Source organism: Tachypleus tridentatus, chromosome 4, assembly GCF_004210375.1.
Source record: "Tachypleus tridentatus isolate NWPU-2018 chromosome 4, ASM421037v1, whole genome shotgun sequence".
Taxonomy (NCBI): Eukaryota; Metazoa; Arthropoda; class Merostomata; order Xiphosura; family Limulidae; genus Tachypleus; species Tachypleus tridentatus.
Window position 1 is genome coordinate 93,498,149 of NC_134828.1, and position 72,089 is coordinate 93,570,237.

The 72,089-nt window shown below is 35.1% G+C and overlaps 1 long non-coding RNA gene across 4 annotated transcripts; it reads left to right on the forward strand.

Annotated features, from left to right (window-relative positions):
- The first annotated feature begins 393 nt into the window (after positions 1-393).
- Positions 394-40,977, forward strand: LOC143248383 (uncharacterized). Of its 4 annotated transcripts, none has more exons than XR_013026953.1 (4): positions 394-595; positions 2,336-2,455; positions 11,834-11,890; positions 40,443-40,977. It is a non-coding gene; the product is annotated as an uncharacterized LOC143248383 (long non-coding RNA). The 4 variants fall into 4 exon arrangements; XR_013026956.1 differs by lacking the exon at positions 40,443-40,977 and adding an exon at positions 18,181-18,791; XR_013026954.1 differs by lacking the exons at positions 2,336-2,455; positions 40,443-40,977 and adding an exon at positions 18,181-18,791.
- Positions 40,978-72,089: the final 31,112 nt, after the last annotated feature.

The window sequence follows — 72,089 nt, forward strand, 5'->3', positions numbered from 1 at the left end:
TTATGGACGTGCTTTTGTTAAACATACGACGTCCTATTTTACTGGAATTTTTTATTCTTATGTAATCACTTATATCGTGGAAATTTTTAATAACCAATTGTAGTCTCTTACGTAAGTAATTTAGTTTCAATATTTAAGCGTAATTATTTTCAGTGATGTAACTTACAATACTCTTCCAAAGTAATAAATAACGGAAATTATAAAATATTTGAATGAAGGTGTAAAAATATTATGTTAAAAAAATAAATGAAGTTTATCAGCATATTACACTGCGCCATTTTTATCTGAATACGCGTAATTGTTTGTTTGTTTTTAATTTTGCGCAAAGCTACACGAGGGTTATCTGCCCGAGCCGTCCCTAATTCAGCAGTGTAAGACTAGAAGGGAAGGCAACCAGTCATCACCATCACCGCCAATTCTTGGGCTACTCTTTTACCAACGAATAATGGGATTGACCGTAACATCTTAACGCCCCCGGTGTAACGGTGATTGGAACCTGTGATCCTCGAGTGCCTCAACCATCTGGTCATGCCGGGCTACGTGCAATTGAAGGCGTATTTAAAAATATAATGATCAGTGAATATTTAACGGTTGGGTGAGTTCTTAATACTATTCAGGTGGTTTTGTTTGTTTTAATTATAGTCCTCACAGCTTAGGTTTGGGTATATTGTTCATACGATAATATGACTATTGCTGTATTAACTTCAGGAAACGATTTAAAACATCAGCTAACAATAAATCACAAGTTCAATAAAAGCTGAGAAAAAAGCACTTATAAGTGCATGTCCAGGTTGTTAAAGCGCTCGACTCGTAATCTGAAGTTCGAGGGTTCGAATCCTCCGTCGCACGAAACATAATCGCCCTTTCAGCCGTGAGGACAATATAATGTAATGGTCAATCCCACTATTCGTTGGTAACCCAAGAGTTGGCGGTGGGTGGTGATGACTGGCTGTCTTCCCTCTAGTGTTACTCTTCTAAATTAGGGACGGCTAGCACAGATAGACCTCGTGTAATTCTGTGCGAATTTCAAAAACAAACAAACAAGCTGAGAGCGTTCTAGTTTCATCCGAAAAATATTATTCATTTTTAATATAAAATAAACAGGGCATTTACTTCTGAAATGGAGCACCCCCTGACTTACATCACCCAAAATCTGGTATTAATACTAGTGATAAGCATAGTACAGAGAATTTTTTAGCTTAATATTAATACACACACTACTGGCCAAAACCTTAAGGCCAGGGAACATAAAGAAAAAAATATGCATTTTGCGTTGTTAGACTCAACCACTTGTTTGAGTAGAGTTTATGAAAATAACAAAAGGGAAAATTTAAAAAACCTTTTTAGCATTTAATGGGGAAAATGTGAATACAATTAAATTTTAAAACGATTTACTTTAAGTTAATTAAATAAAATAACAATACAAACAAATTGAGTTGTAAGTTGTAAAGATGATTGTTTTTCTTCTTTTTATTACTTTTATTCCTAAGTATTCTTTAAATTTTGGCTTTATATTAGGTTGAGGAATAATTCGTGAGCGTTTTTAAATAATTTCATTCAAGCATTACATGCAAGACTATACAATACTTCAATGCATGAACACATTACACCGAAAACATTTATTATGATACTTTATTTCATGTAATACCTAGGTATATAGTATGCATTGTTTTAAACGAAATTGCAAAAAATTAAATGCGAAAAGCAGATGGTGTCGAAAATGTTCGATTTTGTCCACTTGACATTCCATTTAATGAGCTGAAAATGAAAGTAAAAATTAAAGACATATGAAAATCAAACACACCATCTATTAGAGCAAAAAATTATCTACCAAATGACATGAAATATTTTGCGAAAGCGTTTCATTTATGAATATATTTTTTAACTTGAAAAAACGCTCACGAATTATTCCTTAACCCAATAGTTATAGATTGAATAGAGTTTTCAATTTTTAAACACTTAGAAGACTATCTGCGGTTACTATGACAAACTATAGTTTTTGCAATATATATATAAATTCTATAAGGCTGACGTTACTGTTATTGTGAGATAAATTTGATAAAATTAAATAAAATTATTTTATTTAAATCATTACTTCCTTCACCCACTTGTAATCATAATACATTTTGATTGTCGTATTGTCAAGACTGCTGGTAAGGGTTTTAAAACTTAAATTATAATAAAGTATATAACGTCTTCTGAGGTCATCTTCAGGTTAACAATAAGGTCGAAGCGTTGTTCTGTACTTTATTTTAATTGAAGTGCTAATATCCATACCAGTCGTGTTGATAATACATTTTTACTTCAAGTGGGTTTCTCGTTATCACGAATTTAGATTGTCGGTTGCTCAAGGAGAACCACAGATAAGAAACGAATTGAAGATTACCTACATTAGACGGTAATAACTGAATACAGAAAACAAACTGGGTTAAACTAGGACTAAGAAATTGACTGGGTAAGCTATTTTTTATAAGTAAGCTTCTGTTACTTTCCTTCTCTGAATTAATTTCACATGAATTTTAAGTTGATAGGATTCATTTTTTATTATACATACATTTGTTCCAATATAGGCCACATTCGTACTATATTAATGGAGAATTTGTAAAATTCAACGTTCAAAAATAGTTCTGACATATGAAACTGTCTTCCGATTTTAGTAAAGTTTAAATTTTATAATTTTTTTTGAAAATCTTAACACAGGTGCTACATGGAGATTTATATACTGGTTTTTGGTTTGGTTTGTTTTGAATTTTTTATCAAAGCTACACGAGGGTTATCTGCGCTAGCCATCCCTAATGTACCAGGGTAAGAGTAGAAGGAAGGCAGCTAGTCATCACCACCCACCGTCAAATCTTGGGCTACTCTGGCATGGCCTGGTGGTTAAGGCGTTCGACTCGTAATCTGAGGGTCGCGGGTTCGAATCCCCGTCACACCAGACATGCTAACCCTTTGAACCTTGCCTTCCCTCTAGTCTCACACTGCTAAATTATAGACGGCTAGCGCAGATAGACCTCATGTAGCTTCGCGCGAAATTCGAAACAAACCATCCAAACCACAGTATAATTTCTTATGAGCATATAAATATTATTGTTTTAAGCAATAAGTTTTCTTTTGTTGTTTTTTTAAGTGCATTGGCAGTATATCATCCCATTGGTTACCCAGCAGAACCTTAAACCTACTTTTTATTATTACTACATCAGTAATTCTGCTTTGGAATTACATCACCATTATTAAACGTCCTGTACATTTACATCATTATCATCAGGTTGTGAGACCTCGACATCAGTTTTCCTTCTTGTAAGTCATAAATAAAGTATTATTACTTCATTATTATACTGCATACTATAAATACTATTGTACTAAGATTTCTGTTTCAGCAACTCATACCTTAGGCCATATTTGTGTTACATTACTTCGCAGAAACTAAATATAAGCTTTATTATTATTTTGTTTAATGTTCGCGTTACTAGTTTCATATGAAAGAAACACATTAAATAAACAGTAGAATAACTTACGTAACTCTATTTAAAACGTTAGATGAAATTGCGAAAATTAATCTAGACTTCATTCTGTGGTCTCTTGTCCCGTTAGAGTTGAAACGACTTTGTTAATGTTATTAGTGACACTTGAATGACAATATTTCTCTGTTGAACATAACTGGTTTCATAAATGGAATGATTTTAGTTTATATGATACATTTATATCACATTCATATAAAGGTATTAAATTATTAATTAGGCATACTTCGCTTTTTGCTCAGCACCATATTTAGTTATTTTATTATTGTTGTTAGTAATGGACAGTATACTTAGCATACAGGTCCCTATGCGAGAGCCTCACGCTATTACAGCAGTATGTCTACGGATTTACAGGGTTCGATTCTCCTTGGTGGGCTCAGCAGCTAGCCCGATGTGTCTTCACAATAACGAGACACACCCAAACACACACACACTCTATTCAAGAGTCAGCGCTTAACGACACAAGGCTTCAAACCTAATATTAAACTCAACTCACCACAATAGTATATTAGTATATTTTTGTAGCTTTTCGTGGGCATCAATCTTTCATTATCTGATGGACGGAGTGAAATATTAGCCGGTAACTGTTTTCTCTACTGCATAAATGACAAAAAAATGTCTTCAGTTATATAGTCACTTAAGAAATGTGTAACTGAAAACCATCCAATCCACAGTCAATGAGTGATTTGAGTCTTAGCAAACAAAAATAGAACGAATGAACTATAATAACAAGAAACAATATTGTGCATATCAAACTAAGTAAAGTCTTGAATAAGTAGTCTGTTAGAAATATAGTTGTCCGGTTCACACCATCAATTTCACGCAGAGTCTGTTTGAGGATAAAGATCCGCAGTAAACACCTAACGTTTTGGTTGACTTAGCGTACGTAGAAGAACTTGATTATACACTGGGCTACAAGAACTTCTATCTCTGTTTTAATAGATTTCAGTATTTGTTCATCTTCACCTTTAACCCTTGTTTGCCACGTGCATGTAATCCTCCCCTTTAAGCCCCATGTTTTGTTATCTTTGTTCTTCACCACAACCACTTTCATGTTTCCACACCCATTTTCATGTTTCAAAACTGTTTCCTCGTAACTCACTTGTCTATAGCGCTAACCCTTACATAAATCCAATTGCTTGAGATTCCCATAAAACATCACCTCACATGTCTAGCCCTAACTTCACATGCAAAAAAAAACCTTGCTTTTAAAACTCTTCTGGGTTTCAGGTTCACGTTTCTTTAACGTTCAATGCTCAGTTAAATTCGAGCATTTCAAAATCGAATTGATGAAGAGACGCCTAGTGTAAAAAATAACAATCTAGAGTTTTGTAAGTAAAAATATTGAGACAGCCACAAATCTCATAAACCTTTTACTTGTTATAATATATTATATTCATTACAAAAACAATAACCATGAATGTCTGATTGTTGTTTTTAATGTGTTTGCAGAAAGTACTTGTAAGTTAAGAAGTAATTAGTTTGGTAGTTGTGATAAACTAAACAAAATAACTAAAATCTTGTCATTTGACATTTTTGGGTTAACTTTTCCTCATACATTTCTAAAGTTTACTGGTTTCACTCATCATTTTTGGGTTAACTTTTCCTCATACATTTCTAAAGTTTACTGGTTTCACTCATCATTTTTGGGTTAACTTTTCCTCATACATTTCTAAAGTTTCCTGGTTTCACTCATGAATTAATTGTTAGAGAAAAACAAATCTTTAAGCTTAGCTGGAGTGTTTCTGTTTTGTTTTTCAAATTTGAAAAAAACAACAAAAAACATTGAATATTAAACATCAAATCTCAAATGAAAGGTAATATGATTTGGGTTGTGGGTTTGGTATGTTGCTATAAATACGTGATTTTTTTCTTTTAACGATTCTTATAAAGGTGCCTGTGCTGGTATCCTATATATAACCACCATTTTATCTGAAAGAAATTACTTAGTGAATCATTCAGAACTGTTTTTCCTGGTACTTTACATATAAGTATGTATATATCAAGATGGAATGTCACCGTTTTATAAAACGTAAGAATTCTGAATATTTTTGGTTACTAAAGGTATCTAAACGAGTTTCAACAAAACTCTTATGTCTACATAATCGACATTTCATCCAATCTTTTTTGACACTTCGTAAAGTCTCTTGCTTCAATAAGTGCTTTATTTCTTTTGCATAACATGGGAACTTAGCTACGGCATACATTAGATTAAACTGAAACTTATTTGGAAACTACGTAAACATTATTTATAGTCGTCTTTGTTGATATATGTGTAACGATCTTTAAAACATGTCACGTGTAGTAATTCCTTTCAAATTTGCCCAGTGTATGAAATATAAGAACAAACATATGTATTTCGACACGTATTTACTGGTTTTCGTATAATGGGTAATTAGTATATTAGCTTTAAAACTGTTTATCTACATATTTTAACAATATGTGATATATATATATATATATTTATGATCATACAGTTCATATTTACGCAAAGACAATATAAACATGACTTTGCTTTAATCACTTAAAGCAATTTTTCTTTTGTTCTTTTCACACGTCCCGATATACAACTATGGATATACAACTGTAAATTCAGGGGTTCGATTCCCCTTGATGGGCTCAGCAGATAGACCGATGTAGCTTTGCTATAATAAAACCCACACATACACACTTTTCACACGTTTATTTATTTCTGAGATATTTATAAACGTTCGTAATGGTCCCGAATTTACTATTACACATCTATTTTAATATTGATGCTTGCTAAGTTAAATTTATATTTAGAAATGTACATAAGTTATACTATTAAATCTATATTGCAAAATTTCTGCCTACTCAGTAAAGTTGTAGCAGATTCTCGAGTGTAAGATTCAACAATATATTTGTGCATGTAAATACTAATGCATCGTCAGTATTGTTGTGTAGGATGAAATTTCGAAAAAGTTTCTTCACGGCTATAAATGTAACCAACGCGATGCACCAAGAAACGGTATATATTATTAGTTTCCTATGTTGGTGTACTATAAACCTCGAAAACTAACTCTGTTTAATATTTATTAATCGGGAACTTCAGATATTTGACGAAAAATCTCTATAAATTTCGAATATCACAAATCATTTTAATTTCATCTGATTCACATCGCACATTCATATGTTTACAAAAACGTTATGTGATTTTAGCGGTGAAAAACTCGAAGTGGGTAGTACAAAGAACTCATATCTAACTGACTCCATGTTAAGTGAATTGTACCTTCATCTACTCAAAAATTAACTCGCACATGGTGAATCCTAGATAACATATCAAATAAGTTCTAGCCCAGAAATGTCTTGATATTGTTTGTAAGTTTGAAAAAATCGTTGTACTTAGATCATTATGTGTAATAATCGTTATTATAAAACGTGTTGTTGTTTATATACTTAAAACTTGTTTGTTAAACTTGATGACACGTATCATAAATTGGATACACATTAACATTTATGTTTTGTTTGTTTGGGAATTTCGCACAAAGCTACTAGAGGGCTGTCTGTGCTAGCCGTCCCTAATTTAGCAGTGTAAGACTAGAGGGAAGGCAGCTAGTCATCACCACCCACCGCCAACTCTTGGACTACTCTTTTACCAACGAATAGTGGGATTGACCGTCACATTATACACCCCCACGGCTGGGAGGGCGAGCATGTTTAGCGCGACGCGGGCGCGAACCCGCGACCCTCGGATTACGAGTCGCACGCCTTACACGCTTGGCCATGCCGGGCCAACATTTATGTAATTTCTAAATTTAAATTATTATATAACTCTGTTTGAGGTTATTTCACTTTGTAATAGATAACATAATGTATTCATTATTTATGATGTTACATTTAACATAGTAAACTTAAAACAGGAATGATTTTCTACCCAGAAAACAGCGTAAACACCAATCAAACTGATACTATTTATTAATGAAAGAATCACATTACTCTAAAAGTAAATATAGGGGGTGTTAGTTCCTATGAAATCAAACATATATTAATAATTAATTTAACAATAAAACATACACACAAAAACACACACACGTATATAAGTGTATGTTTATAGGACTAAAAACATAAACAAGTAGTGACAAATTATATGCAAATGAATTTTATGAGGTTTAATTAATTGTTTGCATTTCTGGAGTCAGAATTTGCATATGTCGCATAATATATTAAAACAAATATCTCTTTTGCTATGTCATAATTTTTCAACGGATCCAGTCGTGACAGCAATATTTCATCACACGTCTTTCAAACATAGGAAAATGACTGGTTACTAGATTAGCATTGAATGTTATTCCTTTTCTCAGAAAAGCATAGCTTTAGTTTTCACTATTTGCTGAATCTAGCTTTCCTACAACAAACATGGAAAAAACTATCCAGCTTTCAGTTCCATAAGACATGTTTACAAGGAAAGCTGACATTATTGAATGAAACTATAACCTCGTTTTCTTAAAGTACATTTCTCCAGGGTATATGGGAAACGTATTGCTTTTTGTTCTCAAAATATCTAAGACACAATAAAAAACGACAAGACTTCTGCTAATGATTTATAGTCTTCACGTAGGGAATTAGGTTACTGATTTATAGCTCTTCGTCTAGATTCAAAACTTATTAGGTTGGGACTCTATCGAGAAAATATTCAACTCTGTTTTTTAAATAGCAATCAGTAGCTCAAGAGGCAAAAGCATTGGAAATTTCAAACCAATTCAACTTTTTATTTTCTTATTACGTAATGAGCAGCTTTGTATCGTTCATAATATATTGAAACTGTCCACAAAAAGATGAAAACATTAGTATATTTTGAAAGTAAACAGCTTTCGCCAACTCAACTTTATACACGTGTAATTTATTCATTCGAATTTTACAAAACGTACGTGAACTAGTTTAAACTTTGAGAACTCGCTCGATGTACGTTTTAAAGTATATTACTTGCTCATTGTCTCCCAGTCTTTGGACTTACAAAACTAGAAACCGGGTTTCAATACCCCTGGTGGGCAGTGCACATTGTTTAACTTTGTGCATAACTTCAAACAAACACTAGCTCATTGTGGCGGAGTTTCTCAAAGAAACTCTCTTTCTCAGAGAACATAAACTTATCTAATTTTATTGGCAAGAAACAATTTAAAACTTACGGTAAGTAAAGGCCTTCCAGTTATATTTTATTTCAGACTATCATATTTAATAATTCATTTTCTAAATTTAAATGTCTGAAACAGAAACACACACATGAAATATTAGATTCTTCTTCAAAGAAAACCACCTTTCTTATAAAAAAATTCCCTGAAATATTTACTTTAATTAAATTATTTTTTTCACTGCGACAAACTCAGTAATACTTGATTTAATAATACGACAAACTTATACAAGCTTCAGATACTTGTTGAAACTTAGGTCTTAATCATGTAGAAATCGTTCATGGTTAGAAACCTATTTCACAAGCCTTACTAAGGAAGCCTAAGGGTAAAGAAACCTTCTCTGTTTGGACCTTTATCACAGTTAACTTGTACGTAAAACGTGTCTTTATCGAGGGATAGGTTTGTACTTTAAACATACGATGACTAACTATATATAGTCGGAATTATACGAATATTAGCCTCCGGCAGAGCAAAAAGATTGAACAAGTTTAAAGTTTCATCATGCATACAAACAAAATAAATTATTGATTACGTTTCACAGAAGTAAACAAGCTTTCCTTTGGTTTAGTAAATATACATGTACTCATATAATAACTGTTTAACAGTTATACATTGTCCAACAGAATAAAAAGTCTTAAGAGTGTAGAAAATCTCTGAAAAAAATTACGTCTGTGAGACGTAACGAAGAATTTCTGATAAAGAGTGTATTAATTTCATTAATTTTTCAACATATTTTCTATTATCTTTATGCAGAAAAGAAATGTGAAGACAAATGCAGCTAGTCAAAGTTATAGTGATGCAACGGATGCAAAAATAAAACTACACCATATGATGCAATATGTTACTGGTAGTGATCAAATATATAAGCTTAGTAATTTTAAATCTGAATCTGTTTGTATTTACTAGTTTGCGTGCTAGACTGGAAAGATTATAACTCGTTATAGGACAGGCGCTATTCTGCTGAAAGTTACGCCAGGTTTTCACTTTCCCTTGAGAAGCCTAAGGATTTATAACACTAAAAATCAGAGAATAATAACCAGCTCTGTATATTTAAGCTTAACAACAAACAAAGATAAGTTTTCTTTATAAACACTAAAACTTCACATGGTAGTTTTAACTAGTTTTGTTTCGGGAGGAAGCGGTAAACAGAAAAGAACGGTTAGTTCTAGACCGGTTATAACACTCCACGTTTGTTTATTTGTTTTTGGAATTTCACGCAAAGCTACACGAGGGCTATCTGCGCTAGTCGTCTCTAATTTAGCAGTGTAAGATTAGAAGGAAGGCAGCTAGTCATTACCACCCACCGCCAAGTCTTGGGCTACTCTTTTATCAACGAATAGTGGGATTGACCGTCGCATTATAACGCCCCCATGGCTTAAAGAACGAGCATGTTTGGTGCGACTGGGATGTGAACTCGCGACCCTCAGATTACAAGTCGAACGCCTTAACCTACCTTGCCATGCCGGGCCACATTCTACGTAATAGAAGCATTAGTAATGTCTTAGATATTCCATCACAGTGAGACGTTTCATAATTTCTATGAGATAATTTTTTTGTTTTCCAATACGGGTTTCAAAGAAAACGTTCGTGCTGTTATTTCATACTTAACCTCTACTGGCTCTGAACTTCTATAATGATCTTACTTCACGTTAGTTAGTCTGTTTGTTTGTTTTTTAATATCGCTCAAAGCTACTGGTGGGCTATCTGCGTTAACCGTCCCTAATTTAGTAGTGTAATAATAGAGGGAAGGCAGCTAGTCATCACCACCCACCACAAAGTCGTGGGCTACTCCTTAACCAATGAATAGTGGGATTGACCGTAACATTATAACGCCCCCACGGCTGAAAGGGCGAACATGTTTGGTGCGACGGGGATTCGAACCCGCGACCCTCAGATTACGAGTCGAACGCCTTATTCCTCCTGGTCATGACGGGTACGGTTATGTCTACTATTGAATAAAGAAAATACAAATGGTATTGTTTTCTATGTCGTGCCTTGGTGTATATTCATGTAAAAAGACTGTCTTATTTTTCTGGTTTTTCTGCTCTTTGAACTTTATGTCGTATTTGGTATTGTTTCAGTTGACGATATGGTCAGTAAGTTAGTTAACTTAAACTAAAGAGGGCTATTTAGAATACAATAGGCTACAGTATTACCGAGTTATTTTTGTCTGTTTTGAAAGGATTTCCAATAAAACATTTATTATATTATTCGAACTTTACCTTGTTTATTGCGCTGCTTTCAACGAGAATGCTCGCTCAATACAGAACACATCATGTTGGCTGGTTACAACATACAAAAAAACTTACTTTAAACGCTATCTATGTCTATTAGTCTTTTATCAAAGAGGTCGTAGAATGATTGCACCTTAACTTTGGTTCCAAGAATAGAGATCAGATTTGTTGTTCATGGTAACGCTTATAGCGGTTATTTGGAGCACAGTCTTTAAACAACAAAGCAGACTGGGTATTGTTACCCTTAATTATTCATTGACGGCCCTCTGTGGTACGCTCGTTAACTAAGTTAGCATCCAGTCTCGTCAATATTTAACTAGGAACAAAAGTTTTAAATCATGCAGTAAATAGCCGGCTATGAATAGCGCCTACGAGACTGCATGATAGTATGTATATATATATATACTTTTTTTTTCTTGGTTCTCACTACAAAGACAATATCCAGGGCTAAAAATGGTAGTGCAAACCTCACAAAGGTAATTCTCGATGGACCACTTCGAAGCAAAGAGTTACGATTAAGGGAAACAACAGAGAAAAGATGTCTGTGGTTTTCTGCACGATAGATTATTTTTTTGTATTGTGTCGTTTAAGTGAGTTAAACATTTCAGATCAGAGAACAAAAGGTGTTTATTAGAGTAAACACGTCGTCGAAGGGGGTGTTTCTGATAAAATAATCATTGTTATCACTAGAAGATCAATGAATCTAAAAACAAACAACTGGAGTACGAACTGAAAAATATTTGTATTTGTGATAGCAATAGTTATATTGTGTGAGGTTGTAGTAAACAGACGTATTTAATTAGATGTATTAGTGATGTCCATACCTAAAATCTGAACAGTTGTTTTTTTAAAAACATACTAGGTAAATTTTATCAATGAATAAAAGTCTAGAAAAAAAAGATAAATTTTTTCAATATCTTTTCTTCGATAGACTCTTCATATCTACCAAAAGTTCCATGAGATAGTTCCTTGAAACTACTTGTCAATCGTATGTATGCTTTATCCAATTCCTAGATTACTCTTGTTACACTATTTACATACATATTATTTTCAAAGGACAGTTCAAGTTCAAAGTAAATTCTATCAGTCAAAAACAATGTTTTTAAATACGTCATAGTTGTTAAGGAAATACTTTAAGTTCTTCATAATGTAGGATAATACTCAGTATACAAACTAATAATATCAACAGTGTTGAATTATGGTTCTTCAAGGAATACTTTAAGTTCTTCATTATCTAACAGGCCTGGCATGGCCAGGTGGTTAAGGCACTCGACTCGTAATTTGAGGGTCGCGAGTTCGAATTCTCGTCGCACCAAACATGCTCGACTTCTCATCCGTGGGAGCGTTATAATGTGACGGCCAATCCCACTATTCGTTGACAAAAAAGAGTAGCCCAAGAGTTGTCTTTGGGTTGTGATGAGTAGCTGCCTTTTCTCTAGTCTTACACTGTTAAATTAGTGACGGCTAGCGCAGATAGTCCTTGTGTAGCTTTGCACGAAATTCAAAACCAAACAAACAACATTATCTTACCTGAATGAAAACCAATTTGTGTCACGTCAAGTTTGATTTATCGAAACATGAGTAATGGTAAAAGCCATGATTCATTTATCAGAATAGAATAGTTCAATTACTATCTGTCTATTACAGTTTTAGTGAGGGGGTCTTAAGGGGGCACCCTGAAACCTTAAAGTAGTGAGTATTTGTATAATAAGTCTAAAGTAAAGACGTAGTGTGGAAATCACCTAATTTAGAACCAAGTGCGTAAAATATATCATGGAAGTAAAAATATAGATTAGATTTTAAATTTAAATAATTTATAAATTATGATCTGGCATATCACCAACGTTCTAAACATAAAAATATACTCTTTAATCAGCCTAAACTAAATTAAGAAATCAACAAATATTTTCTAGTTTTTGGCTATGCATTTTTTATATTTTCAGTATAAAAAATAAGAACAATATTAGGTTATAGTTTTGCTGCTAAGCAACATGACCTAAAGGCATTGTTGTTCGAATGTACTGCTACCAAAACGTACAGTTTTTTTCAATATATTAGAATCTTTTAATCAAACTGATACTTACCAACAATTATTATATGAATATGCCACGAATTCATATCATTAACGATCTTAATTCTGATTGGTTCACGAAGAAATTTACTGACGTGTGACTGCCACGTCTGCATTCTCCTGCCTCTGTATTGGTCAATTTTGATTTCACAAATTTTATTCATTTCACTTAGCTGTGAAATGTAAGGCTAGGGTATACTATGGCAAGGAGTTATAGTACCTGCACCCGCCATTTTTGACGGTATATACACTAGTACGGAATAATACTCAGTATACAAACTAGTATCATCAGCAGTGTTGAATATGCTTTGTCTTTTATAAAAGTAACAGTTATCAAGCTTTAAGAATGGACAGGAAAAGTCTGTTATGGAACATAAAAAGAAACAAACAAACAAAGAGCTGAAACAATTATAAATACTTATAAGGATGTCTAAGAAATTGAATCTACTTTTAAAGGCGCAACTAGGAGCAGAAGTGTGAAACTTAGGTGAATCACTTTTATATTGTTTAAAAATTTTGCTCGTTAGTAGAATGTGGAATAAACTCATTTAAGAAAATTTTGCGTTAATAAGTTTCGTGTTGCTTTCAGGTGGTATTTTTATATCGTTAAAAATAATGAGAACACTTATTTGGATGGTTTGTTTGTTTGTTTGTTTGTTTTGGAATTTCGCACAAAGCTACTCGAGGGCTATCTGTGCTAGCCGTCCCTAATTTAGTAGTGGAAGACTAGAGGGAAGGCAGCTAGTCATCACCACCCACCGCCAACTCTTGGGCTACTCTTTTACCAACGAAAAGTGGGGTTGACCGTCACATTATAACGCCCCCACGGCTGGGAGGGCGAGCATGTTTTGGCGCGACTCGGGCGCGAACCCGCGACCCTCAGATTACGAAGTGCACGCCTTAACGCGCTAGGCCATGCCAGGCCCTATTTGGATAGCAAGAATGCTTTTGTTTGTTGGTTGCTAAGAGATATTTGCTGTGCCCATCAAGGGTATTGAAACCTGGCGTTTAGCGTTTTAAACTCAAGTCACGCTGCTGAGCTCTTGGGGTGGTAAGAATGGAATGTGGTGAAAGAGATATTTAGCGTACGACGATAAGCATTAGCGCTAATATTATCATGAAAAGGAAGCGGTGGAAATTTTGGTTTGGTTTGTTTCGAATTTCGCGCAAAGCCACTCGAGGGCTATCTGCACTAGCCATCCCTAATTTAGCAGTGTAAAGAGTAGAAGGAAGGCAGCTAGTCATCACCACCCACCGCCAATTCTTGGGCTACTCTTTTACCAGCGAATAGTGGGATTGACCGTCACTTTATAACGCCCCCACGGCTGAAAGGGTGAGCTTGTTTAGTGTGACGGGGATACGAACTTGCGACATTCAGATTACGAGTCGAGTGCCTTAACCACCTGGCCATGTTAGGCCTCGGTGAGGAGTAGTAATAAAAATTAGCAAAGCATATATATATAAAGTATCATTTTTTCAACTTTCCTTTACATATATTTTAATATCTATGTTCTTCATTATATACAAAATATTTTTATCCTACCAGTATACATTTTAACTAACTATCCTATATTCACCTTAAATGTCCCCTCTGCTATAGCGGTAAGTCTACGGATTTACAACGCTAAAATCAGGGGGTTGTACTCCTCTCGGTGGACTCAGCAGATAGCCTGATATGGTTTTGCTGTGAGGAAGTTCAAAAACACATTATCTTTCCAAATTTATATTGATTACTTGTATTCAAATGTTTTTGTATTTTTAATAGGGCCTGGCATGGCCAAGCGTGTTAAGGCGTGCGACTCGTAATCTGAGGGTTGCGGGTTTGCATCCCAGTCGCGAAACATGCTCGCCCTTTCAGCCGTGGAGGTGTATAATGTGACGATCAATCCAACTATTCGTTGGTAAAAGAGTAGCCCAAGAGTTGGCGGTGGGTGGTGATGACTAGTTATCTTCCCTATAGTCTTTCACTGCTAAATTAGGGACGGCTAGCACAGATAGTTCTCGAGTAGCTTTGTGCGAATTTCAAACATATTTTTGAATAATTTTATTATTTTATATTTTTAATTCAGTGTTCTGACGTTGGGTCTCGTGCATCGTGAAAGTCTTTTCACATTTCTCCAATCCAGAGAAACATCTATGAATCTCCATTTCACATTCGACGTTTGCAACTATGTTTAAAGTATTTTGTCAATCTTGGATCACTGCCACATTATTTCACCTGATAGCGTATGTTCATTCCTCGCTGAGTTTTGCATTTAGTAAATAAGAAGTATGTCATTCCTAACTTTGAACTTTGACCGTCGTATTAATGCACATTATTTTGAGGTACTCCTGAGGTTGGGCAACATTTGTGACAATGATCGTCAGAATATCTCTCCAAGGCTTATTACCATTCCTTTTATAATCTTTCTTTAAACCAGATGAAAAAGTCGAATAATTCTGACTTGAAATGCTAACTTCCCTTTGAGAAATACATCTGTAGCCATCTTTCTACACTGAACTTTACAGGTGGTATAAAATTCGAGTGACTCTGGAAATGTCACCATGATTAGCTTGAGGTGTATAGTTCTCAATAGAATATTGTTTACAGGTTCCTAGATCTCTGTTTAGTTATGTCCAGTTTCACTCGCCGTAAATGTTATTAAATGCAAGTGGTACACTCGCTGCACCACTTATACAGATTCACTTAGCACTTTCAGGACTCTGAACTAGTTTAACCTCCATTGTCAACCAGTTCAAATAAATATTGACATGAGATTAACCTATCTTCGGGATTCCTTTTTACTTCTAAAAGTTTTTCTTTGTTATCTTATGTACATCTTTCTGGTTCCTTCCCTAACTTGTTTACCACTGTAAACCTATCGTACCCTGCAAATATCCCTAAACTTCGTAATACAAATATAAAAGTCGTCGAAAGAAGAAGACATTTCCGCTCGGAGCAGTTAATTGAAAACTTTGTAAAAGTCAAGTTATCTAAAAACTTTAGCCAGTGTCCAGGTGTTATCCAAAAATAAAAACTTTAACCAGTGTCCAGGTGTTATCCAAAAATAAAAACTTTAGCCAGTGTCCAGGTGTTATCCAAAATAAAAACTTTAGCCAGTGTCCAGGTGTTATCCAAAATAAAAACTTTAGCCAGTGTCCAGGTGTTATCCAAAAAAAAAAACTTTAGCCAGTGTCCAGGTGTTATCCAAAATAAAAACTTTAGCTAGTGTCCAGGTGTTATCCAAAATAAAAACTTTAGCCAGTGTCCAGGTGTTATCCAAAAATAAAAACTTTAGCCAGTGTCCAGGTGTTATCCAAAAATAAAAACGTTAGCCAGTGTCCAGGTGTTATCCAAAAATAAAAACTTTAGCCAGTGTCCAGGTGTTATCCAAAAATAAAAACTTTAACCAGTGTCCAGGTGTTATCCAAAAATTAAAACTTTAGCCAGTGTCCAGGTGTTATCCAAAAATAAAAACTTTAGCCAGTGTCCAGGTGTTATCCAAAAACAAAAACTTTAGCCAGTGTCCAGGTGTTATCCAAAAATAAAAACTTTAGCCAGTGTCCAGGTGTTATCCAAAACAAAAACGTTAGCCAGTGTCCAGGTGTTATCCAAAAATAAAAACTTTAGCCAGTGTCCAGGTGTTATCCAAAAATAAAAACTTTAACCAGTGTCCAGGTGTTATCCAAAAATAAAAACTTTAGCCAGTGTCCAGGTGTTATCCAAAAACAAAACTTTAGCCAGTGTCCAGGTGTTATCCAAAAACAAAAACTTTAGCCAGTGTCCAGGTGTTATCCAAAACATGTTATCCAATCGAAACTTCGTGTATCATTCGTTACCCGTTCAGGCCTTCCACAAACTTTATTAAACTGACTTTGTATGGTGATGTTAAGCCTATTTTTTTCCTATTTTATATATGTATTTTAAACTTGTCATCAGGTTTTGTACTAGTTGGAAGCCATTAAGAAGTAAGTTTTATAGTTTAAAACAACAATTACGGCTTCACAGCAATTAGAGGAATGAATAAAACTTAACAAAGTTCTGCCTTGGCCAGTATTTGACCTATTATTTCTTTCTGTGGTGAAGTGACCCACCCATGTCACAATTGCTCACCTGCCACCGACATTTAGTGGCAGCAGAATTTTGAAAATGTTTATAATTAATTCATGGAGTCCAGAATACTAGTAAACTTTTTTTAAAATTCTATTTCTTTAATTTCATAACCTGCTTCTGAAAAAGATAATGTATTTTGGTAAACACTGTTTGAAATTCATTTCATTCATTGTTTAAAATACAAAACCTGATGCTGTTTTGGTTTGAAACTTTGCACCAAAAAACCAACATTAACAATATTTTTTGTAAGTCTGTTTGATATTTTAACCTGATAACCAAAGTTTTCTCATATTATATATATATATATGATACAGATTTGTATCATTTTTCAACAGAGGTAAAATTAAAAATAGAATTATTGTGATGTAGAGATCTATTGCATTAATTGGCAGGTCGTACCCTCTGCTGTAGACTAACAAACACCACAGATATTTCTTAATATTGTTCATTTCGTTATACGTACTCGACAATCAATTTCAATTGCTTTTACTTGATCCATGTTGTATGTTTTTTAAGAGTTAAGCGCTTAAAATAAATAAATTAACAGACACATGTCTAAATGAGAACATTTTTAGGCTTTCGGGCATAGCCCAATATTATCTTATAAATAGCTACCCAAAATGTCTCAATCGTTTGTTTGTTTGCTTTGAGTTTCGCGCAAAAGTACACGAGAGCTATCTGTGCTAGCTATCCCTAATTTAGTATTAAGACTAGAGAGAAGGCGCTAGTCATCACCACCAGCCTCTTACTCTTGGACGACTACTTTACCAACAAACAGTGGGACTTACCGTCATATTACAACGCCCATACAACAAAAGAAAGGGAGAACATGTTTGGTAATGGGGATTCGAACCCGCGACCCTCAGATTCGAGCGCCCAAATAATCGTACCATGCAGGATCTATCTGTTGTGTCAATCGCGGGAAATAAAATCCTGTATTTTATCATTGTAAATCCATAAACTTACTGCTGTTCCATTGGTTTACAAAGTGTCAAACAAAATAAAATTTTTACTTAGACATATATACTACGTTATTATGTCAAAAAAATTGTAACACATGTAACAAATTTACCGTTATATGTTGTTTATAATATATACTCCTGTTTCTGTATAGTTTTCTTCTTTTGGCCTATGACGTATATTCCTAACTATATTTTCCACAAGTCCCGCCTGTTCTCGAAATTTCTAAAGAATTCTTGAAAATAAGAAGCTACAATATTTGTTTACAAAAACGCATTAGAAAAATGTTGCAAAGCGAACTTTGGTGAAGGTTCTAGAGACTCGAGTGATGTGTATAAAAGTAATGCTTCAAGAGAAGAATGTTATTGGACAGATACAGTCATCGTGCTATGAGCCCAGGAAGCTACGGTTCTTCTTATTATTATCTGCCAATCACGAAACTAAATGACAAATCCTTCAACCTCAGTGAATTACTTGGGAAGTTATTATTCCCACGAGGTCATTAAATATCTTTGCTGGAAGAAGTCAGCCTGCACGCGGTGTGAGGCTTGCCAAGTAAAAGACAGCGCGAGCTTAAACGAGGCGTGAAAATATCAACTAATAATTAATTTACTTGTCGTGGACCTAGATCATCGACAAAATATTGAGTTCTAGACTGTATATTAGATTCAATATAGTTTGTAAGTTTGTAGAACTGTTGTATAAAAGTCGAATAATGTTTGTAATAACAGTTATTATAAATTGAATCATTTTCATGTTTGTCTATCAAAATATATTTGTGTTATAATGGAAGTTGTGTGTATCAACCCTGTTGACAAATAACATAAATTTAATACATGGTAGCATTTAATCAAACTCAATATTCTGGTTATTTAACTTGACAAAAATCGGAGACTCGTCTGAAATAGCTTGTATTATGTAACACATATGTGAAACAATCAACCACAATATTATTAATGTTGTGAAACAATCAACCACAATATTATTAATGTTGTGAAACAATCAACCACAATATTAGTAATGTTGTGAAACAATCAACCACAATATTAGTAATGTTGTGAAACAATCAACCACAATATTATTAATGTTAATGTGTTTCGACAACTAATGCCAGGTGGTTAAGGCACTCTACTCGTAATCTGAGCAGAGCGAGTTCGAATACCCGTCACCCAAAACATGCTCGCCATTTCAGCCGTGAGGGCGTTATAATGTAACGGTCAATATCACTATTCGTTGGTAAAAGAGTAGCCCAAGAGTTGAAGGTAGGTGGTGATGACTAGCAGACTTTCCTCTTGTCTTACATTGCGGGAAGTAAAAAAGGAGTCAAACCAAATCGACAACTAACAGTACATTGTTGATGTTATTACTACAAAGAACGGGTTGATCAGTTCGGTTTTAAGGAAACTTGGTATTTCCTGAATAAATACAAGAACCGAATTATTGGGTGAAACAGTCACTACAATTACCTGTTTATCTTTTAACTATTTCATATCTTTATCATTTGTAATAACTGTTCTTCTGTCAATATGTTTCCATTAAAACTAATGTGAATACGACTTCAAGAAAATTTGTTCGTAAACTTTATTAAGTGTATTAAAAGAACAGTTATACGGATGTATAACGCTAAAATCCAGGGTTTCATTCCTCTCGGTAGGCATAACAGATAGCCCAATGTAGTTTTGCTCCAAAAGAAACAAAATAACACTATGTAACACAAATTTCATTCCTGGATAGTCTGTGTTATTACTTAATTTCTTATGTCGTAAAGTACAGAAAATGGCCATTATTCCCTTCAAACTTTGCTTTTGTGACCTGGATAATGAAATTTAGAAATTAACATATTTTCTATGTAAAAACGGGCAAATTTTCACATTTTCATTTACATAAGGTCTGAATAAAACAACATATGAATCAAGATTTACATGTATTTATACTAAAGTTATACAAAAATGTTCAGAAGTGAGTAGTTTTTTTGGGATTTGCGACCGTAATGTAAATCATTTTCACGTATCAGCCCCCAAATATAGTCTCCCATCATGTTTTCGTTATACGCTCTCAGGTCACAAAAAACAAAGTTTAAAGAAAAAATATGTCTTTTCCACTTACTTTAGGCATAAGCAATCGGGAAACAACACTTTCTGCCCAGGAACAAGAATAAGTAAAACTTTTGTTACATAGGGTTATCTATTAAGAACATTCTGAATAAGTCACTGGAAGCCTCTTCCTTCTCCAGAAAAGGAAACATTTAATGTTTCTACTGTTAATTGTGCATAAGTTCTTTAGTTGGTGTGTGAAAGTGGAGCTTTATTTAAGTTGCAATTTCGTAATGTTGTGTTACAAAAAAAATACTTAGACTGGCGAAGCAAAGAGGTTTATTAGGAATAAGAAAGACGGGGGATCAGTAACTTTAGTTGCAAATTATTTTCTATATATACTTCTTTAATTAGCCCATTAAATTCAACCACGTGTGAAAACGGCTTTTCAGACCTGTATCTTTACTGCCGAGAAGTAAGTAGCCAGTTTTGTACAATAACAAGTCGTTTGAAAAGTCTGTTACAAGACAACTAAGCCTTTGTTTATCTAACAGCTGAGTGAAAAGAACTGTCTGTGAAATGAGATTAACGAGTTTTGGGTAAAAACGGTCTGAATTAGTAAATCTTCGCGTCTCTTCTCGTTCAATAAAGCGACTCAATTGATGTACATGCTGTGTTCTGGTGTAGATATCCGTCACAAACTTATTAACTATCTGCTAAGAACATTTCAGATAAATCATCGTTAAACTAGTTCAATGTAATAATGAAGGAACACAATATTTTCAACTAGTTGAAAATTAGTTTTAATTTTAGCATTAGTTTTCAATAGAACCTTTAAAAGGGGACTTGTTTTGGTTACTTATCCACTATGCTACTCAAACATTGTTCCGAGTAAAGTTCTATCAAGAGAACACTGGCGAAGCCTCACTTTGAAGATAAATAATTATTCAACCTTTCGGCTTAACGAACAACATTTTCACGTTCACCGATGACTGCAGTATTTTTTTTTCTACGCTAATATAAAGAATTCAAAATCTTAATGTATAATACACAACGAAGAATGTTTTAAATACACGAATACAAGAGAAAGTTTCCTTCTAAGTGGCGGTCCGGCATGGCCAAGCGTGTTAAGGCGTGCGACTCGTAATCTGACGGTCGAGGGTTCACAGCCCCGTTGCGCCAAACATGCTAGCTCTCCCAGCTGTGGGGGCGTTATAATGTTACGGTCAATCCCACTATTCGTTGGTAAAAGAGTAGCCCAAGAGTTGGCGGTGGGTGGTGATGACTAGCCGCCTTCCCTCTAGTCTTACACTGCTAAATTAGAGACGACTAGAACAGATAGCCCTCGAGTATCTTTGTGCGAAATTCAAAAACAAACAAACAACCTTCAAAGTCGGACTACTAAACTAGAAACTGTCGCGATATTATATCTTAAATCATTTGTGTGCTACGTTATAATAACTGAAAGCAGAACTTATTGTAAAAGTCAAATATATGGTTAAAGATAAGTAATGATTGTGAAACAAATTTAATGAGCTCACTAAGTATGTCTTGACTCATCAAAATATTTTGGCTTAAGGCTTAGTTAGTTAGGCTTAGTTACTGGAAAAATACTGGTATTGGAATTTCTTTTTTTCAGTACTTCTAAACAGATTTCTAGATAGTTTTTCAATTTTTTTTTTAAATTCTAATTAGAGAGAAAACTGTAATATAAGTTTATTTAAATACACATAATTATGATTTATTCACATAAAAACGACAACTCTGATATGCACTTTGGTATGACAGCCTATATGTTTGACACGATGAAGGATCGTGCAAATCAAATTATACGAGTGAAAAAAAAAATGAAAGTAAAGGGTGGGTGCACCGAAAAAGTGAGAGAACAAGTTAGGGTTGGGCATGTTGTAATAAATCTTGTTCTGTAAAACCTCACAAGAGGGCGTATTAAACATCCTGTCCGTACCTACTTGGTTTATTTTTCTGTCTTGTATACAATAAACGAGGTAAATCAACTTATTAACCTTTATTATGCTTATCGTACAATGACTGGTACAATGAATCGAATTATTGTAGACAATACATTTACTGTATAGTCTGTTTATACAATACCAGAAGAATAGAATAATTGAGTGGATCCATAACTTGTATGCCTTTTGTTTTCTTTATAACATTTCCATCCTTTTACAGTTTTGCACGAGAAGACAACATACTTTCGCACATCAAATGAACAGGTGAATTAAAATACCAAGTTAAAAACCAGAGAGCTCCTCTCTATCGATGTCATGGATTTGTTAGTGTATGTAAAAAGGTAGACGAATCGTAGACATATTTTTATATGTAACCAAAAGATGTGTAATATGATGAACAGAGAAAAACGAAGAAGACATCGACCCGATGTTGTACACGCCCCCTGATAAGGTTGTTTATCATGTCCATTCCTACCTTGTTTCCTCACTTTTTGTTGCACCTTTCCTGCACTTTTAATGTTTTTAAATATGTTTCCACTTGTTCATGTATTTGTTTCTACATCCATGTATCATTTATTCATGTTCATATTCCATATCTATGTCATCAGTGTGTGTTTGCAGAATAACATTAAAGTATGTGCAAATAATGATGTATGTGTGTTTCTGTGTGTAGTATGGAAGCTTTTCACTTATGGTTTGCGTACACATTGTGAGTGTGCATGTGTGCTGTAGATATATGATGGCACGTACTCTATAGTGGGTAATCGGAATTGGGTGATCTATGATTTCTGGTTGTGTGTATGTACTGAAGGTTGATATATTAGTTAAGTAATTTATTTAACTACTTTTCGCTAGCACTAGCACATGTTCCATTTCTTGTACTTATAACTATAATTAGTCTGTTTATTACACAGCTAGAAGCAGTGTAAGTGATATAAATAAATTGAAAGTTTGTATTCATTTTTTGTTTCTGCTTTGCTGAATTTTCAAAGTGATTCTATGACTTGTAATTCCGTATATGATTTGTTTATCACCTAAGGTTATCTCTCAAGTGCTTTTCAAGATTTACTGTATGGTTGTTAAAGGTTTATATGAGTAGATACTTTGAATTATATGTATTGTTTATCCTTTTCATTCGTTTTATAAGTACTACAGTACTTATTACTAACCAGTCTTAATCGTTGGTTGCTTGTTTTCAGGAAAAATCCATATTAGGCTATCTGCTGTGTACACGGTGGGGAATCGAACCACGAATTTTACCATTGCAAATCTATCAACCTTTTGTTGTCTCATCGACGGACTAAAATGTTGTCTAATTTTTAACTTGATAGTCTCAAATAAACCGCGATATACGTAAGATTACGTTAAGTTCTTCCATATTGAGATACAAATCACTAGTTGCTGGTCACAGCGTTGCACAATGTTAACTCATAAGAGTATCCTTCAGCAAAAACAAAGATGCACTCACATATATAATATGATTTATTTGTGCAACTCATGAAAATGTATCCGAAATAAATATATCAGGTGTCTCGATAAAACAAGAATGATAAGATAGAATACTGTTGTTGTTTTTCCAGAAATCTACAGAAAAGCCTGTACGTGGTTTCTCTATATTTATGGCACGATACTATAAACCCGTTTCATTTTAATACGCGTATAAATTTATACACTGATCCTGTTTATCGATTGCAATGTTGAGTACTTTTTTCACATTTTTCCAGAGGTATGAAATCATCTATTCTCACATTGAAACCAAAGAAAAGGAAAAAAAGAGTGTAGCATAAGACAAGTAACTACTTATAACTAGTATACCGTAACCACGTCTACCCTGTGGCTTTTCTGTATGCACATAAATTATACGTATCGTGAAACAGAAACGATTGATAACATCATCGAGATACGGCTGTTTATCGATTTCCATCAACAAAAAATTAAAGTCCGTAGTTTCTGTTAGAGCTCAAGTAATTAGAGCATGAAATTTACGTCTGGTTCCTATCGATCGTCTTTGTCAACCTATTTTAATGTCTTCTGACATATATATATATATATAAGTGGATATTTCTATATAAACACACTGAAGATGTAATGTCATCATTAGTAAGGCTTACATCGTGAGAAAATAATACTTCTATGTAAAGATTTAGGCCCGGCATGGCCACGTGGGTTAAGGCGTTCGACTCGTAACCTGAGGATTGCGGTTTCGAATCCCGTGCGCACCAAACATGCTCGCCCTTTTAGCCGTGGGGGTGTTATAATGTGACGGTCAATCCTACTATTCGTTGGTAAAAGAGTAGCCCAAGAGTTGGCGGTGGGTGGTGATGACTAGCTGATGACAATGTATATATTTTGATATAACTTTACCGCTATATTTCTGTATTCAGAGCAAGTTCCACCTTACAATGTTAACACTCTGTTCTGTACTGTCGACTGCCTCTATAGGTTCATAGAAAGGCAGTAAAAAATGTGTTAAAGGAAACGTTTATCCTTAACGAACTGACAGAAATGTTCAATATAATGTTCGTTTATTGTATGAATTAAAATAGCTGCATCTTTACTACAGTAGTCACCATAATGCTACAGATATTAAGCGAGAATTTATATTACAATTATTGTCACCCGCTGGTTCAGTGGTAAGTTTGCAGATTAACAACGCTAAAATCAGCGGTTCGTTTCCCTTCGGTGGATACAGCAGATAGCCCCTTGTAGCTTTGCTATAAGGTGTGTTTTCTTATAGCTAAACCACATTGGGCTATCTGCTGAGCCCACCGAGGAGAATCGAACCCCTGATTCTAGCATTGTAAATCCATAGTCATAACGCTTTACTAGCGGGGGGCGGTTTTGCTAGAAGTAAAAAACACACGTTATAATTATTCTCTATTTTGTAAACTTTAAATAAAAAAAAAATGGACCTTTCGAGAAGGGTCTGAAAACCTAAATTCGTTACAGTATACTGCTAGTGGACATATGATTTAAGTAGAAAAAAAAAGCAGTAATATATATATATCGATTTAAGTTGGAAGACACAAACAATCCTTGTGTACAAGTAGTTTTTAATTACTGATAAGGTTTTCAAACAAACAATTTGTTCCTTACTAAGAACGAGGTGGACACGTGATTGACTCAACACAAAACGTTTCTCCAAGTCCTCTGATTTAAATATATACTGTTTTGTTTGTTTGGTTGTTTTTGAATTTCGCACAAAGCTACTCGAGGGCTATCTGTGCTAGCCGTCCCTAATTTAGTAGTGTAAGACTAGAGGGAAGGCAGCTAGTCATCACCACCCACCTCCAACTCTTGGGCTACTCTTTTACCAACGAATAGTGGGATTGACCGTCACATTATAACGCCCCCACGGCTAAAAGGGCGAGCATGTTTGGCGCAACGGGGATGCGAACCCGCGAACCCCAGATTACGAGTCGCACGCCTTAACCCACCTGGTCATGCCGGGCCGATATACTGTTCAACAAGAATAGAATCGCTTACTGCAGGAAATCCGTCATTTGAAGAACTTAAGAGCTCTTAGTGTCCTTGAAAATGAAATCTTGAAGTGTCAAAACAAAACCCTCAAAGATGAAAAAGCTTTTAAGTCTTAATATTTAGGTATACTGAGCACAATACCCTGTGAAAATAAACTAAAGCAATACAGAAAAAAACTATTGTTATTCGAAGCTTTGTATTTATTGAATAAGTAAGAATTTTTGTGGAAGCTGTTAAATACATTTTCCATCAGTGATAGTGGAGAGCTATGTCTCTCAACGAATATGTTTTTATCTTATGAGTTTCAAAATGATGGAGCTAGAACTATTAGAAATATTATAAAAATAATAACGTATATCGGAATAAACCATCAGTTTCAATGGAAACTGAAGTCATCATGTTTTTGAGTTACCAATAGTTGAAAAGAAATATAAAGTAACTTTTTGGTTTTGTTCGTTCCATGATATCTGAAACCGAAATTATTATTTACCGGTTTTTCAGTTTTTGAATAAGAAAACTATCGAAGAAGAACCAGATTTGTATTTGTTTTTTGAATAACGAAACGACCTGGTTACTTTATAGAATAACGAAACGACCTGGTTACTTTATAGAATAACGAAACGAACTGGTTACTTTATAGAATAACGAAACGAACTGGTTACTTTGTAGAATAACGAAACGAGCTGGTTACTTGAATAAGCGAACGTGAGAAACAAACCGATTTTTCGTTGTTTAATTTTGTTGAATAAAGAAACATTAACAACTTTGTTCCTTTTTCAGATACTGAATAACGAAAACTCGATATATTCACGTTTTAAATTGCTTAAAACGAACTGGTTCGTTTCTTCGTTCTTCGGTTTTTGAATAATTAAAAAAAAACTAACTTGATCCAGTTTGCTTTTCGTTGTTTGTTTTTAAATTAAAAAAAACTAACTCATTCTTTTACACTTATCTGTTTGTGAAAAAGAAAACACGAATAACGAAATGTAAGATTTCATGTTCCCAACACGTTGACATAAAAGTTTGAATTTGCCTATTTTGAGTATTTTTAGTTGGATCGCAAAAAGTATATTTTTGTGGTCAATTACTTTGACCGTATTTCAGGCCATTTACATGAAATTTGGTACAAATAAAAATGGTTGAGCTACTTGTTTTTGGCCTGGCATGGCCAGGTGGTTAAGGTACTCGACTCATAACCTTATGGTCGAAAGTTTGAATCCCCGTCCAAAGCGATACGAGGGCTATCTGCGCTAATCGTCCCTAATTTAGCAGGGTAAGATTAGAGCTCGTAATCACCGCCAGTTCTTGGGCTATTCTTTTACCAATGAATAATGGGATTGAGCGCCACATTAGAACGTCCAAACGGCTGAACATATTCTGTGTGACGGGGATTTGAACCCGCTACCTTCGGATTACGTGTTAAGCTCTCTAACCACATGCCCATGCCGGGCAAATATTTTCTTATCGAGTTATAATATTTCGGTATATACCATTATACACCGTTGCAAACGAAACCTTGGCTTATTTGTTTTTAACATCGGGTTTACGGTTCAATAATCTCACCAATGAATGCTCCTTCGAATAACAAAATAGTCCCAATTATGTTAAGCTTTGGGTGAATTATAAGAATGACAGTCGATCTATTAACGTGGAAAGTGAGTTACAGTTACGACAGAAAGTGTTCGTACCCCTGCGTTGTGAGTCGTTTTTTTCCTCATGAATTAAAAAGTATCATGATTAGGATAATGAAAGTATGGTGTATTATAAATATTATACTAACACACATCTACATAAATTTTTATGTAACTTGAACGACAAATAAACTGTTTATAAACAAATAACCAATCATAGGAGGGGCAGATAGTGTTTGTGCGTCTACTTTAATGGTCAGTTGTGTAGCCTTTCAGGTGAATTACTCGGTGCAATCTCTCCTCATAGCTCTCCACGATCGTTTGACAGTACTCGACTGGTATTTTCATCCATTTTTCTTTACAGAAGGCTTCCAACTCTTGCAGGTTTTTCGGATGATCCTGATGAACCCTGGTCTTCAACTCATGTCAAATGCTTTCAATTGGATTTAAGTTGGGTGCCTGCGATGGCCACTCCAGAACGCTTATATGGTTCCTCTGCAACCAGGATTGCACATATTTCGATGTGTGCTTAGGGTCATTGTCGTGCTGGAAGATCCAACGACACCCAAGCCGCAAGTTCCAAGCATCATTCTTGATATAAGTGCGTAATATATCAACGTACTCTTCTTTTTTCATGATTCTGTTGACGCAGTGAAGGCTACCTACACCAGAAGAGTTGAAGGAACCCCAGAGCATGATTGAGCTACCTCCCTGTTTAACTGTAGGGACGGTGTTCTTTGGACGATTTTGTTTCCTCTTCTTACAGAAAATATTGCAAACATCATTGTGGCCGAAAAGCTCGATTTTAGTCACGTCTGACCAAAGAATACTCTTCCAATAGGTAAAGGGTTTATCTACATGCTTTCTTGCATACCTCAATCGTGCTTCTAAAAGAACAGGCTTTAAATATGGAGTTCTACAAGGACGACATGCTTTGAACCCAGAAGAGCGTAACATGTTTGTAACTGTAGAGGTGCTTACTTCAACCCCAGTTTCTCTTACCAGTTTCTGTATGTCATTACGTGATAAATGAGGGTTTCTACTAAATTTTCTGAGTTCTCTTGGTTCTCTCTGGAATTTTGGTGGGGTATCCGGAACGAGGGAGGTTAGCAGTTGATCCTGTAAGATTAAACTTGGTAATTATGCTTTGAACAGTAGATTTTGACACATTAAGTTGTGTAGCGATACCAGAAAGAGACGCACGAGACTTGTATTTTACAATAATTTGGTTTTCTAAATCACTGGACAGTTGTTTCCTGTTCGCTATGATGACCAAGCAGATAATGACGGAGACAGCTCTAAATTGCCGGAAGTACATTTTTTTGCTGGCTAAATTCCAAGAATTATGAACCCAGTGTCTAGTTCTGGAATGGTGTAATGTTGTTTATTCACCAAACTAAACAAAATTTTAACGGGAATATCAGAATGTTTCACACGTTCTGAACTGTACTTCCGTTTATTTGTTATTTAATTTACATAAAAATTTATGTAGATGTATGTTAGTATAATATTTATAATATAACTTACGTCTATTAGCCTAATTGTGATACTTTTTAAGTTATAAGCAAAATACTACTCGGGACGCAGGTGTACGAACACCGTCCTGGTAACTGTAAGTCGTTGCTAACTAACTTTATTGATTCTGGTCAGTAGTTCAGATATATAGACGAGGAAATTTTTGTAGTAGCTTTGTTAGGAATACAAAATTACAAACTTAATAGCCTGTTAGGTACAGACAATGTACATCCTTAAATGTACTTATAAATATGTGTACGTAAATATATATACATGTATATCAGCTGTGAAAAATAATTCATATAAATATTAATGAAACTAAGCAAAGCCTTTTCTTTCTCAATATATTACATATATGAGACATGGCAGACACTGAAACGAGAATCATAGCAAAAGAAATAATAAATAAGAATAGAAAATATCGTAAAATATGTTTAAAACGTGTAATAATTAATGAAAACAAAAATATTGGAATAATAAACGGTTATTTATTTAACAAACAGACGTCACCACTAAATATTGGAATTATAGATGGTTATTTAACAGTAAAACATCAATGTAATATTAAGTGACAAATTGAATTGTAGTTTTGTATAATTAAAACGAACAATTAAACCAATATAAAATAACACCTTTATACCTACGAGCCCACCGTACAGCGGTGAGTCTCCGGATTTACAACACTAAAATCAGAGGTTCGATTCCTCTCGGTAAGCTCAGCAGATAGCCCGATGTGGCTTTGCTATAAGAAAACACACACATACCTATGATAATTAATAACCTAACATCTAACTGCAACTAGAGAGAAGGCAGCTAGTCATCACCGCCAACCTCCAAGTCTTGGGACACCATAGTGTCTTTTACCATAGTGGGACTGATCGTCATATTATAACGCCCCCACGGCTGAAAGGGCAAGCATGTTTGTCGCGACGGGGATGCGAACCCGTGATCGATCCTCATATTACGAGTCGCACGCCCTAACACATTTGGCCATGCCGGGCCACTTTAACAAGCTTTTATTGTTTTATAATAATAATTATAATTATCGTTTCTCTACATCTGTTATTTTAAAAAGAATGATATTAATGCAATCTTTCAGCTTTTTTAATTTAGTTATGTTTTCCGTGATGACGAAAAACCACCTTGAAGTAAAATGTATTACGGAAGGTTGGTATGAGTGTTAACACTTTTATTAATAAAGCAGAAAACAGCGTTTCGAGGCCCAACATGGCGAGGTGGTACTTGTAACATTGTAATAAATAAATTTGTAGTCATTAAAGCGGAAAAGCTTAGCACGGCCAGGTGGTTAAAGTACTTGACTCCTAATCCTAATCACGGGTTCGCATCCCCGTCGCGCCAAACATGCTTGCCCTTTCAGCTGTGGGGGCGTTATAATGTGACGGTCAATCCCACTATTCGTTGGTAAAAGAGTTGGCGGTGAGTAGCTGCCTTACACTGTCTTACACTGCTAAATTAGGGACGGCTAGCACAGATAGCCTTCGAGTAGCTTTGTGCGAAATTAAAACAAACAAACAAACTTGTTAAAGTATGCTGTTCCAATCATTGAGTACAACATTAATCACGGGTGATCAAATATGTTCATAAACATTTAAAAATACCGAAGGCTGAACCTTAATCAATAACACAATGTAACCATTCCGTTACTTGTCTAATTTTCACATTTATGGAAAGAAAATAAATACTTGTTAAACTTTGTTGTGATCTATCTTATTTTACAGATAATAAACATATTTACTCAATATATATTTCGGCGATGAAAGTAGAAATAGGAATATATACACATTACTCATGTTTCTAAGAGAGAAAAGCTACATACTTAAACACTAAGAAGCAACAGTTAGGTTTATGAGTTAGACCAAACGGCCAAAAATATCGTTATGAGTGAGGATACCCAACTGATACAACAGTGCATTATTATATATGTAGAAACAATAGAAATACACGTGTAGATAGAAAAACTCGTTGGCTGTTTGATTTTTGGTTGCGATTTAGTGGATAGCTTGTTTTACGCAAAAGTATTTCTTTACACGAAATTATGTAGAAATATTTACCAAACTTAAATAGTATCCAAAGCTTAGGCTTAAGGTCTTTATTTTGGTCTAAACTTAACTAGTGCCTGAACTCGTAACAACTTGATAATTGTGGTGATAATTAGTTTGAAACTAAATATGGTAATCGAAGTTTATTTGAATGTTTTGCATCTAATTTTAAAAAGATATGTTACGAAAGCAAATAATTTTACTATATACTAAAATATACTTTGTTAGTTCTACAAAATAATATATATTGTTCTTAATTGTACTTGCCATAAGATACTAGTAAGAGGGCAATTGTATTTTTAAGCACAGCATTTTGTATCTGGTCCCTTAAGGATATACAGTAATTAGAAGGGTATATAATAAACGTATTTCAAACACAGCTTATTCCAAGTATTTCAAATAATGCGGCTTGTCCTTGACCATGTTGAGCTTGATTGGTTTGTTTTGAATTTCGCGAAAAACTACTCGAGGGCTGTCTGCACTAGCCGTTCATAATTTAGCAGTGTGAGATTGGAAGGAAAGCAGCTAGTCATCATCACCCTCCGCCGAATCTTGGGCTACTTTTTTACCATGGAATAGTGAGACTGATCGTCACATTATAATGCCTTCACGGCTGAAATGGCGAGCATGTTTTTGTGCGACGGATATTCGAACCAGGGACATTCGGATTACGAGTCAAGTACTTTAACCACCTGGCCGTGCTAAGCTTTTCCGCTTTAATGACTACAAATTCATTTATTACAATGTTACAAGTAGATGTATTTATGGTATTAATTAAGATTACATTTTCATCTAATCTTTAATCTGAATATTGTAAACTAATTTTAATATAAGTGGTCTAGAAAACTCCATTGCTATACGTTTGAAAAAAACAAAATGTTCAGTCATATACTTTCCCAATTAGAAGCTTACTGTAAAATACAACTTACAACTATATTGAGGAACTTTATATAAAACCATACATGAAACACGCATGTAAATATAATTTATGTTGAATATTTTAAAGAAGTGTCGTGCTGATGTGACACGCTAAAAATATATTTTAATTTTAGTGACAAGTACAATAAGTTTATACTAAAAAAAGCCTGGCAACCGTATATTTTTAGATCTTAGTAAAGTGCATGCAGGATGGCTTTACATATTTTACCTCTGCAGAATATAACTGGAGTGCGCGTTGACTTGTTCTCTAAAATTATAAAAGCGTTTTCGAATAGCTGTGTAATAGGTGTTACTTACTCTGGAATATGTTTGTGTGCTTAGTATGACAGAGGGGTAGACCACTGAAGTTGTGACAAATGTCTCAAACAAACGGTATTATCAAAACGAGGTTTATGTTTGATTTCCGGCAAAGATATCTTTGCAAATCATTTCTTATCTTAAAAAAAAAAAAACGACAACAAAGAATGGGCTATTGGAAGACAGTTACCCAACATATCCAACATTTTGCTTCTATTAGAACTGGACTGTCAAACTTATAACGCGCTCACGGCTCCTGATAAAGGAGCACAATTTTTTTCTTTACTAGACCCCTCGGAGGGCTCGGCAAATAGCCCGATGTGGCTTTGCTATAAGAAAAACAAACACCTTTACCAGCTGTAAGGTAATGTGCACAGCGAAACGTCAGTTTCACGGTCGTGCTACCCACTAAGTCTTGTTTGACACTAAAAAATTATAAAACGAAATCAACTGCAGTTAAACTAGACGTTTTTTAACAAAGAACTGCATATAAAATAGTTTAATAGATTTTTTTGATAAAATATAAAAAAATACATCTAGAGAACAGAAAGGGCCATGTGTGTCAACTTATATTAAAGCTTGTTAAATTTTAATAGCCCGGCATGGCCAAGCGTGTTAAGGCGTGCGACTCGTAATCTGAGGGTCGTGGGTTCGCATCCCCATCGCGCCAAACATGCTCGCCCTTTAGCCGTGGGGGCGTTATAATGTGACGGTCAATCCCAGTATTCGTTGGTAAAAAAGTAGCCCAAGAAATGGCGGTGGGTGGTGATGACTAGCTGCCTTCCTTCTCGTCTTACACTGCTAAATTAGGAACGGCTAGCACAGATAGCCTTCGAGTATCTTTGTGCAAAATTAAAAACAATAAATTTTAAGTGTGATAAGTGTGATTTTCAAAATAAAGTTATCACTTATGAACAAAAATATTGAGGTTTCATGATAACAACATAAAACCTTGTGGATTTCGTATCATCCTTTGTGTGTTAGTCTTTATATAAAACTGATGATACTTTTATTATTCATAAGTAGTCATTATTCACATATATTTTCACTGTAACCAGTCTGGTCACTCTGAAACATCATATGTTTTGTAAGTTGACACACGGCCCAATTTGTCATCCTGTTGATGTTGTTTTTTGTATCTTAATCTGATTGTGTGTAGAACTGGGAATTATACAGCAAACTAATACTTGTAGGTTGTTTACTAGGTCCGGCATGGCCAGCTGGTTAAGGCGCTGGACTCATAATTCGCGGGTTCGAATCTCGGTCGTGCCAAACATGCTCGCCCTTTCAGCCGTGGGGGAGTTATAATGCAACGGTCAATCCTACTATTCGTTGTTAAAAGAGTAGCACAAGGGTTGGCGGTGGGTGGTGATGACTAGCTTCCTTCCCTCTAGTCTTACACTGCTAAATTAGGGACGTCTAGCGCAGATAACCCTCGTGTAACTTTGCGTGAAATGCAAAAAGCAAACATACTAATTAAAAGTGAGTTTAAAAAATTGAAAAAATATACCAATTATTTAAATTTATTTTAATTATTTTATAACTAAATGTTCCACTGAAATTACCTTCCGAAATATTCAACAGTCGTAGTAAAGTTCTGCTAAACGTTCTTTTTAAATCATAATCGTAATAGAAGTTGGAGTTCGGTGAAATTTTTGAAGTGTTGCAAACGATGTGCGCATATTAGTTACCAGATTCAGTTATCGCCATTAAATAATCATTTTTTTTTTTTTTTTACAATTGATCTGTTTGTTAATAGATCATGCAGTGTCCATTATTACGTAGTTTGGCTTGGTTTGTTTGAATTTTGCTTAAAGCTACAACTTTGGTGTTTTTGCATTGTTCTGAATGTGATAATCTTCCCTCAATGTATCTCAGTATAGCTGTGTCTAAGAGTTTATTTTACTATTACTTGTAAGAAATCATATTTTTCATGTTGTTTCCTTTTTCCGTTCAAACGTTGAAAGAATTGTTTGCTAGCTTTATAAAATCATCAAAAAATTAAAGTTTTAAAGGAGTTCAAACACTGGATTAAATTGTTTGAAAGGGTTCAGAGGAAGGTTACAAAAATGGTACCTGGGATAAAGGGGTTGTAATGTAAGAAGATATTAATATACTTAAAACTGTTCTATTTTGAGAAAAAGAAGAGATACAGATCTAATCGAAGTATTTAAGATTGTAAAGTAACTGATTATGTTAATGGAACAATATTTTTCATACTTAACGGCGAGAGTCATAGAACTAGGAAACACAAATACAGATTTTGGCAAGGTAGAAGTTGTATTCAGCTTGAAATATTTTATTTCTCAACTAGGGTGGTTGGTCTATGGAATCCGTTGACATGAGATGTTGTGGAGGCAGTATATTTGAGTGAGTTTTAAATAAAAGCTTGATAGATATGTGAATGGTAAGGGCTGATTTTAATTGTTTAATAGTTTTAGATTGGCTCAGAAAATTGGACTGTCGTTACGGATCGACAGGTTGTCTTAAATATTATGTTATGTCATGTAAGATCTGGGTGCTCATATTCGAAACATCAGTTCCATAAGGTAGTGAGCTCCTATTAAAGTCAACATTGTTAATATTACTGTTGAAAAGTTATTGTCAATTGATATCTTTCCTATCATTTCTTAGCCAAAGTTTTTTTGTTGATGTGTCTAATAAATGAGTGTTAACTATACGATGAATTTCAACTAGTAAAATTGATACATCGAGCTCGGTATGGTTTTTACACTTACATTTAAATTAGTATACTTACCTGCTAATATCAAGGTAGATTACAGGAACAGCGAACTCAGGATTTATTTTCTCAATCCTTTCAGACATTTTTACTGTTACCAGTTTGGTCACTCTGAAACATCTTTGTCTAGTACCTGTTCTCATTTAATGCTAAAAACACCTGTTGGTTATGAGTGCAAGTTAGAGCCTCAATGTACTAACTGCTTGTATTCCTACTTATTTTCCTTTATGGAAGAATGAATAAAAGAGGTATGGTGGATAAAGACCGTGAATAGCATTGTCTATCCAGATGTGATGGAAATGGTGACAGTAACATTGATTTCAAAATTGGGTTTTTGATAATGGAAATGTTCATAAATAATCGCAGTCCTTTTATGGACTTTCATTGACCAACTTAATATCATCTTTCCTTCCATTGTCAAATACTTTTACAAATCACTGTCCACAATATCGCTTTTCCTAACAATTATCATTCAAGACCTTTATTTGATTTCAACTCCAACTGCTGTAGTCTCAACCATCATAGGGTGACCTGTGCCTTTAATTTAAGAGAGGTCTAATTGACATTGATAGCTCTCTTACTGATGGAATTTCTGAACAAAAATCTTCAGGTTTCTTGAAAACGACATAAAACCTTGATGAATTCGTATTATCCTCAGTGTGTCAGTCCTTACAGAAGACTTTTTTGAAGAAAACTGATGATATCATTCAAAAGTAGTCACCATACAAAATGACAGGTTTGGTGGTGAACACCTCCATAAGACTTGTTGAATTATCATTATATTTCCCCAAATTATTATACCTTAACAGGCAATTTTTTTATAATATCTTCATTGGCTATACCATAAAACTATGCTATATCGAAATGTCACTAGGAAAGTTATTGTTCAATCAAACCTTAATAACCTTATGAAACAATTTTAATCTCAATTCAAATTCATGGGAGACTTAAATAGATGTAATCAATTGTGAAGTAGCATAGATGTTGATGGGAGAGGTCAATATGAAAAGTACTTGATTACATATCATGATATTTGTCTCTTAAATGCTATGCTGTATCTATACCCTATGTCAGAAATTTACTGCCATAGGTCTGTTCATTTTTCCATATTCTCTCATTTCTTCTTTTTAGAATGAGAGAAAACGTGGATAATGATTCATGAGTAATGCTAATTTACCTGGCATTATGAGGGAGATTGGTTACAGTCAGTGACATTTACCTCACGTGCTATGTAGAAAGCTGGGTATGTCTAAGCTGTTCTGTTAGCAACTACAGTTACGCAATAACTGATTATATCATCCAGGAAGCCATACTTATCAAACGGTTTTTACGTGGTATCTTGGTCCACAATAGAAATCTAATTTTCAGTGTGCATAGAAAGTTCAGAAATTAGTCTGGGATATCTTTCATAAATATTCCATTGTTACCAACCTTATAACATTTCAAAATAATTGCAATCCTTCAAACTGTTAGGTCAAAGAAATCTTGGGTTCAACTTCCTTCTAGTATATTTTCTACCAAAAGCATCTGGGATAACATTAGAAGATGGAAGGGAAATATACATTTCATCTGTGTAGTTTTGTAAACCATTAGCCAGGAAGTTTCGATTTACAGAGAATGTGGCAACATCCTTGGAGAATACTTTTCTATTCATTCCGGCACCTACCCTTTGTACCTGGTTTCTTTACCATGAAGACATGGCAAAAGGAAGGCCACCTTTACTTTTCCTAATTATACTTACGGCTGCAAATGAACTTTCAACTTCGTAGCACTATAACTTAACACACATTAATCTGTCACTATATCAGTTAGATCTGATAATGTGCATTATCCTATATTACACCATATTTTCCTTCTTCATCTTCGTTTTGTTCTTTGTAATCAGGTATTGTTTGATTTGTAGCGTCAAAATATCGTGGGTTTAAAACTTTATCATCTAATGTTGGTTACATGCAATTTTACCACCAATTTTATTATCTCACCCTTATTTGTAGCAGCATCTCGATATGCCATATAACCCTGTTCTGTATAAAACAAAAATATTAAGACTTTTCTTTAATATCGTTCATTTTTCATATCAACCACCTTACAGACACTGATCATTTTCTGAATTCTTTATTTCACATGCCTGTAAGTAGATGAGTGATCGTTTATACATTTAACTTAAGGTTTAATATAATTTCGTGGTCCTTACCTTAGCCACAGAGACTGCGCATTGCAGACATTAGACTCTATTTATGTTAAGAAACACTGACTCTATAAAGAAGCTTCCCGCACATTTCAGTTCGTAGTCCTTTGTACCTCCATTTTTTTCTTCTGCAATTGTCTTATACTGCAAAGTTACGATCCTTGCCATGTTTTGGTTTAGGTTAGTCTGGTATTACGATTTCTAGTTTTCGTAACCAGACAAGATTGACTGAGGCAGATATGTAATTCAATGGCATCTGCATCCAATTATCAATCTGTCCCACCATGACTTGTTGCCATACTCATTTCGCAACATTTATTTCTATCACCCGAAAAAGTCAAAAGAGCCAACTTCTATCTAATGAACGCCGCTGGTATTTACCAATAGTTTAAAATTGGTGTCTGTGTGAGCCGTGGTATGGATTGAAGCAATTGTGCAGCTTCTCAAAGGATCCCTTATGGATGTTTCATACTCACAACTGAGTTGTGTTCACTCTCATCTTATCTGAATCGTATAGAAGACAAGTGCTACAGGCTCTAAAACTGCTTTAACGCCATTTCTCATACAACTCTCTCATACATTTACAAAAGAGTGGCCTAATTCATACTATCATCCATCTCTATTTAATCCATCTCTATATATTTATTTCTGGAATCCTGCCTATATCAGAATCCATCAGAATAAGCCCACTGACACTTCATCCAAATTGATTGTTATTGCTCTGCCTGTTACTTGTATGGATTACCAGCTTGTTATAAAGGTGTAGGAAGTTTGTGTTGTGAAACTCATCAACAGGCTTCTCTAAATTAAGTATATAATCATTGATGAACAGTTTAGTTTGTGCAGGCATTAGAAGTTGGAAGTTGTCATTGCAAGATTCTATATTGACTACGATTTTTTTACGCACGGTTGTTTCTGGTTAGGAGAAGAATGGTTAATGTGAGTCTAGTGTGAAGAGAAAAATAATATTCTGAGTACCCCGAGTTGTCCTTCAGGCCACAAACAGTTCGAAGCTTGAAATACATTAAACCTAAATTCCTGCGACGAATTTAAATGTTTGTGTAAACATTTAAGTATTATTGTTTGTTTGTTTGTTTTGGAATTTCGCACAAAGCTACTCGAGAGCTATCTGTGCTAGCCGTCCCCAAATTAGCAGTGTAAGACTAGAGGGAAGGCAGCTAGTTATCACGACCCATCGCCAAGTCTTGGACTACTCTTTTACCAACGAATAGTGGGTTTGACCTTCACATTATAACTCCCCCACGCTGAAAGGGCGAGCATGTTTGGCGCGACCGGGATGCGAACCCGCGACCCTCAGATTACGAATCGCACGCCTTAACACGCTTGGCCGTGCCGGGCCCCTTTAAGTATTATAGCCATAACTACGAAGGTATCACTTTTAAAATGTTTTTATTCATGACGTCGTATTGATATTTCACAATATTAGTGATAACAATCTTCAGCTCAATCATGTTTATTTACGTATTATAGGTCTTTTAGTTTGTTTCTGAATTTCTTGCAAAGCTAAACCAGGGCTATCTGTGCTGGCAGTATCTAATTTAGCAGTGTAAGACTAGAGGAAAGGCAGCTGGTCATCACCACCCACTTCTAACTCTTGGGCTACACTTTTACCAACGAATGGTGCGATTGACCGTCACATTATACCGCCCCCGCGGCTAAAAATGCGAGCATGTTTGATGTGACGGGAATTCGAACCCGCAACTCTCGAATTATGAATCAAGGTAGTCCACAAACACTTTGCTCAGAAGGTCTAATTATAACTATTTGTTCTGGAATTTTGAAAAGTTTACTTGAAAATTCCTGATTTACGATGTACTCATTTTATATAGTGGGAAATGGTAACATTACAACATGTGCATACTACACCACAACGTTGATCATGACAATAACTTATTGTCATGAGAAAGTATCTTTCATCAATAAGTCTTCCTGGATGGGCCCCGGCATGGCCAGGTGGGTTAAGGCATTCGACTGGTAATCTGAGGGCCACGAGTTCGAATCCTCGTCGTACTAAACATGCCCGCCCTTTCAGCCGTGGGAGCGTTATAATGTGATGCTCAATCCCACTATTCGTTGGTAAAAGAGTAGCCCAAGAGTTTGCAGTGGTTAGTGATGACTAGCTGCCTTCCCTTTATTCTTACACTACTAAATTAGGGACGACTAGCGCAGATAGCCCTCGTGCAGCTTTGCGAAAAATTCAAAAACAAAAAAACAAACCTTCCTGGATGATATTTCGATCACAATATAATCAAACATTAATACAGTATTAAAAAGTAGAATTAAACCTATTTTCTATCATTATAGACGAGAGGGTAATTTACTTCAATTATGGATTGTTTTGTTTGTTTTTGCATCTTGCACAAAGCTACACGAGGGCTATCTTCTTTAGCCGTTCCTAATTTAGCAGTGTAAGACTAGAGCGAAGGCAGCTAGTCATCACCATGCACCGTCACTTCTTGGGCTACTCTTTTACCAACGAAAAGTGGGATTAACCGCCACATTTTAACGCCCCCACAGCTGAAAGACCAGGCATATTTCGTGTGATGGGTATTCGAGGTTGCGACCCTCGGTTTACAAATGGAACGCCTTAACCACTTAGCCATGCTGGGCTGTACCATCATAGATGTCATAAGACTATCTGTAAATGAAAGATATTGCACATAGTTTGACAGAATGTCTGTTACTGTTAGTGGTTTCATCTGGAACAGAAGAATAGATGTCCAGTACAAGTGCACATCCTTCATGATCCTTACTTTACTCTTTTAGAAGAAGCCTTTATCTCAGAATGACCAGTATGGGTATTGACACTTTTATGATAAGCAGACAACAATGTTTCGACCTTCCTTGGTCATCTTCAGGTAAAAAGTGTTAATACCCATACCAGCCGTTCTGAGAATCAATGTATTTCAAATGGGTTACTGGTTATCAAGAATTCCTGAAAATTTATTTAAACTTATGCTACAATACGCCACCAATTTTTCTGTGTACAAAAGGGCAGGATGTTAGCAAGCCATTACTATTCAAATGCAACTGTTAATTTTATATGAAGATGTAATGGTTAAAATGCTATCTCTGGATTATTGTTGTGTGTTGTCTTATAGCAGAGCCACATCGGGCTATCTGCTGAGTCCATCGAAGGGAATCGAACCTTTGATTTTAGCGTAGTAATTCCGTGGACTTACCACTGTACTAGCAGGGGAACCTTGACTATCGGATGATATTTTTTATTTTAGACAACTATAAGGCAAAGACCATAATTAAAAAAATAATATATTTCATTTTAAAATGTATGATATATTACAAGACGCCTAGAAACCATTGCTAATATACAAAAAGTACACTTTTTATAGTTCATTAAAGTACATTATATAGTTCACATAAGCTGTTATATTACTTAACATATTGTTGCTCAAGTTATATATTATTTAAAACTTTTATGTATCTTGCAACTAAATTGGAAGTCTAAAAGCTTAAATATTTCATTCCATTACTCTGCACAACAAAGTTGTTGCTTCTTGAACACTGTTGGGTGTTTCCTATAGATTTTTGGCTGCTGATCACGAAAAGCACATCCAAATTTGCTCATCACGAACCGTTTCATCGAAATCTTCAGTTTTGCTACAATGGAGAAACGATATCAGGGCAACTGGAATTCGTCAATACTTGCTGACCACTGTTGGACACTGCAACGTGATGCACCGGACATGGAATACAAACGAAACTCAGGAGCAAAACACTTTTAATTATGTTGAACTTAATAGCGTATTAGAAACATAAACGCAATTAAATACGTTATTGCCAGTAAACAGCTGTCTATTTCTCGGAGTTTCTACGTGATGAAGCAAAACCAAAACTATATTTGTGCATACCCACCAGGTACCTGTCACAATCAGCAAAAACTTTTCAAAAAAATTGTTGTGCAGTGTTATTAGAATGTTTGTAGAATGTTTTGAAACTGTGAGCTTATTTGTAGACAAGTAACGTCTTAAAACACAAATACCAAAATTCATTTTAAGTGGAGAAATGTGATAAGACATTTGAATAAAGTTAGAAATATTTTATTCTTTAATAAAAGGAAATTATTTCCCGATTTAGTTTTTGTTAATAATGAATCCTCAGTTCTCTATTGACTAAAGTTGCAAGTAATGCTTCTATAGATTAGGCCTTTACGTTGACTATTCCTAAAACCATAACGTTTAAGTAAAAGTGAAGAATGTGTTTGGAAATTGAACATATAGTAACTTTAATAAAGATATCAAATCACTGTTATTAGGATACGAAAAGTAAAAATAACTGTTGAACTTAAAATTGAAGCTTTATGTGTTTGTTTGTAGTTGAAGCACAAAGCTACACAATAGGCTCTGATAACCACGCTTATCCAAACCTGGTATCTATACGTTGTAAGTCGGCAGACAGAACGTTGTGCCACTACGGATTACAATTAAAGCTACATCCTAGAATCACAAATCATTGCAAATTACAGATATTTTAGATTTTACGAAGGGAAAATTTAATTAGACAACTAATAAAATAGTAAAAGAAGCAGGAGGTTCGGAACAGAATATTATATTAACTAAACACTAGGCACTCATATTTTCTCTCTTTCTCAGAACCTACAAGTAAGATTGGTTCGACTTCTCATTCTTAAGGTTTAGAAAATAAAAACAGCAGCTACGTTTTATCGGCACCGTAGTGATTCATTACATACAAAGTAATAACAGTTATGTGCAGCCATGTTAATGTAAAACCAGGACCATATGGTTACAGCCACGCCAACAGGAAGACATGTTTCTCATGATTTGGTTTCGTCCCATATCCCTTAACACTCGCATATATCTACTCATACCTCCTTAAAACTTGTCACGATAAGACTTTGATAAACGTGGAGTTAATCACGTGACACAGAAAATGGTATCAGTTGAACGTTAATGACATCATTAGACGAGAACAAGCTGCCAAAGCGACAAAAGTACAGGGTGTGAAGATGAAGGTCTGGTTCTTGTGTTCGAATTATGACTCACGGCAGCATGTCAAAAAGATTTCCTGCACGTCTGCTAATGAGATCACCTTACTAATGTACGTGAACATCAGAAGACACACTGGTTCCTTGATTTCATACTCAAATCTAATTAGAAAACACAGAAGAAGCGGTGGATAAATCCTACTTGACAATAGACCTGTAACACTTTTCTCAGGAACAAAAATATAATACTCACCATGAGGAAAGATGAAAGAAAAAAATTCCTTTGTTGTTTGAAAATTAGGGTTCAGAGCATAAACATATATTCTATTCAGATATTTAATAAAGCGAACAAAAACTTTGGTTTTCTAAGAAGTTTTAATAAGTCTCAACTAAAATTCGAGTATTTGTTTGTTTGTTTTGAATTTTGCGCAAAGCTACTCGAAGGCTATCTTCGCTAGCCGTCACTTATTTAGTAATATAAGACTAGAGGAAAGGCAGCTAGTCATCACCACCCCCCGCCAACTCTTGGGCTACTCTTTTATTTACGAACAGTGGGATTGATCGTACCTTTATAACGCCCCCATGGCTGAAAGGGTGAGCATGTTTGGTGTGATAGGGATATACAATAATTAATCTTTTTTATATCTTAGAAGATACTTTTTACTACAATGTTCATACACCTAATAAGAGAGCGAGCATGTTTGGTTTGACGGAGAGTCGAATGCCTTAACCAAATTGGACCGAAGTTAAGTGGTAGAAGTATTATTATTATTATTGAATGGGTCGTGGGTTCGAATCCCAGTCGCACCAAATATGATCGCCCTTTTAGCAGTGAGGGCATTATAATGTGACGATCAATCCCACTATTCGTTGGTAAAAGAGTAGCCCAAGAGTTCGCAGTGGATGGTGATGACTAGCTGCTTTTCCTCTGGTCTTACAATGCTAAATTAATGGCAGATAGCGCTCGTGTAGTTTTGCGCGAAATTCAAAAAACAAACAAACAATTACTGAGCGCATGCCTTATAGTATAGTAGGTTACTAGCAATAAGTAAAAGACATAAAAACATCATATACGGGAAATAAATCCACCTTCTCAAATAAGGATAACTCATCGTCTTTCATTGTTTTTTATTCGACCAAGCCCAAGATAAGTGATTATAGGTAGCATTTTTAACAATCAGCTTAACTGAGAAAGATGGTGAAAAGGAAAGAAGTTGATCACGTTTTTTATCTTTTCCTCTCACCAGTAATTGGTAAAAAAATGATACCAAATTAAAGGTTCTTATCTCTGACGATCGTTGTTGCAATAAATAATATATTTATATATTGATGTAAGGTGTATTGACCCAGTATAGATTTATATAAATAGTGCATACAATTTCCGTTACCTAACTTATTCAAACATAATATATATATATATAAACCAAATATCGATACACATGTTGGGCACAGCACGGATAACTTTTTCTCTTTAATTACAACTCTTAGATTATGTGGTGTTTTCGTACAACAAAACCATGTCTGGTCATTGTACGAGTGTGTGTTTTCGTATAACAAAGCCACAGCGGGCTATCTGTGGAGCCCACCGAGGAGAATCGAACCCCTGATTTTAGCGTTGTAAAACCGTAGACTTACCGCTGTACTAGCGGGGAGCTGAAAGAAAATAAACATAAGTGTCCTCCCTAGATTAATCTAAGATTTATATCAATCGTTATAAAATATTATATTCCGTAAACATTGAAAAACATGTAAACTACGTGTGCTTCTGAATGTTGAACAAAACTACGTCAGGATTCCTGCGCTAGTCGTCCTTGATATAAAATTGACAGATTACAGAAAAATCAATTAGTCGACATCATTCATCGCCAACTTTGAGGCTACTCTTTTATCAATAAAATTGAAACTGACCATCGCATTATAATGCTTTCATGGCCGAAATGACGAGCAGATGTGTTAAGAGGATTCGAGACAGCGAGTTGAGAGCCCTAACCACAGTCCACGCCAGGCTATTTAAAAAGAAAAGTCAAATAATAGATTGAATATCAATCAATGAAAATCGAAACAGTGTGAAAGAATATGGACTACACATTATCTTTAATGAAGTGGCCCGGCATGGCCAAGCGTGTTAAGGCGTGCGACTCGTAATCAGAGGGTTGCGGGTTCGCATCCCGGTCGCGCCAAACATGCTATCCATTTCAATCGTTATAATGTGCGGTTATTCCCACTATTCGTTGGTAAAATAGTAGCCCAACAGTTGGTGGTGGTCGGTGATGACTAGCTGCCTTCCCTCTAGTCTTACACTGCTAAATTAGGGACGGCTAGCACAGATAACCCTCGAGTAGCTTTGTGCGAAATTCCAACATAAACAAACTTTAATAAAGCCGACTTATTTTTTCTTTCATTGTTCCATCTTTCATTTCGTTAACCCTTAAAAAGCGTAAACGTTGCAGATAGCAACATCAGTTAATGATGGCCACTGTTTAAGGGTTAAAAATCACAACGATTACGCCCCAATATTCATTGGGACCATTTTAATGGTTATCCATTCATGAATGTGATGAAATTCAAATGGTAAAGTATTTAACATTATTTTTACTGTCAAATGAGAACAAAATTGTGTAATTTTTTTCAGTATTTGTAGGTTAAAATTTAATACACCGTTGTATCTGAAGACGGTTGGTATGGGTATTAGAGAACAAAACTTTTATTAAAATAAAATAGAGAACAACGTTTCGAACTATACCATTACGTGGTCATCTTTAGGTTAACAGTGTAAGACTAGAGGGAAGGCAGCTAGTCATCACCAACCACCACCAACTGTTGGGCTACTCTTTTACCAACGAATAGTGGGATTGACCGTCACATTATAATGCCCCCACGGCTGAAAGGGCGAGCATGTTTGGCGCGACGCGGATGCGAACGCGCGACCCTCAGATTACGCGCTTGGCCATGCCGGGCCCTTTTCGAATGACAGCGAAATTTCCTGAGTAGCTTCTTTTTAAAAAAATAAAATCCACTTGTTGGAAAATGTTCTAATTAATGACATTCTACAACTTAAACGTTGTGCAGTCTTTTACTGTTCATTAATTTCTTATTGACACGTAATTTTGATGAATAAAAATCATGTACCAAAAGCAAGAGTTGTAAAAACTTTCCATTTTAAGACAGTATTCCAAAAGTACAGTAATCCATTAATTTAAGAATTTATCGTTCTGTTTGTTTATGCAGTATCAGGAAAAGCAGCCGTATATGTTGCAAAAACAGCATGATATATTATACAGTAAACTAGCATTTTCCACCAGATTTATAGTTTTGTTAACAATTTATAAGTATTGTTGCTCGGAATTTTCGCTCAAAGATAAAACACAAAGAGCCATCATTTTAAGGGTGTAGACTGGAAGCAAGTAAGCTAGTTAATATTTTCCCTAGCCATCTCTTCGTTATATTTTGAACAAATAGTGTAAAAATAATGCAATTTGTCAACGTTACTAACCGCCACATCTCGCTCTAATCTTCTCTGAGTGGCCCGGAATGACTAAGTGGTTAAGGCACTCGACTCGTAATCTGAGGGTTATGGGTTCGAATCCCCGTCACACCAAACATGCTCGTCCTTTCAACCGTGGGAGCATTATAATATGATGGTCAAACTCACTATTTGTTGATGAAAGAGTAGCCTAAGAGTTGGCTTTGGGTGTTAATAAATAGTTGCCTTCCTTTTAGTCTTACGCTGCTAAATTAGGGACTGCTATCGCAGATAGCCGTTGAGTAGTTTTCGGAAAAGTTAAAAACAAACAAACAAACCTAATGGTTAGGGCGCTCAAATAAGAAACTGCGAGTCGTGGAATCGAAATCCGTTCTACATCTCCTCAGGGATGTGGGCGTTATAGAATGACAGTCAGTCTCACTGGTAAAGAGAAACCTAGTAGATGGTGTTGATTACTTGCATTCTCTCCAAGTCTATTGCTTTAAAATTAGACATGGTTAGCCCATACAGTCTCGACAATTTGTGAGAGATTAAGCAAAAACAAATGAATTTAAATATCCTTCGAGCATTTATATATAGTTATTTCAAATGTTGTATTGTCGATACAGCTCTATGTGTATCTTGGTTGTCGTTATCACAAACAATAAAAAAATGATGTGAGCAATAGAAAACATTTACTGAGTTAAATACTGTATATGGTGATCGTTCTATTTGTTAGGGCTCTTGATAATTCAACGGTATGTCTGTGGATTTATAACGCTAAATATCTGGTTGTGATACATACAGTGGACATGGAAAAAAAGTCTATTTTGTAGCTTTGTGGTCAATACAAAACAAAGGAATATGTGTATGAATAGCGCCAGGGTCGCGGGTTCGAATCCCCGTCGCGCCAAACATGCTGGCCCTTTCAGCCGTGGGGGCGTTATAATGTGACGGTCAATCGCACTATTCGTTGGTAAAAGAGTAGCCCAAGAGTTGGCGGTGGGTGGTGATGACTAGCTGCCTTCCATCTAGTCTTACACTGCTAAATTAGGGACGGCTAGCACAGATAGCCCTCGAGCAGCTTGGTGCGAAATTCAAAAACAAACAAACAAACAATGAATAGCGCCTTCTGGTAACAAACTTTTGAACTTTAAGAAATGAATGGCATTTGAAACAATTTTGAAACTACGCCTGGTATACATTGAATACGCTGGTTCTCAGGTTATAAGTTTTCTCTTGCTTGCGCATCGTGATAAGAATTTAATTAAGTTTACTAGAAATGCCAGATCAACTTAATGTGGTATATCTGTGAGAACAAGTCTGAAAACTTTCTGTTACTGAAGCATGAGATGTGAGAATCGATTTATCGACCTGATGTCTTCAGCTTCATTAGAAAGTGACGTGTACGAATCTGTCACATAAGCTGGTCTCTAGCAGGGAATTAGAATACCAGATCTCACGTTTTGATAATTCAGTAAAAACTAATTTCGAATACAAACGTTTCCCATAGTCTTGCTTTCTAATATAGCAAATTATGGAATACAACAGATCGATCCAATCATGTTGTTATTATTATTTTCCGGGTAGTTAACTTTCAAGCTATATCTTGTTCCATACAAAATGCTTCCATCTGTTGAAATTAGCGAAACAGAGGGCGCTAACAGTCTAAAAGGAATATTTAATTCCAAAAAGACCGACAATTATTGAGTTACCCTGTGTTAAGAAACAGTGAGATTTTATGGATTGTTTCGTAGCTCACCTACATAACCACAATAAATAACACGACTTTGTGGCATGAACCCTCAGATTAAAAGTCCAAGCACCTAACCAGAGGGTTAACCTTGTCCCAACAGTCAATGAATTACCACGGTCAAGACATTTTGTAATAAACAGAAATACTATTGCGAGAATATTTGGAATTGTATTCAGAAGTTCACTAGTGCCTTACCGTCTAAACGGAAAGTAATACTTACAAACAGTCTCTTTCCCCAAAAATGCAATTAAGTTTAAAGTTTTCATGTGTACTTTAATGTTCTTGGCGTGTTATTCGTGTTCCCTATTTAAGATAATGCTATTTTAATACAAGCAAAATAAATCACTCAGAAAAAAATTATAAAAAAACGATCAACAATGTTTTTTTTTTCTTATTTAACTTATCAGCAAGACCAGAAGGAATTACGTTATCTTTACAGATGCAAACGAATTATGTGTGCTCCCTGATGAACAGAACTGATGAAATGTAACAAGATATATTACGTGATAAAATTAACTACAGTTTACGTTACGGATCACGCGCAAACAAGAACATATCAAAATTACTTCTTAATGTTGAATAAGTTTTTATTTTTCAAATTTACTCTTATGATAAGTTTTAAATTACACATCTCAAAGGGTTATACCTTTTTTTTTTTCCAGAATTTGATAAATCTTTAATGAAATACATTTTAGTTTTCCAAGATATTTCTATGTATTTTAACAAATTTTCCGACATTATCAAACTCTCCCTATTTATTGTGAAACTATAAAAATAAGAAAAGTTTGAATACGTCAAAATACATATATTTGTTTTAAGGATTAATATTAAATAAATTTACAAAATGCAAGCATTGAGACTACGGATTTCGTATTTTGTAAACAGATATAAAACAGAAATAGCTTCCTGGGAGCTGTATAAATGTTCATTAAATCATTCACGAGCTCGAAGTAATTACATATATTATTTGTTGTATTTTTGTAAGAGTTATATAGCTTTTATTTTTTCATTTTAAAAAATTGAGACAAATCATTTCGAGATTAATTATTTAATACTGATAGCAGAAAAGGATATTTTAAACTTAGGATTGCTAATCATACTATAAAGCGTACTTAAACACAAGCTTTATAAAACGTGTCTGCATATGGGTTGCCTTCGTTAGAAGGCCTGGCATGGCCTGCCGCGTTAAGGCGTGCGCTTCGTAATCTGAGGGTCGCGGATTCGCGCCCGAATCGCGCCAAACACGCTCGCCCTCCCAGCCGTAGGGGAGTTATAATGTGACGGTCAGTCCCACTTTTCGTTGGTAAAAGAGTAGCCCAAGAGTTGGCGGTGGTTGGTGATGACTAGCTGCCTTCTCTCTAGTCTTACACTGCTAAATTAGGGACGGCTAGCACAGATAGCCCTCGAGTAGCTTTGTGCGAAATTCCAAAACAAAACAAATGTCTTCGTTAGAAATTTCATAACTGACACAACTAACGAATGACTTAATATTTTAAATAGTTATGTATTTTTCACACTTTTAATAACTCTAGTGGCCAGAGGTAACTCTGCAAGGTTGTAATGCTAAAATTGGGTTTCATTTGTTTTGCGCAAAGCTACACGAAAACTCTCTGCGCTAGCCGTCCCTAATTTGGCAGTGTAAGACTAGAGGGAAAGCAGCTAGATATCACCACCCACCGTCAACTCTTGGTCTACTTTTTTACCAACGAATAGTGGGAGTGACCGCACATTATAACGACTGAAAGGGAAAGCATGTTTGGTGTGACGTTCATTCGAACCCTCGAACCTCGGATAATGAGTCGAGTGCCTTAACCACCTGGCCATAGTCTTAGCAATGTAAGACTAGATGGAAGGCAGCTAGTTATCGCCACCTGCGTCTAACTCTTGGGCTATTCTTTTATCAACGAATAGTGGGAGTGACCGTCACATTATAACGACTGAAAGGGAGAGCATGTTTGTTGTGACGGGGAATCAAACTCGTGTTTCTCAGATTGCAAGTCAAGCGTTCTTACCATCTGGCCGTACCGGGCCTAATTGAGTTTCAATATCTATGGTTATCACAGTACAGACACATCGTATATATTAGTGCTTAACAAGAAAGAAAGAAACCTTTCTTTTATTTAATTTCTCCGAAGCAAAATTGTACATTTTCTCTGTTGAAGTTTTCACTTAGCTTAATTGAAATATTAAAAAAAAATAATAATATATTTACTTTTACTAGAACAAAAGTGAAGTTGTTTGAGGTAATATTAGCTTATTGTGTTAGTTAATGGAGACCATGAAAAATTCATTCGACCAAACATTTAGTACTGTAAAATTAAGACGAGTCTATGCAATATATGCTAGTGTGTTGAAAACATGCAATTAATATTGATGTGTTAAACATGTGTAATAAATGTTGGTGTGTTCAACATACGCAGTAGATGTTACTAGTGCTTTGTTCTGAAGAAAAATTTCTGAAACACCAGTCTGTCACTACCTCCTTGCCGGACCATGGGATTTCACATTCTGTCACTACCTCCTTGCCGGACCATGGGATTTCACATTCTGTCACTACCTCCTTGCCGGACCATGGGGTTTCATGAAAACAAATATACAAAAAAAAAAGTTTTTTTTTATTAATAATTTAGCAATTCGCGACAGTTTAGAAAGTCAGTGAGTCAACTGCTGGTATTGTTAGAAAATGTGTTCCTTTACGTTTAAAGGCCCGGGATGCCCAAGTGGTTAAGGCACTTGAATCGTAGTCTGAGGGACGCGGCTTCGAATTCCCGTTGCACCAAACGTACTTGCCGTTTTAGCGTTATAATGTGACTGTTAATCCCACTTTGCGCGAAATTCAAAAACAAAGAAACCTTTCTATTTTACTACTAAATGGTTCTACTAGCTAAATATGTAAACTCAAGCACAATCCTTTCTTAAAGCACTTTCACAAACGCATTTCCACTTTATCATTAACGGTCTTAAAGCACTTTCACAAACGTATTTCCACTTTATCATTAACGGTCTTAAAGCACTTTCACAAACGTATTTCCACTTTATCATTAACGGTCTTAAAGCACTTTCACAAACGTATTTCCACTTTATCATTCACGGTCTTAAAGCACTTTCACAAACGTATTTCCACTTTATCATTAACGGTCTTAAAGCACTTTCACAAACGTATTTCCACTTTATCATTAACGGTCTTAAAGTACTTTCACAAACGTATTTCACTTTATCATTAACGGTCTTAAAGCACTTTCACAAACGTATTTCCACTTTATCATTAACGGTCTTAAAGCACTTTCACAAACGTATTTCCACTTTATCATTAACGGTCTTAAAGCACTTTCACAAACGTATTTCCACTTTATCATTCACGGTCTTAAAGCACTTTCACAAACGTATTTCACTTTATCATTAAGTTAGTTTTCTTGTGTCATTGTCTTATGTTCACAGCTGCTTCAGTTTGGATCAGGATACTTACGTTAGATCCAGTTTAGGGCAATCTTCAGTAAGATGAAATCTCTAACATAGTATTTTGCCATTTTCTTTTCCAACTAACGCTGCGTTCTCTAGAGATTTGTATTCCTGTTATTATTAAACATCGTTTGTTCATTACTTTCTAACAAGGATTGGTTTGGTTTGGTTTGAATTTCGCGCAAAGCTACAAGAGGGCTATCTACGTTAGCCGCATTTAATCTATCAGTGTAAGACTAGAGGAAAGGCAGCTAGTCATCACCACCCACCGCCAACTCTTGAGCCATTCTTTTACAAACGTACAGTGAGATTGACCGTTAAATTTTAACGTTCTCACGGCTGAAAGAGCGAGCATATCACGGTGTGACGGGGATTCGAACCCGCGACTCCTAACACGGAATAAAGTGGATATAGTTTCTGTTACTATAGTATCCGCTGGCAGACTTGGTTTGTCTTGGTAATTATTTAATGAGCCCACAGTTTACTAATATGACGACGAATAGCCACGTTTCTGAAACACGAACTATAAATTAAATATTATTTTTTACTTTGCTAAATTTCATCTGTAGTTTCTCATAAGACAGAACATTTATAGGACTCATTTTTCGTTAAAATTCGTATTATTCAATCAGTGTCCGAAAAGTTGCACTTACAGTGGCACAACGCTTTGTCTGCTGAACAACGATGCTAGAATCCGGGTTTTGATACGCATTGTTGGCAGAGTAGAGATAACCTATTATGTTGCTTTGTGCTTAACTTCAAAACAATCAGTCGTAACAGAACATTAGGCTCACAACAAAAGAGCATATATTTATCTTGGTCAAACAAAGTTAAAAAAATATTGATTTCTTTTGTTTGTCATTGATCAGGTAGTGTATTTAAATTTACATATATAGTGGTAAATTGCGCAAACATTGGGTATTTCATTTCCTATGGAGTGTATGACTGAAAATTAGTAAGTTAAGTAAATGCGTTGCTGTGTATTATTCAACCCTTTTTATCATTTCGTGTATCTCTTACGTTATTATATGTTATTACTTTCCAAGTTCTTTAAATATTCACGTCTTAATTTAAAAATGCAATTTTGCGAAATTCGAAGTGGTATTTATGGTTTACGTTTATTGTATAGTAATATATACTGTTTAAAGAATACTTAATGTTTGGAATATTAATCTCTTGCAATTTAAACTTCGAAACGAAATATTACATTATATTTTATATTTCCGAAAAAATAATTATACATCAAAGGGAAAATTTAATTTTACTACCGACATATCTCAATAGATGGCAGGAGCGTATATATTTAACGGAATGTAAATTGAGCTGGTATTTTTGCATATACGAATCTGTATGAAAAATCTGGAAAAGATTGAGGCTGGGTAGTACTTTGTGGATATTTGCATATTCTAATCCTACATAATAGGTTGTCTGCGCTGTATTTACTGCTGAAACGAATCCCCGATGTCTTTAGCTGCATAAGCTTTGAATCTTACCTCCGTTACCCCAGGGAACATTCTATAAATCCATAAGTCTTATATGAAAACGTATTTCAGGAGTTGTGTGTCGCTTTAGATACGTATGAGAACATTATTTTTTTTCTAATATCTTTATGAGATTAACTGCTTTTTAAAACATTCAAAAGGTTCGAAGAGAACAGCCAATAGTAAATAACTTTCTTTGATACTTTAAGAGCTTAAGAGTTACTTCTATCGGATTTATAATCCATTAGTTTGATCAAAGAAACATAATTTAGTTACAAATGGATGATTTTAATATCGTTCAAAAATGTTGCACTTTGTCTTTGATACAACACAAACTTCAATATTCATCATTGACTCTTCAGGCATCAACAGTTTGAGAGAAGTGAACCACCACGTGAATGTGGATGAATTGTAGTTTTTATGATTGCTTTTTGCTTTCCCTCTTGCATCTCAATCTGTTGAATAAACTATTAATTGTTAACATATTTCATAAGAATCCCACTTGACGTTTATTTATTTTTTACGTTGTTTGAATTTTGCGCAAAGCTACACGAGGGCTATCTGCGCTAACCATCCTTAATTTAGCAGTGTGAGACTAGGGGGAAGGTACTAGTCATTACTACCCATCGCCAACTCTTGGACTACTCTTTTACCAACGAATAATGGGAATAACTGTTACATTATAACATCCCCAGAGCTGAAAGGGCGTACATGTTGGGTGCGACCGGGGTTTCGAACCCGCGAACCTCAAATGACGAGTCAAACGCCTTAACCCACGTGGCCATGCCAGGCCACCACGTACCTTTATGATTTATAATTTTGTAATAAACCTTAGGGGCCGCCTATTCTTTAAAGGACCTGTTAATTCGTTCAGTTGCTGAGAAAAGACCTCAAATAATATTTTATAGTAATTTATTTTAATTTTTACCAATACCCCTCATTGTTCTTTCGCACGAAAAAGTTAAATAAATCAGTATTTAGGAAATAGCTTTTTATATCTCGACAAACAGTTCTTCTACTGTGTTAATAACCCATAATACGAAAAGATATATGGGCCCGGCATGGCCAGGTGGTTAAGGCACTAGACTCGTAATCTGAGGGTCGCGGGTTTGAAACGCCAAACAAGCTCGCCCTTTCAGCCGTGGAGGCGTAATAATGTGACGATCAATCCCATTATTCGTTAGTAAAAGAGTAGGTCATTAGGTGGCGGTGGGTGGTGATGACTAGCTGCCTATCCTCTAGTCTTAGACTGATAGATTAAGGACGGCTAACGCAGATATCCCTCGTGTTGCTTTGCACGAAATTTAAAACAAACGTAATAAAAATAAACCTTCTGCTATTCGCCCTTAAAAAGACAAACTTTTAGTTACACTTTTTTTTTTCATCCAATAATAGGATTTACCGTCACATTACAAAGCTTCGTTGCTGGAAGAGCAAATATCAGCTAAACCTCTTTAACGAGAACATTGGATCTAAAAAAGCCATCCTGACACCACGTGAGACGTTATGAAATATCATCGACTGTTGTGGCCAGCCAGTTGCCTTGTTTTCGGTCGGCAGTTCAAAATTACGGCATAAAAGCTTTCGTTTCTATTGCAATCAACCTGCTGCTTATTCCAATGCTTTCATCTCTAGTTTTCGCTTCGTTGACAATTGAGGACGGTGTTTGTTAAGACTATAGAGTTATGTCAAACAAATTCTTAACCATTTAATGGTTAATTCAGGGCCAGCATGGCCAGGTGCCTAAGGTATTCGACTCGTAATCTAGAAGTCGTGGGTTCGAATCCCTGTCACAACAAACATGCTCACCCTTTAAACCGTAGGAGCGTCATAATGTGGCGGTCAATCCACTATTCGTTGGTTAAAGAGTAGCCCAAGAGTTGGCGGTGGGTGGTGATGACTAGCTGCCCTTCCTTTAGCCTTACACTGTCCTGTGATAGAGTTTTCACTTTCACTGGTAACAAATCGGGTTCGAATCTATGCAATACCATTGATATTCCCTGTGTTGTAAACTATCGGCGCACTTTAAGAGTGACCGTCATTACGTTAGCTTAGATAATTGGTGATACAGCACTGTTGACTAGATGCCTTTTCGTCTGGTCAATAACTCGAAATTAAGGATGCCGGGACATAGCCTTAGTAGTTTTACCGCAGTCAGAGTGTAAGCCAACGTTTGAAATTCTATCAGATATTACATTCGTTCACAGTAACTTATTAAGAAGTCTTATTTGTGGTTTTTGTCCTGTAATTGAGCATTATCTTACAAGATATCTTACCATGAGTAAGTTGTAAGTCACGAAAGCTTTTTTTCTTAAATCAGTCAAAGGACAAAATTATTATCTATGTCTGAGGTTCACGTCATCTTTTGAACAAAACACTTGAAATGAATGGTAAAGAAACAAAACTTTGTACATTTCATTAAGAAACATTAAATTGTTGTCATTTTTCAAGTTATGTTACAAATGGCTTATTTTGGAAATATAATCCAATTTAAGCCATCAACTCACAACCAATTTTACAAAGTAATAATGTAAACAAGCCAAAAGTACATGTTTCCCATAGAGTTGTCAAGTATGTCCAATTAGACATTAAGACCTTAATCGCATCATTAAACATAGTCAATAGATGGCACTATGTTATTTGTTTGTTTTGAATTTCGCGCAAAGCTACAGGAGGGCTATCTGTGCTAGCCGTCCCTAATTTAGCAGTGTAAGACAAGAGGGAAGGCAGCTAGTCATCATCACCCACCGCCAACTCTTGGGCTACTCTTTAACCAGCGAATAGTGGGATTGACTGTCATATTATAATGCCTCCACGGCTGAAAGGGCAAGCATATTTGGTGTGACAAGGATTCGAACCTTCGATCCTCGGATTGCGAGTCGAGTGGACACTATCTGATGATGCAAACGATACTCTTTCCTGTTTCATGTAATGAACATAAAAGTCTACCATTTTCTTCATACAACAGTAACATACATTTGTCCCGATTTTATATATATATATTTTTATAAATCCTTGTTATTTTATCAGTAGACATCTAATAAACAGCTTATTCTTCTAATTTACACCTGCTGAAGTGTTCAGCTTCTTTTCAGTATTATTTTCACCAATATTCATTACCTGTTCATCACATTTACATAAATCTAGTTGTCAGTCTATTTCTATATTATATCAAATTTCAAGTCAGTTAGATTTTAAAATTTAATTTCTTTTTATGTGGTGCCATCTCGTAGTAGCTGATTAAACTATACGTTAATTTTTAAACGACCTCTTTGCATATGTATATAACTTGCCGGATCCTGAAGTTATTTGAAGGCTGAACTTAACAGGTGTACACAGTGATCTTTTTTGACAAGTATCTTTGAATTTTTGTAAATTTGATCGTAGAAAAATACACACGTTTAGCTAGGAGGATTTAGTATATTTCTGATTGGTGTGAGTACTGATACGTGTATTAAAACCCTACAAATCACCTTACGTAAGTATACGTGTGGTTATACAACTCTAAATTTGTAAACACCTGAATTAAACCACGTGGCTGAGATCTATTTGGGAAAACGTAAAATCATTTAGATATATTTATTACTAAATACACGATTGCTTCACTAACAGTTTTACACTGAATTAAAAAAAAAAAAACAACTGGTTTTTGTAAATTAAACATTTTATCCGTTCATGTTCGACTTCGGTTTTTAAACAAATTCTAAAACCGATGTAAAATGAATATAATTAAAGGGTGTGGCAACAAGCTATTCTTAAGCCTATCGATTAGTAGGAGGTATTATGGTTCCTTGGCAAAGATACAATGCACCGCCATCATGTACACCATCGGAGTTTGTACCAACTAATCAGAGTTCTCGTATTTCTAATGCTAAAGACTTAATCCCAAAGGAGAGAAAATGCTCGAAGCCGCCTAAAGACCCAGAACCCGCCTCGTATCTAGTCAGCGTGTACTATAATTACATTCCCTAAAGTATCAGCAAATCTAGTTTGTTCGTATTTATTCACACTTCCTAACAACTCACTTTGTCTTCTTATTTCGCGAGATCTTCTTTCACTACTTGTGTTTAAGTTTAAATCAAAGAACAGAAGTAAATATGAATAAACATCGACATCTTGTGTGTGTGTACAGTACCAACGATTGTTCGATTGATTTAAAGCATTAACTTTCACTTTAATCGAATTAATTATAAGGTAACACTTTTGTTTCTGTTAATATATATCTACTTGTGTTGAAATGAAAAATTAATTTTACAAATCAATCCATTGCGACATAATATAATCTGAGGGCCGCGAGTTCGCGCCCGAGTCGCGCCAAACATGCTCGCCCTCCCAGCCGTGGGGGATGTTATAATCAATCCCTCTATTCGTTGGTAAAAGAGTAGCCCAAGAGTTGGCGGTGGGTGGTGATGACTAGCTGTTTTCCCTCTAGTCTTACACTGCTAAATTAGGGACGGCTAGCACAGATAGCTCTCGAGTAGCTTTGTGCGAAATTCCAAAAAACAAAAACAAACAAACAAGCGACATTATAACGTTTATTCCCTCTAGGTATTTATTTATTTCACCTAGTACATCTTTCGGCCAATAGGCGAATCTTGAATAACATAAAAAAAAGTCCTTTAATATTTTTAATGTGATATGACACGTGCTAATGAAGCAATATTACATATAACTTGAATATAGTAATAATAATAAAAATATAGACAAAATGTTAAAGAAAGAATCTCACTTGAATGAACAGACCAACAAACTTCACACTTGAGCTCTGATGCAGAGCAAACTTTAACAGGCTTTCAAGTAGCGTAATGAACACTGGAATATAAACATGTTTAATCAAGAGAAACAAACGTTATCCAGTGACAATTCTTTATTTTCGCAACGTTTCTCTTTATAGCTTTATCTAGAAGTAGACAGCCAACACAGGTCTAGTCTTAAAAGAACAAACAACTGTTCTTTTACTTTGTTGATAGTAAAACAACGTGTTCTACACTTGAGTAACTGCTTCCAAGAACTCTATACAAATATATTAACAACTTAAATTGACACCACCTATCTCAACTTATAAAAATTCCCTTGTTTTATATATGCAAATTAGCTTGTTATTTTTTCCATTCTGTTCTGTTTGAGACCTATTAGTTAAACATAATTCTTTACGAAATGTTTGTTTGTTTGTTTTTTAATTTTGCGCCAAAGCTATACGAAGACTGTTTGCTCTGGTCCTTCCTAATTTAGCAGAACAGTTAGTCATCACCGCCTACTGCCATCTCTTGCACTATTCTTTTACCAAAAATAGTGGGATTGACCGTCACATTATAATGCACTCACGGCTGAAAGGACGAGCGTGTTTGATGTGACGGGGGATTCCAACCCATGATTTTCTAGTTTAAAATCATCTGACATTCAGGATAAAACTTTATCAAAACCATCAAGGCCTGTCTGCCATTTTTGTAAAAAAATTGGTTATGTTACATACGATTGTTGGTTTGAAAAAGAAAATGATGTAACAGTCAGTGCCTTCGTGTCCACAAATGGACGTAGTTTCGCAAGGTCACCAGATGCTGATTTGACCACCGTTAAAAAGGCTGACGTAGCTTTGGAGGAATTAAGACTATTATTGTCTATTGGTTCCGTGTCTTTAACAAATATCACTGCAAATCCCGTACTGTTACGTATTCATTTCTACTTGATACCCGGGCGACGTAATCATTGTTGTTAGAAAGTTAATTGCCTTAGTTTCGAGTTTTGCTACTAGTGAGTTTGTTATTGTTCAGGATATTGAGGGTGCCTTTGTTAAAGTTCCTCTTAATAACATTTATTTAACCTCAAACCTAGTTTCTGGACCAGTTGGGGTTGGAATAAGACCTGTTCTGTCAATTAAGAGTGTTTCATTATTGCTGGGAAACGATTTGGTTGGAGAGAAAGTTATTGCTGAACCCAAAATGTTTCATCTAAGAATTATGTTTTTTAAGAAGAGTCCAGACGTGTTTCCCTCATGTGCTGTGTCTCGAACTCAGGCTGAAAAAGTATAGTTAAATAATATGATAAACATGTATTCAGAGATCCATATTTTAGATTTGTCTCATACATTTTTTGGATCCAGAAGAGATCTTGTGAATAACTGTCCTGGTGATAATTCTTTAGTGAGTGAAAATGATGAATATGACGGAACTGGTTCACTTGGTGAAGCCCCATGTGCAAACTGATTACCGAACAAGAAAAGGATCCACAGATCTCTTCACCATTTAAATGGTGAAAATTAAATTCACCATTCTGCACCTTCCAGAAGACGAGTTAGAGAAAGTTCTAAATGGATCCTTTTTCACAAAATGGTGAAATAGAAGATGGAGACCATCAGATGTGCCAACTTCAGAAGATTGGGCTATAGTTTAGCAAGTAGTTGTTCCTAAAGCATATCGTTTTGAAATTTGAAAATTGCTCATGAACTCCCCTATGGAAGGTACTTTGGTTATCCACAAGTTATGAGACCAAAATTATGAGCAATTTCTTGAAGTCAATTATTAGGCAAGATGTTTCAAAGTTTAATAAAACTTGTCATGCCTGTCAATTAGTCAGAAAATTCATGTTCCTCCTTTGAAACCTATCCCAATTATCCTAAAAAATCTTCAATCGCGTGATCATAGATTGTGTTGGGTCTTTACCAAAAACATAATATTTGCACTGATGCAAATATTGCTTTGCAATTTTATTATCATAAGATTATTTGTATAGATCGTGCTTAATGAAGTTATGTAATTTTTTGATAAGGTATTAAATCTACTGTGTGTAAATACGAGTGATTGCTAGTATTGTTGTCCTACCTGAAATTTCTACAAACGTTCCTCTCAAGCTTATAAGAGATAATGAATTATAATACATAAAATTGTAAACATTGATATTAATTCACGAATGCTTCGGTCGTGAAATATACTGAATAAAATTAAAATCCTTGTTTATTATCGATATAAGCACATTCATCTTAAGACTCTTAATTACTGAATTGTTAACATAAAATGTATTATACTAGTATACCGGAGAAACCATCTAAATAATGCTCAGTCATTTACATTTAAGTTTGTTTGTTTTTGAATTTCGCGCAAAGCTACTCGAGGGCTATCTGCGCTAGCCGTCCCTAATTTAACAGTGTAAGACTAGAAGAAAGGCAGTTAATCATTATCACCCACCGCCAACTCTTGGGCTACACTTTTACCAACAAATAGTGGGATTGACCGCCCATTATAACGCCCCAACGGCTGAAAAGGCGAGCATATTTGGTGCGACGGGGATGCGAATCCGCGACCTTCAGATTACGAGTCATACGCCTTAACCCACCTGGCCATGTCGGGCCTTACATTTAAGCACGTTAAAAATAATCTGAGAATAACCATTCCTCTCCTATAACAGCACATCTTCATGATCATTTAAAACGTAGATTTTGTTCAATATACTTTATATTTGTTGACACACCGGTATTAAAAAAAAAGTGAAGCAGTGGATAAAGTCGTTGAGCAAACCATGTTACTTCGAATGGAAGCTGAAATATTATCTACAACGAAACTATCTACCAATTTCCAAGTACTTCTAAAGTAAACGAAGACATAGTTTAATATTGTTATGATGCTTCTTGAACTACATGAATAGGCTATAGGTATGAAAATGTAGTTTGGAAACGATCCGTGATAGTCATAAGTTTAAAATACAATTTTTTTTTTGTATTGGAACTAAAGTATTTCTCTAAGGAAAACAATTAACCTCGATTGTAGTTCCTTACGAGAAATCTGTATCCAACTTTACAGTGTTATTTTGATAACTAACCCGTAATATAACGGGTTAGAAAAATTATATTGTATGTAAATCTAAGTAGTACGAAACCTATCATAAATTTAACTTAAAGAATTCAAATATACTTTACAAATTATATTAAAATCAAACTTCACTTCCTTGTTTATGTTATTGTCATTTGTGAACTTATAACGTTACAATATTTTGTACAATAAGTATTGTAAGATTGCGTTTCCTATGGATAGCGAAAATGGACTGCACCAGAGCATGGTTTCGAACTGATAGTTTACACGAGGATTGTCTGAAATCCAAACAGTCAGACAATGCCATCCTAGTGCAGTGTTTTTAAATATACAGGCATTCGTACCATTCCAAGAAATAGTAATATTGACTTCCAGGACAGAATTATCATATGAGAAATTAGTTTTGGCCATTAATTACTACAGTATGAGCGGAAAGTTATGTTTCACTAGATGGAAAGTTTAAGTATGCTCTTTACGTACACTGTAATCCAATAGATATCTAGCCTATGACTTAACTGTAAATATGGATGTTAATAACACTATGTAACACAAATTTTGTTCCTGGATAGTATGTGTTATTTCTTAATTGCTTATGTTGTAAAAGTACAGAAAATGGCCATTATTCCCTTCAAACTCTGCTTTTGTGACCTGGATAATGATATTCAGAAATTAACCTATTTTCCATATAAAAACAGACAAATTTGCACATTTTCATCTGCATAAGATCTGAATAAAACAATATACAAATCAAGATTTACGTGTATTTATACTAAAGTTATTCAAAAATACTAAGAAATGAGTTGTTTTCCTAGATTTGTGATGCAATGTAAATTACTTTCACGTATCAGTTCCCAAATATAGTCTCCCATCATGTTCTCGTTACACGTTCCTTGGAAGCGGCGTTCCAAGTCCAGCACATCTTGGCGGAAGTGCTCACCTTGCTCCGCTGAGTATGCTCCTGTGTTATCCTTGAATTTATGAAGATGAGCGTCAGGGATATGGACTTTCAGAGATATCCTGCAGCCCATTTTACCGTAGTTCTTCACTAGAGCCTCAACCAGTTCCACATAATTTTCGGCCTTGTGATTGCCCCCCGAACCACTGCGACAAAGCTTCCCCAAGCTTTTTTCCTTCCTACTGAGCTTCTTGGGGAATTCTGTGCACTCCAGAATCTTCTTTATTTGTGATCCAACAAAGACACCAGCTTTGACCTTTGCCTCAGACAGCTTAGGGAAGAAATCTCAAAAGTTCTTGAAGCCTGCAGACTCCTTATCAAGAACTTGATGAACTGCTTCATAAGACCCAATTTTATGTGCAATGATGGGAACAACACCTTCTGGAGGTCCACTAGTGGCTCACACATAACATTGTGCCTTCTCACAGAGAACTCGGTCCGTTGTGGCCAGTGCTCCCTGTTGTAGTGTGCTGCAGTGTCCCTGCTGTCCAAAAGGTAAAGATAACAGGGAAACTTGGTAAAGCCTCCTTGGAGACCCATCAGGAATGCCACCATTTTGAAGTCTCTGATAACCTCTCAGCCATACTCATCATACTTCAAGGCTTCTAGCAAGGTCTTGACGCTGTTGTATTCCTCTTTAAGATGTACCGAATGAGCCACGGGAAGATACGGATATTTATTCCCGTTAGGAGCAGCACAGCTTTGAGGCTTCTGGATAAGCTATCAATGAAGAGGCACCACTTGTTCGGGTTACAGGTAATTTCAATTGCCTTGCACAGATCGGATACATTGTGGCAAAAGCAGAGCCCGTATTGATGAGCAAAGAAGCTTGAAAAATGTCGGTGACACTCCTCTGACTTGCGACTTGAACAATTTCATCTAACAAATCCCACTCCTTGAGCCTAGATGTAAAAAGATCGGCATTCGACTTTGTTAGATCAAGATCTCTGATCAAGTCATTGAGGTCTCTTTGGTTGGGGTAGTATAGGTTTCTCTCACCAGCTGCACCTCTGAAATTGTAATCTGGATCTTCAACGCCTACATCTTCTGATTTGCTGCTCTTTTATGAGGATGGCTGCTTTTTCTTTGGCAGAGTGGGTACAGGAAGTTCAAGGCAGTGTGTCACTGGGGCGATGGATGATGGAAGATCCGGATACGTGACAGCAGATGCATTCTTGCCAGCCTGACGTTTGGAAGGGTCCACCATGCAGAAGTAGCAATTGCTGAGTGTTCAGTGGGTTCACGCCAAATATTGGAATAGGTAACTTCGTGGCTTTCTTTTCCCTTCTGTGCCATCCTGCAAAGGAACAAAATAAAATTGTTATTATGAAGAATAAATTTATTTCATCCACAACTAATGTGTAATAGGTTCATGCAAAATGTTTTATACGTAATGATTTTTTCTATACTATTGGAAATTATTGTTGTTTGTTGTTTTGAATTAAGCACAAAACTACACAATGGGCTATCTGTGCTCTGCCCACCATGGTATCGAAACTCGGATTTTGGCATTGTAATTCCGCAGACATACCAATGAGCCACTGGGGGGCATTGGAAATAAAAATAATTCAAAAGATATTTATTTTTTTGCAGTGCTTGCAGGTAAAATGAGATGACCAGGGTTTGTCTTGATCCCTGACAGGCATGTTGAAATATACCTTGTAGGCTTCACACATTTTAGCTGATCGTGTCACAGAGTACTTTTTCGCTTTTGTCTTGATAAATTGACCCCATACATAGCAGAATGCGTGTGAAAAATGCTTGCAGCTTCTTGATGATATCACTAATAAAATCTGAAAGGTCTATATGTTCACTCAGGCAGCTAGAACTAAATTGAAGTGGTGAGTGGTGAGCCCCTGTATATATATTACTAGTGAAAGTTCTAGAAAACACTCGTAAGTTTTACAACATTCTAGAAACTTCTTGTAACTCAGCACTGAAACTACCTGGAATGTTCTGGAAAATTGATAAATTTGAAAATATCATTACCCATGTTACAAAAGCAAAGTTTGAAGAGAAAAATAGGTCTTTTCCATTTACTTTAGGCATAAGCAAATGGGAAATAACACTTTCTGTCCAGGAACAAGAAAAAGTAAAAATTTTGTTACATAGTGTATTACTTTCGCAACAGCAAAATTTACATTAGCATAAAGAGATCTCAGTGGATGTGTAACTACTTCAAATCCTCCGTTTACGATATAAAAACCAAACTAGAAAAGAAATGGGCATGACATTTAAAACAATAGAATAAGGAAATCTGGTAGAGAACGCTTCCTACTGATGATTCAATTTCAAGTTGTTTAACAACAGACAAAGCTTGTTTGCTCAATGACGTAGAGGTGAATATCTACAGTGAAGCATACTGGGAAATTAACTGAGTTTTAGGTTTGATCTCGCCAATGGTTTTTAAGATTTACACAAAACTGATGGCACCATAAGTGCTGACAGGAACAAAACGTTCTTCTTCATTAGATCATTTCTGCAGAACCAAGACTTTTGGGGCAGAAATTCGTTGTCCAATGATCCCAATCATGCAAAAAATATGAAGAAATGAAATCCGTATGTGAAAAATATACAATGGAACATTCACAACTGTGGGTAACCTACATAAAGTTTTGAACTTTTATAAACAATGTAAAACTAAAATGGTAAACGAGTTGTTAGAAGTAGCACAGGTTACGTGCCACAATATTTTACAATCATACATTATGCTAGCAGTAAACATTGTAAAACCTAATAATCACAAGTCTATTGTACGTATTAACGTATAGTAATAATTCATTGCAGCTACTCATTATTTGTTCATAAGTTTCCCCTATGTGTTTCCTGAAGTAGTTCTTATGCTGGATGTGGCCCTAGTGTTCTGGACCCATTTCACACAAACAAGAACTTACAGTTTCCCAGTTTGCTTCACTCAACATATCAAGACTTAAAGGTCCTATTCTTTCTCGTCTCATGACTTGAGACACACCACTTACCAAGTATATCATATATTTGCATAATACTTAGTGAAATTCACAGTTCACTCCAGACTTTAATCTAAATAATCTTAACTTTTTCACTTTACATTTGGACTGACTTATCTTGGTATTCTAATATTAGAACTATATGGACATGCGGAGGGTTACCAGTTGGCATGAGACTCGTAGATTAAAACTATTTGTTTTTTATCATACGAAGATTATCTGACATGATTTATTACATGTCATTAACATAATCAGCTTTTTCAAAAATTACCATGTCTTCAAAATAATTTCACAAAAGTAGTCACAGAACATTTGTTTCATCATTAATGTTATATTTTCGTAAATTAAGCTTATTAAACTTTTTTATTATTATTTTCTTAATTTAAGCTGTATCAAAAATTGTAATGTTATTTTTTCTCAGTTTAAGCCGTAACAAAATTGTTAAGATTTTATTTTAGTCTAGGGTGTATCAAACGTTTCAGTGTTATTTTGCTCACTAGCAGGTGTAATAACTATAGTCTGTAAACTGAAAGTTTTTATAATTTTATTTTAAATTAAGACCACGCATTTGAAATTTCTTTTTCCCCAAACCTCATAAATTTGATTGTCCATTACGACCAATAATGTCCACATATGAATCGTTTAATTACAAACTTGGTAAATACATAGCATGGGCATTCTCCAAATATGTAACATCAGTCAGCTCATTCATCAAAGACTCTTTTAATTTCAAGTCTAATCTGAATTAACTTAATTATAAAGCCTTAATGGCCAGTCTTGATGTAATATACCTCTTTACAGAAGTCTCAACTGCTAAAGCCTGCAAGATAGCCTTAGAACACTAAATCCGAGACCTTCACCCATCTACAGACATTCCCAGCAACCAATCAGCAATCCTCATAGAATTCACTACGATGAAGACAAACTTCATGTTCAACAACCACAACTATATACAAACAAATAGCCTAAGCATGGGCAACCCAGTATCACCAGTTCTAGCCAATATTTTTATGACACAAGTTGAAACACAAGCAATTAAAACAGCATTACATCCACCACTATACTGGTACAGATATGTAGATGACACGGTTGCGGGATTCAGATCTACAGATCACACACTTGTTTTTTTCAATCACATTAACTCGATACATCCCAACATTAACTTCACATGTAAACAGGAAGAAAGCAATCAAATATCATTTCTTAACCTCAAAATTACAAGAACTGACACACAATTCAAAACAGAAATACACCGAAAAACAACCCATACTGGACCACACATTCCTTGGGACTCAGCACATGAAACAAAACAAAAGCTCAACATTCTAAGAAACCAAATAAACACAGCCATAAAACTATGCTCACTAGTTAAAATTAAATATAATTTAGACGAAATAAAACAATACTTCATCAATATCAATAAGTTTCCTCCACAAACCGTATAAAACATTATACGCACACACCTAGACAGAAAGCAAAATCAACCAACAAAAGTAAATATATCTCACTAATCAAAAAATCACGAAACCATCTACTGCTGCATACCATATATTCCCGACATCACCAGAAAAATAACCAACATTTGGCAAAAACTAGTAACAAAATATGACATTCCAGTTAATACCAAATTTATTCAAAAACCAGGCACAAAACTGAGGTATATACTATGTAAAAACTACACTGTCAAACACCACACCAACATTATTTATAAAATACAATGTGATAACAGCCACGACTTCTATATTGGAGAAACAAATAGAAATATGGACAACCAGATTCAAAGAACATAAAAAGTCACCTTCACACGTTTTCGAAAACTGCAAATCAAATAAACACAACGTAACCATTGAAAACACTCAAATAATAAATAAAGAAACAAACATAAACAAACACAAAATTAAAGAAATCTTACTTATACAACAACTTAAACCCAAAATAAACCAATATGAAGGAACACCTTTATACCTATATTAAAAATAATAAAAAATAATATAAAATTATATATTCAAACATCTAACAGCGCCCTCTACATTCCGAAACTCATTTACACAACCCCTTCCAAACATAAGATCAGCTTCCGGTCGTAATTTTGGAAAAATGGACTGTTTACATGCTCCTCTGAACGGCTAATAAATTTAAGACTATTATTTTAGGAGTATGGACTGATTAGATGATGGTTTGAATTGCTAATAAATTTACTTTTTTCTAACCTTTGTTAACGATCTCTAGTATACGATCTTTATTGTCTGAAACATAAGAGTGTGATGAAAGTTAGCACATCGTGTTACGATGTTGTTATATTTATGTTTCTCTCTTGAGTAACTCTAAATTATCTTAATATTTTATAAACAGAATTAACGTTTTAGCTACAAATCTTCAATTGCTAATGTTATACTAAGGTTTTAGCTTAATAATTGTTTTTTGCAACATAAATCTAAGTATTGCGTCAAACCAAAGCTTGAGTATTTTCGTTTTTGTGAGTATTAAGTTTAAAGTTATATGACAAGCTTATTTTTGTTACTAGTGTGACTAAACCTAGTACTTAATTTCTGGTGAACGTAAAACATTTTTCTCGTGATGTATGTTTTATTTCCATAAACCCAGTAAAGGAAATGTAATGTAAAATTTTGTCAGGCTTAAAACTGTAGCACATGTTCTCTGTGTCAATTTACGAAATGTTTGAACGACCTTGTAAGGGTACTTTTCATTCAAAGAGATTAAAATAAACTCTACATAAAAACAAAGCATTTAATAAAATCAAAAAAAGTACGATACCTTATCCTACGCTACTTTTTAAGCAAAATCTAAAATCTATTTATTTAACTAAGTTTATGTAATAAAATATGTTTTTGAGCGTTTATATATTTGATTGCATCTTTTTTTTCCTTCAGTAAGTGAAACATTCAGAAAAACCATATTTGACAAAGCATAATCTCAGTAGTATATATGTTACAAAATATAAATTGTTTCTTTTGAATATCGTGCATAGCTACACAAGGGTTATCTGCGCTAGCCGTTTATACATTAATAGTTTAAGACCAGACGAAAGACAGTTGGTCATCTTCACCCACTGCCAAATCATGGGCTACTCTTTTACCAACGAATAGTAGAATTGACCGACATATTATAACGGCCCCACGGCTGAACGGGTGAGCATATTTGGTGTGACGGGGATTCGAACCCTCGAATTACGAGTTGAAACAGGGATTCGAACACCTTAACACTTCTGGCTGTGCCAGACTACAAAATATAATTATTTTGTTTAAAGTCTTGTGAATAATGTTACGTATTACAATTTGAAATAGCCTGAAACTGGATTAAATTATAGTTTAGATTTAGAAGTTAAATAATTATTGATCTTTATCAAATTTACTATAGTTGCCAACAAGATTTTAATACAAACGTTATTTAATACACAAAAAATAACAATTTATAATAACTGTTATTATAAATAATGATCTTTGTACAAAGTTTTACAAAATCACAAACAATATCGAATCTTCTTTCTGGTCTGGGACTTCCTTGATGTCTTGTTGAAGGTTCACGCTGAGCGAATTAATTTCTAATTGATACAAATAACACTTTTTTACGCAAACTCATGCGTTTTTATGAACTATTGTTTTTCTAAAGTACATATTTTATCTAATATTCATGATACATGTCAAGTAAAAACAAAAAAAAATCATATGAAATTTGAAATTAGTGATTATTTATAATAATTAATATTGATTAAATTATGAATTCACTAAATGTTTGTGATAACTGCTAAATAAAGGTCTGTCATTATATTCAATTTGAAACTAAAATTTAGATGAAATAATAGCTCTAGTTATTTCTCTTCAGTCTTTTAGCAGAAAAATATTACTAGCTGATCTCCAATAACCAAAATAATGAGAAAGAAGAATAAAATGTTTGTGAAGAATAAAATAAAATCCTAATTATTCACGTTTGCTTAACTTTTATAAATCAGACCAGGCATGGCCAGGTGGGTTAAACCGTGCGACTCATAATCTGAGAATCGCGGGTTCGCATCCCCGTCGCGCCAAACATGCTCGCCCTTTCAGCCGTGGGGACGTTATAATGTTACGGTCAATTCGTTGGTAAAAGAATAGCCCAAGAGTTGGCAGTGGGTGGTGATGACTAGTTGCCTTCCCTCTAGTCTTACACTGCTAAAGTAGGGACGGCTAGCGCAGATAGCCCTCGAGTAGCTTTGCGCGAAATTCAAAAATAAACAAACAAACAAGCAAAAACAAACAAACAAATTATAAATCTGGAAACTTATGGCTGTCTCATCGAAAATTCTCATCTATCGATTTAGAGTATTGAATACAATAAAACTAAACAACCAAGTTATGCAAGTATATCCGTATTTAATAACAAAAGAGGAATTCGGTCTGTACACAAGTATTCTGCTATTCACATAACTCATAAGGTATATACGCCGTTTGCGGAATCTGTTTTCATTAGAAAATTAGGAGACTTGTTTCTTTGTTTTGGAATTTCGCACAAAGCTACATGAGAGCTATCTGTGTTAGCCGTCCCTAATTTAGCAGTGTAAGACTAGAGGGAAGGCAACTAGTCATCACCACCCACAGCCAACTCTTGGGCTACTCTTTTACCACCGAATAGTGGGATTGATCGTCACATTATAACGCCCCCACGGCTGAAAGGACGAGCATGTTTGGTACCACTGGGGTTCGAACCCTCGACCCTCGGATTACGAGTCGAACGTCTTAACACACTTGGCCATGCCGGGCCAAATTAGGAGACACGTTACCAGTTGTGACATTATGACACCAAAGGTTTTACATTTGTTAAAAAAACAAACAACAGTTTATGCAAGAATAAATTCCAGGCTTTAAGATTACATAAAAGTAAGGGCATGGTAATTATTAAACATGAATAACTTTAAAATGAATTATATGAATAAACTTGAAATTATGTCCAAATACAACTCGTAATTTTCCATAAACTGAGGACATTTCAGTATCCTATAGGGAAACCAAACTTCTGTGACTTCGTGGTATATCTTAAAATTATAAATAAAAAAAGGAAATTTTATATCTTGTAAAATTTAGATGAAACTTCGACGAAATGGCTCACGCTGTGATATGTGGACCACTTAAGATTTAGAATTGCAGTCTAAAAAATCATTGTTAAGGCATTCATAATGTTTTCGTAATGCTATTAAGGTTTATCTTATGTAATACGGTCCACATGGTAATTTTAAATCTATGAATATTCAGTAGAAGACACGTTTGAATTTGTTTATAATTTTGAAAAATACATTTATATTATTATATTCTATACTGTACTAGTGGTGTTATTACGTCACGTTAATCAGATATATGAAACCCTTGATCTTTCTAGATATATGTGTTGTTTTGTTGTTCTTTTTCAGATATTATCTTAAAGATGCTTCTCAACTGAGTTTAAAAAATCCTACCAAACAGTCAAATTTATGCTTAAAGGCGAAATATGTTAAGACAAGCAGTTTAGCCTTGGCTTTATATGCCAACTTTAGTGTTTTAATGAAATATTTGGTTTATAATTATTTCCCAAACAAGTTAACTTTTCACCCTGTATACTATATTGAAAGGACTTGTAAACTTTCTAATCTCATATTCACCCAATGAATCTAGGGACAGTAAGTACCTTAATAATATTGGGCATCTTACATTTTAGCTACATACCCCCTGGCGCTTTACTGTGGCTCCCTCTTGGTAAACTTTGTGTAAAATGTAAGTGCATAATACGGAGCTTTTTTTTTTAATTTCGCGCAAAGCTACACGAGGGCTATCTGCACTAGCCGTCCCTAATTTAACAGAGTAAGACTGTAGGGAAGGCAGATATTCATCACCACACATTGCCAACTCTTGGGCTACTCTTTTACCAACGAATAGTGAGATTGACCGTCACATTATAACGCCCCCATGGCTGAAAGGGCGAGCATGTTTGGTGCGACGGAGATTCGACTCGGACCCAATAGAGAGCTATGCCATTTGGTGTATTTTTTAAAAAAGCAAACATCCAAACTTGAAAATAACTTGATCACGATATCTCGTTTGTGGATAATTATAATCAGCTTAAAATCATTAGTTTGTATTGTAAAGTTCTAGGCCTTAATACTGCAGAAAAGACAAAAAAAATCTACTAAAGCTCTGATTTATATGCTTTAAAAGATTTCAGCAAATTAAATTCCTTCTTATTGAGAAAACAAAAATACTAAGCAGTGCTTCAAGTAGTTAAGTGATGCTAAAAATCGGGTTTTGTTACCTGTGGTGGTTATGACACGAATAAACCATTATTTATGCGTGATAACGAGAAACCCACTTGAAGTAAAAATGGTTTCTCAAGACGGTTGTTATGGGTATTAATTAAACTGAAGTACAGAACAACGTTTCTTCTTTCGTAGGTCATCTTTAATCAAATATCTTGGGAATACATCTTCACTTCAAGTGAACCATTTTTTGCTTTGTGCCTAAAAATAATCAAGAAATACAGAAGGTTTCCTTTAAAGAAACCCTTTTTATTCTTGTTTATTTATAAAACCAGTCAGGCTCTAACTGGTTAATTCAGTACCTCATACGATGTTAAATGTGATATTGATTTATATCTGACTTTCACAATAAACGATATATGTATTTAAAAATAACACATTACTAAAGCTAAGCCTACAAGTTTTATCAATGTGTAACATCAAAGCAATGCAGTTTTCAGACATTTAAAGCTATTATTGAAGTTAAATTAAGGACACACGGGATCTACTACTATAAGTGTCTATATTCACGTGGGCGCGTGCAGTTTAAACATTGTAGTATTGCCAGCCGACAGTGTTGTTAAGCACTTGATTTGGCAACTTTTCTATATCATAATGCGAGCACAGGGAGATTTTCAACTAAACTTGCTCGGATCTTATTCAACCTAAAATATGAAATCAGAATCAGAAGAAGTTGATGTGATTAGTCAGGCACTGTTTGTTGCACTTAGGGTGAAGTTTAAAATGTATTGAAGTTACTCAAAACACTTACCTATATTACACTTATTAATGATAATAAACCAACTGCATCAGCTGAGAGCTTTGAAACAAAAATACTGGTACACTCTAACTTGAGACATCTACAAAACAATAAGGTGGACTTCAACGGAACCAGACATTCTGAATGACGTAGGATATTTGTGGATTAACAAAAATCTTATTTTAAAATTAAAGCAATCTATCTTGATCTTTGAGTCACTATATCTGATATGCACGATGTACTTCAAATAAACTGGAAATCAAACACAGTTAGAGGCAGATAGCCCTCGTGTAGCTTTGAGTGAAATTCAAAACAAACAAACAAAATATGGAACAGTGGCTCTCTACTACCTTGGCAATATTTCTCACAATCATCCACCTATTGACTATAGCGCCCCTCTTTCTAAAACTTTCACCTTGATATAACGTATTCTGATAACGAGAAATGTGTAAGATAATATTTGTACTTGAAAATGTATCCCCTCATCCCCAAGGAATCAAATGGAAAAAATACTTTTATCTCTCATCATAAACATGTATTATATAAATTTATAAGCGCTGTTTTTATGAGTAATTGGGATCTGCTTAAAGTTGAGAGTTTACCACAATAAAATAAAACCACTGTAAAAACACAATGCTCAGGCCCGGCCCGGCACGGCCAGGTGATTAAGGCACTCGCTCATAATTTGAGGGTCGTGGGTTCGAATCCCCGTCACGCCAAACATGCTCGCCCTTCCAGCCGTCGAGGTGTTACAAAGTGACGGTCAATCCCACTATTCGTTGGTAAAAGAGTAATCCAGGAGTTAGCGGTGGGTGGTGATGACTAGCTGCCTTCCCTTTAGTCTTACACTGCTAAGTTAGGGACGGCTAACACAGATAGCCCTCGAGTAGCTTTGTGCGAAATTCATAAAACAAACAAACACGTTTACATCAAAGTTTTGACTTGTTCATTTCGTGCAGACGCCCTTCGTTAGGCAGTGCAACACTGTCTTTAGTGCATGATGAAGGGCATTTATAGACGTCAGTTTTAACATAAATATACTATTAAGTAGTTAGATTTTAAACTATTAATCAATAAAAACACTGTCTTTAGTGCATGATGAAGGGCATTTATAGACGTCAGTTTTAACATCAATATACTATTAAGTAGTTAGATTTTAAACTATTAATCAATAATTATATAATTCATCCGTTTGCAGTTAAGCATGGACTTTCGCTGCTTCACTCATCGAGGGCATCGAAACGCGATTTCCACCTCTCTAAGCCTGCAAGGGCCCTGCACGGCCAAGTGTGTTGAGGCGTGCGACTCGTAATCTGAGGGTCGCG